This window comes from Giraffa tippelskirchi, chromosome 2, assembly GCF_054371585.1.
Source record: "Giraffa tippelskirchi isolate mGirTip1 chromosome 2, T2T-mGirTip1v1.2.pri, whole genome shotgun sequence".
Taxonomy (NCBI): Eukaryota; Metazoa; Chordata; class Mammalia; order Artiodactyla; family Giraffidae; genus Giraffa; species Giraffa tippelskirchi.
This window is the reverse complement of record NC_137276.1, coordinates 155,754,398-155,825,564: the sequence shown is the minus strand read 5'-3', so window position 1 is coordinate 155,825,564 and position 71,167 is coordinate 155,754,398. Positions and strand designations below refer to the sequence as shown.

General features: G+C 45.2%; 1 protein-coding gene and 1 long non-coding RNA gene across 6 annotated transcripts; one reads left to right on the top strand and one right to left on the bottom strand.

Moving 5' to 3' along the window:
• Nucleotides 1-26,579: 26,579 nt before the first annotated feature.
• Nucleotides 26,580-33,058, bottom strand: LOC145524079 (uncharacterized). Its single transcript, XR_014067140.1, has 3 exons — nucleotides 32,846-33,058; nucleotides 29,641-29,912; nucleotides 26,580-28,642 (listed from the first exon to the last, which is right to left on the bottom strand). It is a non-coding gene; the product is annotated as an uncharacterized LOC145524079 (long non-coding RNA).
• Nucleotides 33,059-33,203: 145 nt separating this feature from the next.
• BCL6 (BCL6 transcription repressor) lies at nucleotides 33,204-56,951 on the top strand. 5 transcript variants are annotated; one of them, XM_081535580.1, is made up of 10 exons: nucleotides 33,204-33,284; nucleotides 43,797-43,835; nucleotides 44,652-44,823; nucleotides 46,411-46,632; nucleotides 48,214-49,185; nucleotides 49,734-49,918; nucleotides 51,203-51,370; nucleotides 52,447-52,577; nucleotides 52,697-52,834; nucleotides 56,596-56,951. In XM_081535580.1, the coding sequence occupies exons 3-10, from the start codon at nucleotides 44,663-44,665 to the stop codon at nucleotides 56,737-56,739; spliced, it is 2,121 nt and encodes a 706-aa protein (XP_081391706.1). In that variant the 5' UTR covers nucleotides 33,204-33,284; nucleotides 43,797-43,835; nucleotides 44,652-44,662; the 3' UTR covers nucleotides 56,740-56,951. The 5 variants fall into 5 exon arrangements, with proteins under 5 accessions (XP_081391706.1, XP_081391721.1, XP_081391695.1 ...); XM_081535595.1 differs by having other exon boundaries at nucleotides 33,204-33,407; XM_081535569.1 differs by having other exon boundaries at nucleotides 33,204-33,513.
• The last annotated feature ends 14,216 nt before the right edge of the window (nucleotides 56,952-71,167 follow it).

Sequence of the window (71,167 nt, the reverse complement as noted above, 5' to 3'; positions counted from 1 at the left end):
GCCAAGAGGACTAGGTCCCAAATCTTGACTCTGCCACACTGGCTATGTGGCTTCTGAGCCTCAGTTTATTCACATGAAAAACAATCATAATAACATCAACCTCACAAAGTTGTTGGGAGGCTTAGAGCTAATAAGTTATTTAAAGTGCTTGGAACAGAGTGTGTGTGCATGCTCAGTCTCTAAGTTGTGTCCGACTCTTCGCAATTCCATGGACTGTAGCCCATCAGGCTTCTCTGACCATGGATTTCCCAGGCAAGAATACTGGCATATGTTGCCATTTCCTCCTCCAGGGGATCTTCTATATTCAGGGATTGAACCCACATCTCCTGCCTTGGCAGGTGGATTCTTTACCACTGAGCCACCTGGGAACATAGTAGATGCACAAATAGCTAGCAGGTCTTATGATGAGGATTATTTTGATATATTTGCATGCAGATACAAGTAGATGGTGTTCACAGTGTATTTTGTTGTTGCTGTGTACTGATAATTTTCAAAGGCATGTTAGCCACTTCCATGAGGTTGCCACACTGGGATCTGAGAGAAGTTGGCTCATTCTTGTACTCCATAAATCTTTCTATAGAGCCTGACCCAAAGCACACTAGAGACAGCATCACTTTTTGTACATACTCAGCACATCACCACTGATAATGAAGAGCAGAGTACTCTACTAGGAATAGGGAGACCAGTGATTTAGTTCTGACTCCATCTCAAAAGGGCTGTGTGATCTTGGGTCAGATGCCTCCTCTTTCTGGGCCTTTGTCTCTTAGTTTTAAGATAGAGAACTCAGATAAGATTTCTTCTGGAAATTTTCCAGTCCTAAAACTGGATTAGGCACCCAAATCTATAATTTTTCTTACCTAGGTATAGGTCCAAAAGGAAGAAAACCTGTGGAAATGACTAATCTGATGGGAGAGATTAAATGTCCACTGGTGTCTGAAAAACTATGATATTGACCTGAATTTCATATGTTCTCTTGAAAGTTTAAGGCGATTAGATCAAGTTCATCTCTGTGACCAATGAAGAATTTTCACACAAGCTTTATCACAAATACCTAAGACTGTCATTTGAAAGTATATCACTAGCCCTGACACTGTGTACAGAAGCCAATATTTTTCTGTTCACTCTGCTGACTGAATGAAGGCTTACATATGGGTTGGGATGTGGGGTATAGTCTGTGATCATGGGTCCTATTTGCATCCATTATGGTCACTAACCTACAAACAGCCCCTAATATCTTTGTTGAATGCTATCTTGCTGTGATAAATCACTTCCTATAACTGAGTCAATAAATAAGTCCAAGTTTAACACACCTAACTTCTAAATCCGATCAACCATAGAATGGGCCACCTTGGGAGGTAGAAAGTTCCCAGCCTGGAGATATCTAAGAAAGAGCATGATGGACACTTTGTTAGGGGTGTCATGTAGAAGATTCAGGTATGGAGTGATCTCTGAAGTCCTTCTGAACCCAACAACTTTATGATTTGGGGGTTCTACCTGAAATTATCAGGCTAATCCTAGAATGTGGGTAACGGGTTTGTCTTTATATTAAAAAAGGAACAGAGCTGTTGAAGCCCTACTGAAGAAGAGAGGCCAATGCTGTACATGGGATAACTGAGTCTTTTAACACTAAAGACATCGATATTCCAGGTTTCTGAGCCATGAAATATAAATTTTGATTAAATATGAAAGGCAGCATTGTGCAAAAAAACTTCAGTAGAGGAAACTGACATGCCCAAACCTGGACTTGGTGCACAAGAGTGGGCATGATCACCTAGGTAGTATTTGCTGTGATGCTCAACTATTACCTGCCAGCCCACTTCTCCCTGGATCTTCTGAGAATCCCAGGAGCCGGCTTGGTTTGTGCCCAGCCCAATGTCCATGGTTCAAAAAATTGTTCTCCTGTTTAATTCAGTCCTCCTTCTGCTGGCATGCTGCCTGCTCCAACTCAGAAGTTAAAAGGTTGCACTTCCTTAAAATGTAGCATTTCCCAACTGAATCTGCATCAATCAACCGATTAGTATAACTATACATGCATTGCTCAAGGCACAACATTGGCTAGTGATCATTGGCTTTGTTTCTACCAGGCTGTTCTTTCCTTGATCCAGTGGAGAACTGACAACTGGAGAAAAAAGATGCATGTGAAGATCTAAAATGCAACCAGGAGAAGACCGTGTCGAATTGTCATAGCCATTGGAGGCAGCGTTGGCAGCATCTTTCCTGAACTGGTAAGGCGGTTGAGTCTTGGTTTGTACTGCGGGGTGTGGAGAGTGACTCAGGGGTTAAAGAATGGCTTGGAAAAGGAGTCACTGAAGAGGTTTCCTGCCCTAACTCTCTTCTCGGGCTCGCTACACGGCCTGTGCCCCCCCCTGTAAATTTTTCTGATTCGCATGCCTTACCTTGGGTTTGCATTGATTTGCTGGCTGGATGAAGGAGGTGTGCAGTCCAACACTGGCAGGCCTGGCCGCTTGGTCTGTGTGGATCAAGAGGATTCTGAATCTTTACAGGACTCACCCTGGCCTCAGGCAGGATCCAAGACGAAGGGGAGAGGCCCATCCCCGGACGACTGTACCTGACAGGCCAGGTCCATGCTTGTTAATGCAAGGCAGGTGTTAAGGCTTGGCTTGCCCCTCTGTTCTGCCTCAGGAATCACAAATGGGTGGTAACATCACTAGCTGATGAGCAGGCAGGGCTCATGTTCCTGCTCCTGCCTGCTCCTGTCTGGAGTTGCTCTAACCTTCTCTGTTTGGAAAAAAAAACAAAACAAAACTGTTTGGCTCAAAACTAAAATATAGGTCTCATTAGCTACCCTCCTTCCAAAGAATACAATCCAACCTCTCTCTTTCTCCTCTTTCCTATTCCTTGTCCTCTGTCTTCCTTTCAGTGGTTTAGGTTATTATACATATTTGCAGGGAATTTAAACGTTTAACATAGTCACCAGGGAAGCCCAAACATAAAGGTTTTGAATCTGTTGGGGAGAAAGGGGAAGTGATACTGGCTATGGGGTGAGAGTGACATCAAAGAGAAGCTGAGCTCTATTCCCTACAGTGTGGTTGGGATTTTTTATTCCAAGAAGAAAGTTAAACAACAGAGCTTTCTAGGAAAAAGAAAAAGAAAAAATTGCACCTTCTACATTCTTTTCTCAATCCCTTCAGAAACGCGCATATACATTTGATACCTGGAGACCCATTTCATTTTGTGCAGAGGCCTGATGCTGTTGAAAACTAGAACTAAAACTATAATTAATGAAATAATAGTCTTCAAATAGTTTTAAACCTACTGTGTTGGTCGTCTGAACAACACACCAGAGTTTGAAGGGAGAAGTATGAATATTACCCCGGGTTTCTGAGAAAAGCAGGGGCCCAAAGTGAAATGACTTACCCGGGGTCATACACCTGACGGATAGAAGCATCAAAACAGCATCACTTTGGGACTTCCCTAGTGGTCCAGTGGCTAAGACTGTGTGCACTGTGTTCCAGTGTAGGGTGTGTGTGTTTGATCTCTGAATGAGGAACTAAGGTCCCACATGCTGCATTGCGTAGCCAAAAAAAAAAAAAAAATTACTTTTTTGAGTTTAGGCTCAGTATGATTTTTTTACTACATCTCTCTGCCTCTCCCTACACAATGATCTTTTAAGATTAAGTCTTTAAACTCTAGAGCTGAGTCCATGGAGTTACTAAAAAGGACTCAGAAAAAAAGGAGCTTTCTGAAGGTTATATTGTCACCCTTCTTTCTCTGCTCAGTGTCTGGGAATCAAGGGAAGGGATTATTTTTTAATACTGCTCTGAAAATTTGCTGGCCCACGATTACTTGACTAATGCCAATAACAAAATCCTGTATATCAAAACCATACTCTTTTCGGTTTTTCTTGGCTCATTACTTGTCTTAGCTGAGTGGCCAGCTATGTGCAAGTTTATGGGTAGGGAGGTTTTCTGGGAGCAATGACTGGTTATGCAGTTTCTGTTGAGATTCAGGAGCAAATTTAGGCAGATCCATTTGTGTTATCAGGGAGAGGGACCTGATACGGAGCACACTTTCAGCTGGTTGGCCCAGGAGCTTTGTCTAGCAGAGTCTGGACTGATCACACCTGGGTCACTCCTCTCACTGGGGAGAGGAATACAGTTATTAATCAGAAGCTTTTTTGCTTCTGTATTTGCCAGATGTGTGACCCCGGGTAAGGCATTTCACTGGAGCCCAGTGTCTTCTACTGTGGGCAATCTGGGATTTGAAGAAAACTAACCAATTTAGGTTGGCTAACCATGGGAGAAAGTTTCCAGCTCCTACCAAGTAAGGCTGAGATTAAATGGCTCTTGCTCTCTTCTCTCTCAGTCACTATCAGCATCATTAAATCAATCATGAGTGGGACCTTGGAAAAGTCAAGGTGTGGTGACCAGTGCACTCAACTAGCAGCCTGTTTCTCTCCAGGCTCTGTATGGTCTTAGACAAAGTCATCTACCTTTATGGGTTTCGGTGTCCTCATCTTAAAAGATAGGGGTTGGACTACATAGCCTTTGACGTTTCCAGTCCTGACATTCTTCGGCTCTATCTAGAAAATCAGATTCTGGTCCGGATCTGCTTCACAGAGAATGTTAAAAGATCCTCAAGCTTCTTGCCTTTGGTTTGCCTCTCTCTTCTCAGGGTTGCCAGGGTGACAGTGGACAGAAGAAGCAGCACATTTCCCCCCCACAGTAGTCAGATGTCTTACTGTGATCACCCAACACCCACCTCCCAGCTTCCCTAGTCCTTCCATCTGCCAGTCACCTTGTGGGTATGTGTGTATGTGCTCAGTCACTTCAGTCTGGTCCGATTCTTTGCAACCCCATGGACCGTAGTCTATCAGGCTGCTCTGTCTGTGAGATTTGTCCAGAAAGAATACTGGAGTGGGTTGCTATGCCCCCCCTCCAGGGGATCTTCCCAACCCAGGGATCAAACCTGCGTCTCCTTTGTCTCTTGAATTGCAGGTGGATTCTTGACTGCTGAGCCACTGGGGAAGCCTTCCCAGTGACCTTAGGCTTGGGCAAATGAAACACACAGACATGACAGGAATCCCTTTATGCTGAGGGCTCTCACTTTAGAGAGGAGAAAGGGAGTCACGGGGAGGGTGAGACACGGTCGGTTCCTCAGGGGACTAGGATCCAGCCCAGACACACTGACATCCCAGTTGAGTGCCTATTTCATGGCACCATCACCCTGGGTATTTTTCTTTTTAAAGCTCTCACTTGGATATGATAGTATCTTCTGTTCATGACGTTTAGAATCCTGAGGAAATACTTCTTAACTTAAATCAAGTTCAAGTAACTATCTGCCCTGCATTTCTATTCTATGTCCATTCTAACTCCTTCTTCTTATCTCTTCCCCATCATTAGAGTTATAACCATACGTGATTCCAATACTTTATCTTGTGGTTTTTTTAGAGAAAAAAAACGTTAGGTAAGAAAGAAGTGAACAATAAATAATTAACAATTAAATAATTTCTGATCTGAATACCTGTTCGGTGTACAAAATTAGAAAGCAAGTAAACGAAAGTAAATTAAAACCTCTCATTCTCCCACTACTCAGAAATATTCACTATGAACATTTCGATAAGTTTCTTTCCAGTGTTTCTTCTATACATACACATGCATACTCTTTATTTTTATCTTTTCATTGGTATTTCAAAGAGGTTTTTAGGACTTATCTTAATATACACCTTTGGTTTTCTATCAGTTGTGTAAGAGCTAATTCCTGTAATTCCATATCACTTTTCTTTCCTAGTTGAATCCAGATCGATACAGAGCATGTTGTTGAAACTCCTACAACTTGTCAGGTTTGGATTTTAGTATTGGCTTCCCCACCTGGACATATTTCAGAAATAAATTTTGAAGCATCAAACGATATGTTTCAAAACAGCTCCAGGGTTTTGGGGGTTTTTTTCCTAAAAGGTCAGCTATTGACTAATACAGTTAACATTTATTGAACATCTGATATACATATCAGACACTGTGCTAAATGACTTACATATATTCTCTTGCTTAATCCTAACTCCCTGCAGGTAAATATACCATTGTTCTCATTTCGTAGATGAGGAAACTGGGGCTTAGGGAAGTTCTACGGCCCAACATTGCATAACTAGTAAGTAGCAGAGTCATGATTCAAGTCCAGGCAGTTTGGTTGCAGAATTCATACTCTGGACTCAAAGTTAAGTCACTCTCCAACACACCAAGCTGGAGGGGGGTCACCTATGGATAGGAAGGCAGGGTCTGGGGCAGTCAGTCATACAGTCGGAATATACAACCTTGTGAGGCTGACTTGCTGGGAAAGGCAGCAGGTGTGCTGGGTGAGCACTGGACACTGAGTCAAACAAGCACGGCCTCCATTCCTGCTCTTCCAACTCTCCAGTCATGTGATCCCGGACACGTCACTTTCCAGTCTGAGCATCACAGCTCTCACCTATAAGAGTGGGTAATAGGACTGTCCTAGAGGTGGCAGTAAGGATTAAGAATGATAACATGTAAAAGCTCCTGGCACGTTTCCAGGCATACAGTAAATGCTCTTAGAGCTTAGTTGAATCTGATTCTGATCAGAAAGTTTCAAGTTGAGACCTGATTTTTAATCTTGGATCCAACACACTTGGTATGTGATTTTGAACAAGATGCTGGGGGCTTTCTAGGCCCAAGGACCTCATCTTTCGAGGAGGTGGTTAGACTAGATGATCTCTATGATCTTGGCTAGGATCCTGGGCCTACAACTGGTCTTAAGAGGAAGGAATATGGCAGATGGTGTCTTCCTTCTCAAATCAATATGAAACGAGGCCAGAGTCTAACAGGATGTTTCTCCTTAGCCCTTCTGACCAGTGGATGTTCTTGACTAGATCCAAGCTCTTGGAGCTTTCTGAAGTGTCTGATGGAAATCTCAAATATTTCTTAGAAGAAAAGAGTGAGGCTTTTGATTGCCAGAATGCTGTTTGTTTTATTAGCCCTTCTAGGAAAAGAGAGGCCACAGCTTTATAGGTTTCCTAATGATGAAAGAAAAGAACTCTCTGACTCGCTCCAAAGAATACAGTTGGGAAATCATAGAACCAGATGATTTCTTGGGTCCCTTATGCTCAGTCATTTTGTGATTCAGCTGTAAGCCAGCCAGCTGAGTTTTAACTGAAGGGCTCCTAGGTGCTGAGCATCATGGAATGTGGAGAAGGATGTGGCTTTCACTCTGAAGATGCCTGAGTCTGCCTCCACGCAGGAACATAAAGCAAGAGTTAAAGAGGATAGACAAGTTTTGTCAGGATTCCACAGATAGGATATCAAGGTTTTCCCCTATCTCCCTGGCCATTCCACATTCATCTTGGCTGCTGAACTTCTTCCAAACCTCTGACCGGAAAATGTCCTAAGGCACCTTTTCTTGTTTGTGCTCAGTTCCCTAAGGATCTTATTCAGTTTCACAGTTTTCATAAAATCTGAACAGCAACAACTCCTAAATTTCTATTTTCAACTTTGATTTCTCTGGGACTCTAGACTCCAAAATCCAGCTGCCTAGTCAGTCATTGACCTTTGCCTGTATTTTTGGCTTCCCTGGCTGAACACCTCCAAGTTGGGGTTCCCTGTGTGCCCCTAGCTGTTTCAGATCATACTCCACCTTCAGCCCTTCTTTAGTTTTTTGGTAAATAACAACTCGACTTGTTACAGTGGCTCAGGTCAAAATACTTAGAGCTGTGTTTGACTTCTACTTCTTCATGAGCTATAGCCAAACTATCAGTAATACTGTTGGCTCTGCTTTAAAAAAAAATAGACAGAATTTGAACACTGCTCACCATTTCCTTCTCCAAGTCACCATCATCTTTCTCCAGAATTATTATGATGCTTCCTAAATAGTGTCTATACTCCCACCTTGCCCATCTCAACAGAGCCTCCAGAGGGATTCTTCAATGGCTTTCCATCTCATCCAGAGTCACAGAAAGTCCTTCCAGTGCCCAATGGGATGTGCACAAATGTACTTCACTTTCCTCTCTGTCCTTCTCTCCCACTGCTCTGGCCTCTACTCTGCTCCCATGACACCAGCCTCCATGCTGTTCCTCCAACACCACACACGCTGGCTCAGGGCCAAGGTCTTACACCCTCTGGCTGCTGCTCTTACCCTATAACCAAATGGTCTGTTCCCTCATCTTTCAGCCTCTAGTAACCTGCTCAGAACATCTATACTAGCAGCCTGTCTCAGTTTGCATCTTTCTCCCTCATACATGCCCTATCCCTCTTCCCTGCTTTTTTCGCTTTTTAACTTTTATTATCATCCAAGCTAGTGTACATATTCTGGAGAAGGAAATGGCAACCCTCTCCAGCGTTTTTGCCTGGAGAATCCCATGGACTGGGGAGTCTGGCAGGCTGCAGTCCAAAGGGTCACAAAGAGTCGGGCACGACTGAGCGACAAAACACACAACACAATGTATGTGTTTACCTTGAATTTATGGTCTGTTTCTCCCTGCTAGAAGACAGCAGAGCACAGTGTCCAGCATTCAGTATATTTTAGATAATAGAATGGGTGGCTGGCCAAAGACTTCATGGAGGAGCATGGGTTTAAGTGACGCTCTGAACCACAGGGAGGACCTGAGTGACCAGAGTCTGAGAAAGGAGTGACTGGGAGAGAGGAACGCTGGGCAAGGGCCAGATTCGGGAGGACCAGACTAAGGAAATTGTTCTCTGTCAGTCTAGTCCTTCTTGGTTTTATTTCTTCCAGAAGATCTCTTGTCTGTCCTTCAATTTTTAAAAAATTTTTTGGCTGCACTGGGTCTTCTTATGGTACACAGGCTTTCTCTAATTGCCCCAAAGTATGTACGATCTTAGTTTCCCAACCAGGGATCAAACCTGAGTCCCCTGCACTGGAAGGCAGGTTCTTAACCACTGGACCACCAAGGAAGCCCCTATTGTCTATCTTTTAGTATGCAGCAAAAATCCCATTAACTGTTTGGTATAATAGAGAACTCACAGATGGAAGTCAGAGCCATAGAAGACCTGTATCTAGAAGTGTGACCCTGGACTAGCCACTTAACCTCTTTAAGCCTCAGCTTGCTCATCTGTCAAAGAAATACATACCACTGGCTTGGGTTCTGATATGGCTGCTGTGAAGATCACATGAGGTGATGGATGGGAAAGTGCTTTACACTCTGAAAGCAGGACGATTGTAGGGGATTAGTGGAATGCATGAGAGTGTCACTGAAATAATCACTCAGACTCACATGTAGATTATCTACCTCAGTGGCTAGGAAAGCAGGCAAGGGCTCCATGCTGATGATGAATTCAGAAGTCCTTCATCAAGGCTTTAAGATATGGGAGGGACACAGAAAAGGGGATTGGAAGATGTACCTTCCTGAAGACAAGGACAGTGCCCAAATGAGGTGCTATTTATCCCCTGTGCTACTGTTAAATGATGATTTCATTTGTTACCCTTGCTCAGGCCAAAAGACTTGGAGCCATGCTTGACTCCTGTTAGCCCTTATAAACCAGGTTCTGGAAATTACTTTTCTATTTATCTTTACATACATTTGTGAGTTGGGTACTACTCTTCCTTTCTTTAGAGCTAAGAAAACCGAGACTCGGAGGAGTTAACTTGCCCAGGGTCACACAGGTATGTGGTGTCAGAGCCAGAAGAAACTAGCTTTGTTTAAAGAACCTGTGCTCTTTCCATGGGCTGCCTTTTCAGAGACCTGCTGCTGCCGCTGCTGCTAAGTCGCTTCAGTCGTGTCCGACTCTGTGCGACCCCATAGACGGCAGCCCACCAGGCTCCACCGTCCCTGGGATTTTCCAGGCAAGAATACTGGAGTGGGTTGCCATTTCTTTCTCCAGTGCATGAAAGGGAAAAGTCAAATTGAAGTCGCTCAGTCGTGTCCGACTCTTAGCGACCCCATGGACTGTAGCCTACCAGGCTCCTCCGTCCATGGGATTTTCCAGGCAAGAGTACTGGAGTGGGGTGCCATTGCCTTCTCCGTTCAGAGACCTAGATGCAGCTAATTCAGTAACCAGCAGCGCCGCCTTAGTCTCCTGAATTTGGGCAAGTGAATAATATACGAGTTTAACATCAGGGGTCCAGGAAGATAATAGACTAAGCTGTTAAATGTAATTCAGAAAGTGAAAAGGAAGGTCCAGGAGCCACCTGTGAATCTACATCCTTCTCTAGGCCACTGCCTTGTGCTATGAACATGCTATGTGTGGCAGCAGTACATGGTAACAATTAAGAAGAGACCAGGATCTTGAGCTAATTTTTCAGTAGAGCATAAGAATAATATAGCTCATAACAATGTCTTCTGGTCTAAGTATCAGAATTTTTTTTTAAGTGATAGTATAAGAAAAGACTTTTGAGATAGTTAACAATCCAGTCTAGATTTAACCCGTGACACTTCAAGCTAGGTAACATACGGGATTTAATCAGTGCCCACTGAATATACGCAGGCATCTCCATGCACATCTATGTCACGTATATAGTAGGTGTGATTTTGGTAATTATCTATGTAAATTCATGTGGATGGATCATGGACATACAGATGGGTGGATACTGGGGCCACAGATCAGAGAAATGCAAACAAAAAGAAAAGAAAAGAAAAAAATCTGTTATAGTGTATAAGATGCTGTTAGAACTAATTTTTGCTTTACCAGTGTATGCATCTGAAAGTATATTAAGCACCTACTGGGTTCTGGTGGAAGGAAGTGAGAGGCATGTCTCTTTGCTGGCCTCAGGTAACAAAAAGGAACATATGGAGACAATTTTAAAGAAGTTATTTTTATAGGTAAGAACTACTTGAATTTGGAGGCTAAGGAGGACCATTTTCTGCTTGGTATGAAGCACCAGTTAAAGTGTTAGTGGTGAAAGAGGCCTGGGGCAGCTGGTGCACTTAGACATTTTAGACCATAAAACTGAGCTGCATAAAGTAGGGTTACACAGTGATTCATAGACAGACTTCTAAAAAAATAAGAACAACCCCCTCCCTAGTCACCAGTGCTTTCTGAAAGTGTTATGGAAAGCTTCCTTCAGTGCAAGGAAACAGAAAACCTGGTGAGATGGTGTAAGGTCAAGACCATGGGCTTTGGTTTAAACTCAACCAGGCTTTGAACCACTCCCTCATCTGCTTATTAGCTCTTTGATCTCAGGGAGGCTATTTCCACTTGGAACCTCTGGGTCTGACTTATGATATGAAGACCCCTGCCTATGTCTCCTGTTAGTATAAAATTAGATTATGTCACAGGGGCTCACTCCTCCCCACACTCCCTCCCCCAGCCTCTAACTTCCTCAAGCAACTGCCTAACTCTCAGGCAAGGCACTTACTGCCTTCTCCCTCATCTACTGCATTCAGGTATTGGATCAGATGATGTCTAAGTTTCTCTTAAATGAGACTAAACTGTCTAGTACTTTTTACCAGATGGGATAGCCGGACAGGATATCAAACAGTCTATTTTCTATACATTTATGTTAATGAGCCATTCATTGTGCTTTACCATATTTAATCCTCAAAAGAATACCTGTGAAGTAGCAGTTGCTTTCCTCTTTTATAAATCAGCAAACCAAGGCCAGAGGCATCAGGAGAGACATCTTAGACCTCTGGTCTGGCATCCGCCTTGCTCGGAAGACTCTTTTGAAAGGCATGACAACAGCTTTAAAAAACGAACCCCTTCATTATATTGTTGGCCTTGAAAATCAAGTGAAAACTTGCAAGTTTCACTCTATCCATTACCCCCTCTACCCCTCCACCCCCCACACCCCTGCATTAAAAGCTCTAGCCATTTTATCTCTCCTTTTTTCTGGTCTTTTTCCAAAGTTGCCCTTCTAGGTTGAGGTCATGACTCTCTTAGAGCCTTCATCAAATCTGGAAGGCAACAGGACTGAACACAGAGTCTTTCCTCTTCCCTACCTGATTCTCCAACTGAACATGCACAAACAAAGTTGGTGCTCAGGAATCCAGCCCTTGATGCCTCAGGCCATGGGGCTAGCTGTAAAGTTTTACCAGCTCTTGCTTGATCGGCTTTCTTTGGCATTTGACATACTTGTCACCAGATCCATGGTACAGCCAGTCTTTTTCTCTAGCCACTAATTTATACTTCCCCAGAGGGCCTAGAACTATACCCTACACAGAGGGTACTCACTGAGCTGGAATGGTACCACCAACCAGTGCAGATCCGGATTACATCAAGAATTTCAACAATTGCACCAAATTGCTGGCCAGCCTTGAGGGTTTGGTCAGCCTCATTCCCAGTCTTTCCCCTCAGAGAGTCACAAGGCCCAGGTGCAACTAATTCTTAATAATGCAATTAAAGTTTTGGAAACTGAGCTTGGTTTCATATTTAAATGTTGACTTTCACCACACAGGAAAGGTTGGCCAAATGCAAGGAGTGACTGGAAGATTTTGGCAAAGAGATGAATTGGATTTTTCCATTTTTAGAGACACTGCTTGGGCTCACACACCGGTAATACTCCAGCCTCAGGGGTTCCCAGGGACCAAAGAGTAGACAAAACATGAACTCAAAACTCAACATGCTTGTAGGGAATCATTAGTATTCTCAAAAAAAAAAAAAAAGATATAGAGGCAGAGTTGAAATATTTCCTCTTTGAAAATGCAATAACACCTACCTCTCAGGGGCATTGTGGAGATGAAATTAGAATATATACAGAAAGAGAATGAACTTATAGTTGCCAGGGGGAAGAATGGGGGGAAGAGACAGTTAAGGAGTTTGGGATCTACATGTGGATATGTGCATGCTCAGTCATGTCCAAGTCTTTGCAACCTTAAGGACCGTAGCCTGCCAGGGTCCTCTGTCCATGGAATTTCCCAAGCAAGAATACTTGAGTAGGTTGCCATTTCCTCCTCCAAGGGATCTTCCTGACCCGAGAATTGAACCCATATTTTTCTTGGCAGGTGGGTTCTTTACCACAGAGCCACCTGGGAAACCCCCTGCAATCTACATGTACACACTGCTATATTTTAAACGGATAACCAACAAGGTTCTGCAGTATAGCAGAGGGAACTCTGCTCAATGTTATGTGGCAGCCTGGATGGGAGAGGAGTTTGGGGAAGAATGGATACATGTATATGTATGGCTGAGTCCCTTTGCTGTCCACCTGAAACTATCACAACCTTGTTAATCAGCTATGCGTACGTGCTCAGTAGCTAAGTCATGTCCAACTCTTTGCCACCCCATGTACTGCAGCCTGCCAGGCTCACCTGAACTCCAATATAAAATAAAAAAACTTTTTTAGAAAAAGAAAAGCCTAGCATGAGGCCTGCTTAGAAATGGGAACATTGAATATATTTAGTTGCTTACACTACAACATGGGAAAGGGCACTGGTCTGAGGAGAAAAGACTGGGTTTTGCCTCTCACGGTACACCTCACTAGCCCAGCTGGTGCCTTCCCGTCCTGGCTCCCAATTTCCTCATCTTTCTAATTGGAATAATAATCACGTCATACTTCACAGGGTCACAAGGACAAGCATATTAAAGACTGACTGAGAAAGTTCTTTGCAAACTAGACAGCTTTCTAGGCAAAATAAAGGGTCATTAAGTTACACCTAATCTCTGTGCCTTTGTTTCAGCTCTCTTCTCTGTCTGAAATGCCCCTCTTCCCCACACCCCCTCTTCTGAACCTGGCTATTGAAGTCCTTTCATTCATAAGGCAGGAGAGCATAAGACTTCCATTGCTAGCGTTCAAATCCCTATCTCTGCTGTGTGTTAGTTATTTGACCATAGGGAAGTTACTTTCTGTGCTTCAGTTTTCTGTCTCTAAATCAACGATAATGATGCTGCTAAGTCGCGTCAATCGTGTCCGACTCTGTGTGACCCCATAGACGGCAGCCCACCAGGCTCCACCGTCCCTGGGATTCTCCAGGCAAGAATACTGGAGTGGGTTGCCATTTCCTCCTCCAGCGCATGAAAGTGAAAAGTGAAAGTGAAGTCGCTCAGTCGTGTCTGACTCTTCACGACCCCATGGACTGTAGCCTACCAGGCTCCTCCGTCCATGGGGTTTCCCAGGCAAGAGTAAAGCGACGATAATAGCACCACCCAATTATGTAAGATCGTTGTGAGGACTGAAGGCTTCCCTGGCAGTCTAGTGTTAAGATTTCACCTTCCAATGCAGGAGGTGTGGGTTTGATCCCTGGTTGAGGGGCCAAGATCTTGTATGACTCGTGGCCAAAAAATCAGAACATAAACAACGGAAGTATTATAACAAATCCAATAAAGACTTTTTTAAAATGGTCTCTACATTAAAAAATCTTAAAAAAAAAAGATTACTGTGAGGATTAAATACACTCACAAATGTAAAGTACTTACATGAGTATGTACTAAGTCCCACATATGTGTTAACTCATACTATTTCAGAGATTTATTATTTCGATATTTATTTCAAGGATATGTTCATTATTTTACATTACTTTATTATTACGTTCAAACTCCATCCCTCCAAGAAACATTTTTAGATCTCTCAGTTTGAAACAATCATGCGCCCATATATTTAACCAAGGACACTGGTTGTAGCTCAGAGATGGCCCTCGACATTGCTAGTGTCCAGTACGTCTCTTTCCTGCACTGGCCTAATAGCCCTGAGTGACAGAGGCTTTCCAACTCTGTACACACGGTTGATGCACAATATTCATCTAATCGGATGGAAGGTATATAAATGTGTACAGATGAATAAGCCTAAATATACTGGACAAAAGCTAATCACAAGTATAACATGATACCTGTATTTAAAGACTGAACACAGTTGTAACCTTTAGCACCATACCTGATGTATAGCATGTGCTCTGTAAATGTATTTCCTTGGAAGAATGGAAAGATAACTAAAGGTGCATTAAATCTGATGGAAGGTTTCAATTTATCGGGTTCCTCTGATTCAAAACATGTATTAGATGAGTAAGTTACTTATTGCAGGTGTGAGAGTGAGATTAAGAAACATAACAAGAAAAGTAAAAGTAGCTCCTGACCTTCAGGGGCTCACATTTGGGAGGAGGGATGTTCCAGTTCCTAAATAATTGCAGGAACCACAGGTGCAAAGCTGAGTAGGATGGAGCTACACAGGAATGTGGCTTTAGCAGCTTGGTACCTACTCTAAGGCATGGACCCTCTTTATAGCAAGTTGCCAGGTATGTTCATTTGGGATGACTGTCTTTTCAATAAGTAGCAAACCAGCAGAGACAGAGATATGACACAATGAGCCAGATCTATAGAATTATGTCTTATACAGACAGTTTCTCAGTCTACATCGTTTTGGTGTCAGGTGTTGACAGAACATTGTAAAATAAAAAAAGTTCTGTTCCAAAAAGGAGACCCAGTCTCTTATTAATTCCGTTTCCACCAATGGCTTCACTTTAGTTCCCAATTTTGCTACCAATTGAGAAATGAGTTTGGACTGGAGTATTTCTAAGACATGTTCCACCTTTACTATTTTTTATTCTATTTTTCAACACCTGGTCTGATATGAAAATCTATCTTTTCTCCTAGCTTCAAATACTAGCTCTATTTTGATGGATCCCAAATTGATATCTCCAAACCAGACATCTCTTTTGAGATCAGGTCTTAAATATCCAACTACTTACTTCGACATCTACTCCAGAGACATCTGAAATATACCACATTCAAAACAGAATTCTTGATTTCCAGCAATTATCTCCCAGCAAGCTCCCCCTTCACAGTATTTTTAACTCAGTAAATAGAAACATATCCACCCAATTACTTAAACCAGAACCTTGGGATTCATTCTTGATACCCTTCTCTCCTTTACCACCCACTCCTACTCAACCAATCTTTTTTCAATCTTGTCAATTCTACCATCAAAGTGTGTGTCAAACCTTCCCATACCTCCCACCTACACTGCTACTTCTATAGTCCCAGCTACCTTCATCTCTCACTGGGACTCTGACCATAGCCTCTTCAAGAATCTCCTTGTACTTCTTTCTAATTCACTTTCCACCCAAAAGCTGGGGTGCTTTTCTTAAAATATAAGTCATATCATGGCATCACCCTGCCCGAAAATATTAAATAACTTCTCACCACACTTAATCTCTAAATTTCTGACCATCGTCCACAAAGACCTACATAGCGTAGCTCCTGATTCTCCCTCCAAATCCATCTTTACCACTCTCTCTGTGCCATCCTGGCCTCTTTCAGATCTCCAAATATGCCATAGTTCTACTCTCTTTAGGACTGTTGATCTCTGTTCCCTCTTCCCAGTATACTTTCCTCCTCATTCTTGACCTGGCTAACCTATCCTCTTTTTTCAGGTCTCAGCTTAAAGTTGACCTTAATAGAGAGGCCTGTATATTAGGCAAGTTCCCTCCTTCTCCCATGTCAGAGCACCTTACCTATGCCTGTATTTCAGCTATCATAATTTATAATGTATAGTCATCTGTGGATTCACTTGTATAATGATTGTCTCCTTGACTAGACTACAAGCTTCTCTTAGGGCAGGTCTGCAATTGTTCTTTGTGTGTGCAAAGTGTAGCCTAGTACTTAGCATAGGTGCTCAATTCATTACTTTTGTAGCTGTAAATTGCTAAGACCTGAAAATATCAACACATATTTATTCCATGCTGAAAAAAGTCCAACCAAATGAATAAAAAATAAGGGAATACACTTGAATATTTTCTGTTTCTCCATCTTCTCAGTTTCTAGTTCCTAGAATCTTACAGCACTCCTTCATTTTCTTCTGAACCTTCTCAGCTTTCAATGTTGAAAAGGGAAGTATCTTTATGTTACTTTGCTTTCTCCCAGGGCCATCCCCCTCCTCCACCCTCCTACCCACCACAACACACACACATTTAGCTTTGTGCAGGAATGCAACTTCACAGGTATGCTTGGGTTAGAGGTGTTGGGAATAGGAAGGGAAGAAAGGAAAAAAAAGAACCATATGGGGGAGGTGGCTGCCCTTGCACCTTGGACATAGTCCCAGCCCTCCCACGTTGGACGGGGTTTTTTTTTTTTTTTTTGATGCCATATACATCCAACATTCTCTTCTTCCCACCTCTAGGAATCCAAAAATAAGTTAGCTGTTCATCATGGGTTCGGTGCTAGCAAAACTGGTAAATATGGGCAAATGAGGTCCCAGGTCTAGGAACTTTCTCTTGCCACGCGTCCTGGCCCTTTCGAAGAATGTCATTTTATTTCCCCTGAGTCCACCCGGTATTTCTTTTAGCTACCTATTGTCATAGAATATAAGAAGTATGATCTAGACTTTTGAATAGTTTTGTTTTGTTTTAATTCTAACAAAGGTCTGTTGCTTCATCTTACACATTGCCTTGTTTTGTTACTAGAGCAAAGCCCTTACCTTCTCTCCGGCACCCATGGTCATGTTATGTTTCCTCCTCCTTATCAAGACCAGCTTGTTCCTAACTCTTTTTTATATTCACTGTCACATCCTTGAACTCTGTTCTATGTTTGTTGTGGAGGCAGAAGGGATAGAGAGATGCATGGATTATCTTTCAAGACAAAGCTGGTCCAAGGTTCTCTCTGTCACTTGTGTTGGGCCTTTGGTAGAAAGTTATCCTCAGTTCAGTTCAGTCACTCAGTCGTGTCCGACTCTTTGCAACCCCATGAATTGCAGCACGCCAGGCCTCCTGGTCCATCACCAACTCCCAGAGTTTACCCAAACCCATGTCCATCGAGTCGGTGATGCCATCCAACCATCTCATCCTCTGTCATCCCCTTCTCCTCCTGCCCCCAATCCTTCCCAGCATCAGGGTCTTTTCCAGTGAATCAACTCTTTGCATGAGGTGGCCAAAGTATTGGAGTTTCAGCTTCAACATCAGTCCTTCCAATGACACCCAGGACTGATCTCCTTTAGGATGGACTGGTTGGATCTTCTTGCAGTCCAAGGGACTCTCAAGAGTCTTCTACAACACCACAGTTCAAAAGCATCAATTCTTCAGCGCTCAGCTTTCTTCACAGTCCAACTCTCACATCCACACATGACTACTGGAAAAACCATAGCCTTGACTAGACGGACCTTTGTTGGCAAAGTAATGTCTCTGCTTTTAAATATGCTATCTAGGTTAGCCATAACCTTCCTTCCAAGGAGTGTCTTTTAATTTCATGGCTGCAGTCACCATCAGCAGTGATTTTGGAGCCCCCCAAAATAAAGTCAGCCACTGTTTCCCCATCTATTTCCCATCAAGTGATGGGACCAGATGCCATGATCTTAGTTTTCTGAACGTTGAGCTTTAAGCCAACCTTTTCACTCTCCTCTTTCACTTTCATCAAGAGGCTCTTTAGTTCTTAGCTTTCTGCCATAAGAGTGGTGTCATCTGCATATCTGAGGTTATTGATATTTCTCCCAGCAATCTTGATTCCAGCTTGTGTTTCTTCCAGCCCAGTGTTTCTCATGATGTACTCTGGATATAAGTTAAATAAGCAGGGTAACAATATACAGCCTTGACGTACTCCTTTTCCTATTTGGAACCAGTCTGTTGTTCCATGTCCAGTTCTAACTGTTGCTTCCTGACCTGCATACAGGTCTCTCAAGAGGCAGGTTAGGTGGTCTGGTATTCCCATCTCTTTCAGAATTTTCCACAGTTTATTGTGAACCACACAGTCAAAGGCTTTGGCATAGTCAATAAAGCAGAAATAGATGTTTTTCTGGAACTCTCTTGCTTTTTTGATGATCCAGCGGATATTGGCAATTTGATCTCTGATTCCTCTGCCTTTTCTAAAACCAGCTTGAACATCTGGAAGTTCATGGTTCACGTTTTGCTGAAGCCTCGCTTGGAGAATTTTGAGCGTAACTTTACTAGTGTGTGAGATGAGTGCAATTGTGTGGTAGTTTGACCATTCTTTGGCATTGCCTTTCTTTGGGATTGGAATGAAAACTGACCTTTTCCAGTCCTGTGGCCGCTGCTGACTTTTCCATATTTGCTGGCATATTGAGTGCAGCACTTTCACAGCATCACCTTTGAGGATTTGAAATAGCTCAACTGGAATTCCATCACCTCCACTAGCTTTGTTCATAGTGATGCTTTCTAAGGCCCACTTGACTTCACATTCCAGGATGTCTGGGTCTAGGTGAGTGATCACACCATCGTGATTATCTGGGTCATGAAGATCTGTTTTGTACAGTTCTTCTGTGTATTTTTGTTACCTCTTCTTAATATCTTCTGCTTCTGTTAGGTCCATACCATTTCTGTCCTTTATTGAGCCGATCTTTGCATGAAATGTTCCCTTGGTATCTCCAATTTTCGTGAAGAGATCTCTAGTCATTCCCATTCTGTTTTTTTCCTCTATTTCTTTGCACTGATCGCTGAGGAAGGCTTTCTTATCTCTCCTTGCTATTCTTTGGAACTCTGCATTCAGATGGGAATATCTTTCCTTTTCTCCTTTGCTTTTTGCTTCTCTTCTTTTCCCAGCTATTTGTAAGGCCTCCTCAGACAGCCATTTTGCTTTTTTGCATTTCTTTTCCATGGGGATGGTCTTGATCCCTGTCTCCTGTACGATGTCACGAACCTTGGTCCATCGTTCATCAGGCACTCTGTCTATCAGATCTAGTCCCTTAAATCTATTTGTCACTTCCACTGTATAATCATAAGGGATTTGATTTAAATCATGTCTGAATGGTCTAGTGTTTTTCCCTACTTTCTTCAATTTAAGTCTGAATTTGGCAATAAGGAGTTCATGATCTGAGCCACAGTCCGCTCCCGGTCTTGTTTTTGCTGACTGTATAGAGCTTCTCCATCTTTGGCTGCAAAGAATATAATCAGTCTGATTTCAGTGTTGACCATCTGGTGATGTCCATGTGTAGAGTCTTCTCTTGTGTTGTTGGAAGAGGGTGTTTGCTATGACCAGTGCGTTCTCTTGGCAAAACTCTATTAGCCTTTGCCCTGCTTCATTCTATACTCCAAGGCCAAATATGCCTGTTATGCCAGGTGTCTCCTGACTTCCTACTTTTGCATTCCAGTCCCCTATAATGAAAAGGACATCTTTTTTGGGTGTTAGTTCTAGAAGGTCTTGTAGGTCTTCATAGAACAATTCAAGTTCAGCTTCTTCAGCGTTACTGGTCGGGGCATAGACTTAGATTACCATGATATTGAATGGTTTGCCTTGGAAACGAACAGAGATCATTGTGTCGTTTTTGAGATTGACTCCAAGTACTGCATTTCGGACTCTTTTGTTGACCATGATGGCTATTCCATTTCTTCTAAGGGATTCCTGCCCACAGTAGTAGATATAATGGTCATCTGATTTAAATTCACCCATTCCAGTCCATCTTAGTTCGCTGATTCCTAGAATGTCGATGTTCACTCTTGCCATCTCCTGTTTGACCACGTCCAATTGGCATTGATTCATGGACGTAACATTCCAGGTTCCTATGTAATATTGCTCTTTACAGCATCTGACTTTGCTTCTATCACCAGTCACATCCACAGCTGGGTATTGTTTTTGCCTGGCTCCATCCCATCATTCTTCCTGAAGTTATTTCTCCACTGATCTCCAGTAGCATATTGGGCACCTACCGACCTGGGGAGTTCATCTTTCAGTGTCCTATCTTTTTGCCTTTTCATACTGTTCATGGTGTTCTCAAGGCAAGAATACTGAAGTGGTTTGCCATGCCCTTCTCCAGTGGACCACATTCTGTCAGACCTCTCCACCATGACCCATCCATCTTGGGTGGCCCCACACGGCATGGCTTAATTTCATTGAGATAGACAAGGCTGTGGTCCATGTGATCAGATTAGCTAGTTTTCTGTGACTATAGTTTCAACGTGTCTGCCCTCTGATGCCCTCTCGCAACACCTACCGTCTTACTTGGGTTTCTCTTACCTTGGACGTGGGGTATCTCTTCACGGCTGCTCTAGCAAAGTGCAGCCACTGCTCCTTACCTTGGACAAGGGGTATCTACTCACTACGGCCCCTCCTGACCTTGAATGTGGAGTAACTCCTCTCGGGCCCTACCTCCCTGTTTTAGTAACTCACCCATCAACTCAAGAACTTAAAAACTGTTATAAAATCCAACTTGTTGCTCCTAGAAAACAGCCCTGATGGATTTGTGCTTTGTTAATACCTTTTTCTAAGACTAAAGTTAGCTCAAAACAAAAGGCTTTTTCCATTTGGGTGCAAGGGAGGGGTAGGGAGGGGCCAAGGTAGAAAGAGGAGGAAGAGGAAGAAGGTACTGAAAAGGAGGATCTAATACTGGATTTCAGTTCCCATTACTGGGAAATGGGTCATTTCCAATTCTGCATTTCAAGAACATAAAGACTTTCTGATGATCTTTTTTATTCTCTATGGATGAGTATGAATCCTCTGCAGTAATTTATGTCTTCCTGTACTGAAAGAGTTAAGTTATTTTGGGAAGTGAAATAACCATATTTAAGGATGGTTAAAAGTCAAGGCAGGACACTGCAAGCACATTGTTCCCCAGATATAACCTGAATCACAAAATCAGTTATGGAATAACCTGATGGCTTCACATCACTGTGATGATTCACTCATTAGTTTGTCCATTCACTCAATGGTCAACAACTACTTTGATTTATGCATTATAATTTCCAAAGTACTTTCCCCTCCATGGTACTTGACTCTCATGGGAATCCAGTGATGTCGTCCCTGAACAGAAATTACCATTTTAGAGAACAAGAAACTGAGACTCACAGAAGTTAGTCAGTTGTGGAACTTTAACTGGAACCCAGATCATCAGATTTCACATCAAATTCTCTTTCAGTTCTACCTACTTGAATTCAATCAACATTTCCTAAGTGAGTACCATGTGTTGGACGTAAGTACAACACAACAAAAATGAGATATTCTTGTCTTTGAGGAGCTTCTAGCCTATCAAAGGCAGTGATCAAGCCCTGGGTGTGGAGTGGAGGTAAGTGTCTGGGTCCTTGGAGAATGCTAAGAGTCTGGGGTAGAAAACTGTTACAGGAGACAAGACTAGGAAGAAGTTTGAGGGCCTAAAGTGTTTGGTTATTGTTTTACCATCACCATCGTCAAGTCTTCTCAATATATATTTCCAAATTATGACCTTTATTAATGTCATTATTAATCTTTTTCTGTCCCATTCTCTTTTGAGCATTCTGGCAGCATTTCAGTGCCAATGCCACCAAAGGGTGAGCTACAAGCTGCCGCTTCATGTGCCTTCCAACTAATTGAAGACTGTTGAAATTGTATCAGGAATTCTTATGCCATCTTTATAACCAACTCATCCTTGCCTGGTCATAGAAAGGAAATGGTTACAACTCCTGGCACATGGGTCCAACCCTCAGGCAGGCTGGGCCTTGGCAACTAGTGTACTATGCAAAGTGGTCTGGGTACAGGATGGTTACCTGGTTTTATCACTTGTTAGTGTATTATTACCCAAAGGTCCAGGATGCCCAGAGGGTTGGGATAAACTTGGATTTAGTTGAGAAGGCATCCGGATCTATTAGGTATTTAGATCCTGTTAGAGATGGTATTGGGTTCTGGAGTCCATGCTGTGGACATTACTTGAGGCTGTGTGCTTTGGAATAGCACAGGGCTGTGTTCATCGTAGAACCTGTCAGGCATGCAAAGATGTAAAAATCACAGTCCAGGCAAAGCTCTGGCCTGTAGGCTGAACTGACCTGGTGTTGGGGGTGGTGAAGCTGCATGTGCTTCAGGCTTTTGTGGATTTCTCTGCATAGGGTATTGGGTGCATTGCATAGCGCATCCACCATTGCTGGATGGTACATTGAGGCAGCTGAGTTATATTCTGTTCTCATCAATACTGAATGAAAAACTCAGAGGCTGAAGCTTCCCAAGGAGGCAGTCAGTGCCTGGCACTGGTATTGGAGTGGGAGGTAGACATAGTATCTGAGAAGAAGCCAGAGAGTTTTATTTGGCTCAGAATCAGGTTACTGGGGTCCAGCCTGGCAAGGGGACTATCTTTTGCATGACCTAGAGCAGCTTTTGCACCATTCTTGGCCTTTGCTTTCTCAGCAGACTATGTGTCCTCTAGAGCCAAAGTCCCCTATTGTATTCATATTTATTTCCCCAATATACCGTGACAATAGTGTCTATCCCACAAAAGGCTCCCAAAGAACTGTGTGTTGTGTGAATGAGTGAATGAATGAACTTGAGTACGAGGAATTAGATCAGTGGTCTAAGGGAAGAGGGCTTAACAGAACCGTGGTCCTTACCTCACCTGCTAAATCCTGCTGTCTCCCCCCATACCCTTTTCTGAGAACCAGAGATTCAAACGATGGTAACCACCCACCCCTCAGAAGTTCCTAACAACTCTGTGATTCTCTGAAGAAAAAAAAAATTGATAGAGTTTGTTTTTAAATTGTTTTCCTTAGAATTTACTAGTCAAACAGGTTACAAGAATTAAAAACGAATCTCCCATAGTCCCAGGAGGATCTCAAAGAAGGTCTCTTTACCAGGAGATCTCCTGGGTGGCCTCATAGAGACAGTAAAGCAACCGGGAAACCCTTTGACATTTGCAAATACTGTGAAACACCAACAAACCAGATAAGCACACCAAGACCCAGGGGGCGGAGATAGATCAAAGATTTACAGGATCCATTCAACCTCTTTATGGTCAATGTACTCAGAAAGGGTGACGTTTGGTTGGTGTGGAGACAAGTGTCTCCCAGAGTGAAAGGTCTTCTCCAGGACTGAGTGGGCGGTTCTCACTTCTGTTCGAGACCCCAAAGATGTGGGAGGCTTCAACTTTAGGTCAAACATTCAAAACTGTGAATTACAGGACTAACTGCTTGCATTTAAAAGACTTCACTCAGGGCTTTTCATGTCTTGAGTATATGCTTATGAGATAGATAGCTATCAAACTGATATATAAACATTATACAATTTGGAAGACAAAATATAAAGGAGAAAAAAGTATCCATGATCCTAATACCTTAAGATAGCCCATGTAAATAGTTTTTTTGGTTTTGTTTTTGGTAATGTATACTTTTGTTTATATCTAGTTTATTTTTTATGTATAATATTTTTAAACAGAGTTATAAATACACTGGGCTTCCCAGGTGGTACTAGTGGTAAAGAAACCACCTGCCAATGTAGGAGACATAAGAGACTCAGATTCTACCTCTGGGTCAGAAAGATCCCCTGGAGGAGGGCATGGCAATCCACTCTTACCTGGAGAATCCCATGGACAGAGGAGCCTGGAGAGCTAGAGTCCATAGAGTCACAAAGAGCCGGACATGACCGAAGTGACTTAGCATACACCCACGCATAAATACACTACATATACATTCTACCTCTTTTCACTTTATCTGTTACCACAAGTATTTTCCAATCTTGGTTTTCTAAAATTAGTTGCATTTATATTTAACCATTCTGTGTTCAATTCTCAATCCCTTTCCTCCAACCCATCATAATGGGACATGTAGATTTTTCAACCTTTTTGTTGCTAGATATAATGCTTGGATGCATATATTCATTAAAAGATTTCTTTTCCCCCTATATGTTGAATTGTGCCTTGAAGATAGATTCCTAGAAGTAGAATTACTGGGTCAAAGGGCATGACTACATTTATGATTCTTGAGACATGTGACCAAATAGATTGCTGAGAGTCATGCTACCCAAATTGGACTATGATAGCATTTAGTCTTACCTCATTTCACCAAGAAGTATTTAAATGTCAGCCTCCATAGTGAATATAGGTGTTGGTCCAAGATCTTATAACCACGTGGCAGAGAGGTTGATGCAAGTGGGAAAAGGTGAGAAAACAGGGAAAGAAGGAAGAGACGCTTAAAACACAGCGCAGCATTGGAATTGGACACCACTGGTAACTGACAATTAGTTAGAAATAAATGAGACATTTCTGAAATAATGTGTTAATATACCAATGCAATAGTAGTCCTCAGTTTACTAAAGAGAATACTGCAGCAAAAAAACTTTTTCCAGGGTAGGTTGGTTGATAGGAATCAACTCTACCACTAATTTGTGGGGTGGTCTTGGCAAACCATTTCTCTCTCTGGATTTTTCTAGTTTAGGTAAGGGGGTCATAGTGAGATATGAAGACAAACTCAAGAGTTATGGGGGTCCAGCCAGCATTCTTCTCTAGACCCAGAGTTAAACTATGATGAGATTCACGATATTTTGGAGTTGCACAATGAGATACCAGACATTCTGGATGGTCCTGGAGCTCCCCCAACCTCAGTGGTGAATCTCTAAGTATTTTGTGTCCTGTATGGATTGAAGGCTAGATCTTTCAGGACTTTGTTTCCATGGAGGGTTTTCAGAAAGAAATGTAGAATAAGTAGATTAATGAGGTGGCTTGAGTCATCCACCACCATGACAACACTTGGTCTTTGGTGCTTCTCTAGTGTTCTGACAGTTCTGTGTCGAGATGGTGACATACAGAAATTAGCTAAATTGCTTTCAATTTAGTAAACTAAAGAATACATGCAGGTTCCCTTATTTTCCTGACTCTGTTTTGGGGGCATGACCGAGTGAGAAGAAGATCTCCTAGATTTCAAGACACCTAGCTCATTTTTGGAGGTTTCTCGTACTGAAGGAAAAAAAAAAAAAAAGATATGCCTCCTAAATATTTTTTAAACAGAAACATCGAGAAGATAGAACAACGCTGTAGCCATTTTCTCGGTATCATTAACATTTTATATTACAATGGAACATTTGTAACAACTAATGAAACAACACTGATAAAATATTATTAACTAAAGTCTGTCAATTATTCAGATTTGTCTGGGTTTACCTTATCTTTTTCTGTTCTATGACCCCACCAAGGACTCTACATTATATTGTCATACTGTGTGAGGTTACTCTTGGCTGTAGCAATTTCTCAGACTTCCCTCAATAGCTTTGAGGAATACTGGTGATGTCTTTTGTAGGATGCCCTTCTGTTGAAATCTCTCTGATACCTTTCTCATAAATAGTCTGGATTATGGGAGAAAGACCACAGAGGTAAAGAGCCATGTTCAGATTCCTCATATCAAAGGTACACACAGTCAATATGGTTTATAATTGCTGATGTTGCTCTTGATGAGGTGGCTGGCGTAGTGTTTGCCAGATTTCTCCATGTAAAATTATTCCCTCCCCTGTCGCTTCCTAAACTGTACTCTTTGGAAGGAAGTCATTAGCCATAGCTCACACTTGAGGAGTGAGCAGTTATATACCCGCCTATTCCCATCCTTGACAGCAGTGCATCTACACAAATTCTTTGGAATTCTTCTGCAAAAGAGATTTGTCTCTTTTCTTCCATTTGTTAATTTATTTAGTAATTAATTTAGACCAGTGTGGATTCATGGATATTTCTTTTATACTTTGGGTTGTGATCCAATATTATTCGGTTTCTTTTTCTTGCTCCAAATTTTCCAGCTTTGGCCATTGGGAGTTCTTCAGGTGGCTCCAGTCTCTTTGAAATACCCCCATGGATGCAGTTCTTGTTTGTTTTTCAGCAATTCCTTATTTACAGTGCTACATAACGTTCCATTCTAATGTCGTATACACTTCTTGCCCCAGTCCTAGCCTAGAACCAGCCATTTCTCCAAGGAGCCGTGCCTTCTGTTACTTCAGAAAGGGATCAGAAATCAAGAACTAGCACCGGGTGGGCTCTTGGCTATTGTAGCATCATTGTTTCTAGACCAAAAATATATTAAATTTTACATTTTTAACACCAGTGTACACACAGTTACAATGCAATCGTACTACTCGTAAGATAATTATGGTTTATTAACGGTGATAAGTCACAGTACCATAGGAAACTGTGGGGAATCCTACACAGAGTCCTACGCTGGGACCCACATGCAGAACTTGTGAATGACAGTCTGCTCCTTTCCATACCGTCACTGTACTGTTAAGACTGATGTATAACCTCAGTGGAGATCATGTCAGGAGTCCAAAAGTGGGGACTTCTCTGAAGGCCACAGAAAATGTAAGGCCACAGAAAATGGCTCTTTGGCAGGTCTGCCCACCCCATATCCTCTTCTCATGATAAGCTATGGAAAAACACAGTGGATTTAGAACCAGGACATCAAAGTTCTGGATCTGACTCAGCCTGATCCAGTGTGTGTGGCAAATACATTCTGTGTGGGCCCCAGTTTCCAATGATACAAAAATCACTTGTGTGGGATTGAACAATTGCTGAGGACAGAGGGCTTCCCTGGTAGCTCAGCTGGTAAAGAATCCACCTGCAAAGCAGGAGACCCCGGTTCAATCCCTGGGTCGGGAAGATATGCTGGAGAAGGGATAGGCTATGCATTCCAGTATTCTTTGGCTTTCCTGGTGGCTCAGCTGGTGAAGAATCTGCCTGCAATGCAGGAGACCTGGGCTCGATCCCTGGGTTGGGAAGATCCCCTGGAGAAGGGGAAGGCTACCCACTCCAGTACTCTGGCCTGGAGAATTCCATGGACTGTATGATCCATAGGATCACAAAGAGTCAAGACACCACTGAGTGACTCACTTTCACTTCCCAGTGCTAGACTATTATAACTCTCAATAGTTTTTCATTGAGAGAATGTAACCGGCTCCATCTCTCCTTGTAAACGGGCATCAATATTCCAGAAGGTTTAAATGGAGGGATGGTGGTAGTGGGGAGGTCGCTGTTAATAAATAAGAGTTACTTTTAAAATTATTTCCTGAAGATACCAAGGTCCGTTAAAGGCCTTCTTTTGCTTAAGACCATCAGGCCTGAGAAACTTTACACCTTTCTTTTTAAAGAATGGAGATCATAGAAGTATAGGAAATATTGGTAGAAAGTATTTCTTTCATTGCCTTTAAGTTTGTTTTGGTAGAGGAAGGCTTTTCTTTTTTTTTTTTGGTAAGATCAAACTCCTCATCTGTTATTTCCTCTGACTTCAAATAATTACTTTTAATGCAGTGATGGCTGAGCTACCTCTCAGTTTCTTACCAGGAATTTCTATCTAGGTTTTTTTTTTTTCCTCCTTGTGTATGAATATTATGACATATTTTTTACATCCACACGAGGCCCAGTGGCTTAAAGTGTGCCTGGTTTACAAGTGTCAACTCTTTCCTGTCATTGACTAGGACCGATTCCAAAAACAAACAGAAGTGGGAGTGGGGGTGGGACAGAACTGTGGTGCAGAAAAGACACTTGGGAACTGTCACATCTGATTAGGAAGGCAGGAGATCAAAGGTACAAGGTCTTAGAATTGGCACTTCCAGCTCTTAACATCTGAAATCTTCAATTGGCTTTTGGACCTATTCAGCATAATCTCAGACTTTGGTCTACAATTGGTTAAAAATTGATAGAGGTGAGGATTCTGGGACTGCCTTCTTTACTTAGAAGTTTACATTTTAACTCTTTCTACCACCCCAGGGACACATATATACTCAGCTCCTTTCCATTCCCCTCTCCATCTTAAAGTTACAGATATACATATATTTAGCCATAAAGGTATCAAGTTTAGAACTGATAGACATCCTGCAAACACTTGGGTTATACCTTCACACAGTTAAGGAAACTGAGTCCTGCAAGTGGTTTTGTTCCACATCAGATAAGGAATTCCTGGCAGAACTGTAATTAGAAACCAAGGTCTTCTGGCAGCAAATCCAGTTTTGTTTCGTTTCTTCCCCTAGCTCACACTGTGCCCCCACAGAGTTACACAGTTTTTTGTGTGTGTCTCTGTGTGTACATGTGTTACATAGACGTTGACATGGAGGAAACACACACCGGGCATCTGTGGTCTGACCTCAGGGAACAGTTTAATGCCTCGGATTTCAGGCAGCTCAAAGGGTTCTGCGGGTGGAGGCTGAAATAAACAAGAAAAGCCACTGTGGAGATGTGAATGGAAAAGTACCGAGTCCTCCCTCCCTCCCCCTCCGCACATTCTTCTGCTCTCAAGCTCTCCCTGCCATCAAGCCGGCTTCAAATAGGCTTTGGCATGGTCAGGTGTACAGAGGGCGGTGTGGAGAAGAAAAAAAAAAAACAAAACATGCAGGCACAACATGCAAATCAAGTTTCTCCACTTCTAGCCTTAGGTAGTAAAGACAGCTAAGTACTGTAGCCAGCAGCCGGTGGCAGGGTGGGCCAGCCACCCTGAGTTTACAAACACTCCATGCCTTCCTCCCTCCAACCCCTCCTGATCCAGCTGTTGCTTTCCCTCATGCTAAGGTTTCAAAGGAAGTGAAAACCCTGTTATTCAAAACAGTGATCGAATGCAATAAACAAATGATTATGCACCCCCAATCAGTTCTCTATTTTAAGCTCCCGATATTTATTTCCATTTTAAATTAGTGAGAAAAGTGTGGAAAAAATCAGTGTTTTGGGGGTAAACTCTGAGCTAGGCTGAAAAGGTTTCTAAAGGAAAAAAACAGTCGCAGAATAATACAGGCTGCAAGCAGGCAGCATATGGATCAAAATTAAACGTTAACACTTCTTTTTCTGAAGGTAGTGACTGGAAATCATCTTTTATTTTTTTAAAAATGTCTCAAAACTTTCTGCTCAATTTCTCTAAATCATACCAAGAAAACGCTTTTTTCTCTCTAAGGATAATATAAGTGACTTGTTCACAATAGCTCTAAATGAAGGATTTGAAATAAAATGAATGGGTACATAAAATCTCCCATTCCCATCACAAGTAGTTGTTGAGTACCACAGTATAGGTGACAAGCACCACCAAGTCCAAATGACCGTCAAAACTCAATACTCATCGTGACTTGGAGTTTGTTCTGAGAACCAGTTTACAATTCACACAGAGCCCAAAGCAGACTTACTTTCCTCAATTCTGTCAGAAAACAAGACACCCACCTCAAAGCCCAGGTAGTCAGATCTCCCTGATTCTCTAACACAGGACCATCGAACCACAAAGACCCATTTTCAGTTGTGTCTCGGGGTCCCGCATGCCTCCTGTGATGGCCCTCCTGTCCTCTTGAAAGAAGGAAGCCTCGAGGAGTTGAGTGATTGATCTGCAGAGTTCCTTCCAGTCCTAAAATCTATAATTCTGTGACGTGACAGTTTCAAGATCTACCAAGGCGCCAGAAGTTCCTGACAGGTGAAACCAATTTCCTCTTGGGAGTCCCCTTAGAAGGAGGACAAGACAGTGTTTACTCCAAGTATAGTTTCCTTTTCAGCTGTGACTATATTGTGGGGAAGTTTGTGAGGGAACTGGATGCAAAATCAGTTCCTTTCATTAAACAGATGTAATATTAAGACCAAGCTATTTTATTTTGCAACAAAGCTTATATTTATCCAGAACCTGTGATTAGGAACCTATTACCATGCCCAAACCACCAGGCAAACGGGCTGACTTGATCCTCTACTCTGAGTATTAATAGCCAGAAGCCATTAAATTATAGGACTGGTTTGATACATAACCCTCCAAGTTCACAAGAATCACACATAAGACTCCAGACATGGAATCTCTCTTCAGGGCTTCTTACGGATGATTTGAAAGAATTTGAATATATTCAAGTCAATCCTTCCTTTAATCCTACATTGCTGAGGTGAGGGAGGTTCACAGAGTGATGCCAACTAGTTACTAATGGGGAGAAATCAAGAAATGAGAGAAGGCGGGACATTATGGAAGAAATTCAATGGGTATAAAAAATTTGATAAAGTTACTTTCCTAATAATTGAAAAGAGATTGAGAGGTGGGTGCACAATTTTCCTCACCATTCATTTGGAAAAGAGAAGGAGACCTACAAAAATGTAAATCCTTACCTTTAAAATATTTTCAATAATTTTTTTTTCCTTTTAACGTCTCCTGTTCTGGTTAATTTCTTCCAATTTGGAGGGGGGGAAAGTATTAGAAATGCGAGACTCTGGCACTTGGCCCCAGAAAGGGTCTGAGGACCCTGGTGGTGGGATTAATTATCTGTAAACCAGGCTGGTGGGGTCTTCCTTCAAGGACTTCTCGCAGAGAATTAGAGGGCTGAGGTACTAGAAGGGTGGCTTCATTCCCAGCCCCCACTCTGCTTGGTTCTGCTGCTAGAGAGAGCAGATTTCCCTTTGCTCTGCAGCGCCCCCACGGGGCTAAGATTGGAGTGGCAAAGAGAACGCAAGAGGGACAAGCTGTGTTTAAAGTGGTGGTGGGGAGGACCCAATGAGGCTGTATGGCAACTTTGACAAGAAAAGGGACCCCACATCACAAAAGTTATCACATTGCAGAATCAGTGGCAGGGCAGAACCACACAATTCACATTTCAAACCACACAGATACACCTGAGAAACATACTCATAAAAAATACAAAAATTATCACCCATAGAAATACACAAAGATGATCGCTTCAGCAAAATCCGGTGTCATTTAGAATCCGGTGGGATTCCTTTAAAACTCTGGAAATCAGGGGGAAGGGGACAATTTAAAAAACAGTCTGCCTTCTGGCAAAATGAATCTGCACTTAACAATAACGTGTGTCTTCGGGGGTAAAATGTTCATTTCGACAACGGTGACAGGATTAGGCCTATGTATATTTTTCAAAAATCCTTCACAAGACAGGCTTTTCTGCAGAAGCTGCAGTAATCCATCTGTCAATAAGTATTAAAATATTCAGATTTCAAAGGGACAGACACACTTAGGCATTTTTCCTAAGCTCCAGCCCTTGTGAAAAATAATCGACCCCTTTGGAGCTCTCCTGGTTCTAACTCCAACACGGCCTTTTCAAAAGGGGGGCTGCGCTGACATTTTCAGCAACAGATCTGAACTTCTTACAGACTTCTGGGAAAGAGATCCCCAAATATCCCAGGAAACAGCCAGTAATCTCTCTTCTCACTTCTCCACTACAAACCCAGATTTGGAGAGGTAGATTATTTGGGGAGATATCTTTATTGGAAATTAACATGTGCAGAAATTTTGTGGAACCTTTAAGAAGTCTGTAATTTAATGAGTCCGCCTGAAGGACTTTCATAGCCAAGGCTCAGAACAGCCTGACCTTTGAAAGCTGCTTCTGGTCCAAACATTTTGGGTTAATACTTGAGGAATCTGAAATATTATTTTCCCCTCACACCCTTCTTTTAAGAGAGAGACATAAAAGAAACAAGAGTCTCCCTCATTCAGGGATGAGTAGGAGGGGAAAAAACCCCAACCAACATTTAAATAGGGAAACTGGCAGTTCTGAATAAACAAACCAAGGCCCACAGTGAAATGATTCTGCACTGCATTTGCCTTTAAAAAGAAAGGAAGGAAGAAAGAAAGATTTCCCCCCTTTTCCTCCTCCTCCTCCTCCTCCTAACTCAGCTCTAAAGCTAAGAAGGCTGTGCTGCGTGAAGCGCGAAGCGCGTTGTAGTTGTAGCACAGTCTGTTCTAAATCCACGCAGTATCTGTAATACTGGCACCGCAGGCCTTTAGAATTCCCTCCGGCTGGTCTCTTTAAACACAGACAGGAGAGATTTTTAACAACGACCTTGAAACGAGCTGGGGGGGGGGGGGAGACCAAGACCTAAAGAAAAAGCAAAACACAAACATGTATTTGGCTCACAGAATTTTGTAGAACACACGCGTACGCGTACACATACACACCCGTTTCTTGCAGCAAGAATTTTCCTAAGAGTCAACAGTAACAGAAAGAGTAAACCCACCACTTGCTGTCCTGGAAAGAAACAAACCAAAACAAATCCTTTGAACATGTCTCTCAAGTGCAGGAGAGCGTCCTCTCAGTAAAAGTCCAAGGGGAAAAGGAAAATTGAACACCTTTCCCCGCCCCCCTGAAAAAAGTGGGGGTTGGAATTGTTACATACGACCAAAAATTCAAGCTTCTTTCAACACTCTCTATTAAAATAACATGTCTTCCTTAAATCGCTTGAGAGATTTCATAGGGGTAAAACAAAACAAAATCCAACCGATGCGGGATCCTACGATTTACGTAACATCACAAAGTTGCAAAAGGCAAAAATCAGAAGCAAAAATCCGAAAACCATCATAATACAACCACCCCAAATCCCAAACCACCACACCAACAAGGAAAAAAAAAAAATCCCAAACTGTCCCAAATAAAAATAAAGCAAATTAACCCACCGAAAACTGCTTGGCAAATATTTTTCTCGTGGTGCCTAATATTCTAGCTGGAAAGAGCTGTGGTGTTTATTGTTTTTTTTCTCTTACTCGCCCCGAAACCTACTATATATAACAGACTTTTCCCAAAGGTTCGAACCTCTCGCTTCCTTTTGTGTTTTGAGCTCGGAGGAGCTGAGTTTATGGGGAAGAGAGGAGAAATGAGCCCCAGACCCCGGGAAAGCAAAGCGCACTCCCCCTCTTATGTCACCGAATAGCAAATTAGTTCTCAGAATTCCAGAGGCCGAGCTTTGCTACAGCGAAGACGCCGACGTCACAGAGGGGGCGCCCACGTGACAGTGGCGGAGCAGGCTGTACCACTGACCGGGGGCCGGGGAGGGAGAGCCACCGTCCAGCCCCTCGACCCTCGCGCCGAAACCTCCAAACCCGAGACGTCCAGCCTGTGAGGACCCCGAAATCTACCGGACAGTGGGAAAATATTTTGGCTTGGAGGGCTTTTTATGGCCCGGAGGAGGCAAAAGTCGCGGAGAGCTGACACCGAGTCCTCCCCTGCCACGTAGCAGTGGTAAAGTCCCCAGCTCAAATTCCGAGAATTGAGCTCTGTTGATTCTTAGAACTGGGGTTCTTAGAAGTGGTGATGCAAGAAGTTTCTAGGAAAGGCCGGACACCAGGTGATTATTGCTGTTGCTGCCGCCGCTGCTGCTGCCGCCGCCGCTGTTGCCGCTGCCGCCGCCGCTGCTCATGATCATTATTTTACCTTTTAATTCTTTTTTTCTGCTCTTGCCAAATGCTTTGGCTCCAAGTTTCCTATGTGTATCTATTGATGTAAATGTATATATTTATTTATTGTAGCTGTCAGGTGTTAAAATAAATGCCGAAGATTAGTCCCACGTCTCTCCCACTCTAGGATGTAGATTTTTATATTTTTATTATTTTATTCTTGTTGTCTTTGAGTGAATTGGCCGGTTTGGGGAGGCTTTTGCCACCCTCCCTTGTGTTGTTTTGGTTTTTGAAGAGGAGGTGGAGGAGAGGAAGGAGGGGAATTAGGGGGCGGCCGGAGCAGAAAGGACGAGACAGTGCTTGGGGGGTGATTCGGGCAAGTCTGGGGGCTGTCTGGCCCCAGACGGCGGAGAGGACGCGCGCTCGCGCTCTCGCTCTTTCTGCTGCTGCTTGCGTACTGCTTGTGATCTCGCTGGATTCGTGCGGCTGTGTTTTTTTCCCTCTTTTCTCGCTTGCAAACTGCCTTCCTTGCTCTCTCGCTCCAGCCTCGCTTTCCCTCCCTCCTTCTCCTTTCCCTCGCCTCTCCTTCCTTCCCCTCTCCCGTCCTTCTTGATCACTCCGGGAGGCGAGGAGGGAGGCTGCCCTTTCGCTCGCCCCGCTGGCTCCCTTCCACCGGCCTCGGTCCTCTCGATTCCCCCACCTCCGAGCCGAGATTTTGGAGGAGAAATGCAGGCGAACTCCTCGTGGTTATTTATTTTCTTGCCTTCATAAACCCAGATGAAGTATGGGTTCTACTGTTTCCTTTCCGAGCCGCGATCTTCCTAACGAGATCCGAGCGTTTTGGTGTCCCCTTCCCCTGCGTTTTGGGGGAGGTTTAGCTTGCCTGGGGGCGGGGATGTTGAATAGTTTGGAAATTATTCTTTCTTGGTTGCAGTCTAGGGAGTCGGGAACCCCCGCGCGCTCCCTCTCCCGGTCCTGGGGAGAGAGGGTTGTGGCGGGATAGGGATTTGGGGGTGGGGGTGGGAAAGGGGTGTGCGTTTGCACCTGCGGTGCTGTTCAGAGTGCGGGGACTCCCGGAACCTTCGCAGGATGGCCCAGCCAAGCGGGAAGGTGGCGGGATTTCTGGCGGTCGCGGTGTTTGTATTTTGGGCGCTGCGTGACTCGGTGTTAGCTCCCAATGGCTGTTTCCCCGCTTTCCTAAATTTTTATTTTTCCCATGGTGCAAGCTTTGTGAAAACAAACAAAACAAAAACTGCGGGTCGGAGAGTAGCGGCGTCAGGCTTCAGATTCCCGAGGTCCTTGCACAGGGCGAGGGAAAAAACAAACAGCCCCAGCCCGCGTTCCTACGTGCAAGACCCGGGAAGAGAGAAGGGCACTTTGTGGCCCTGGCTGGGGGACCTGGCGCAGGCGGAGGGGGCGCGGGCGCGAACGGGAGATCTTTGTGAGTGATTTTGCAGAAATGGATTGCGAGGCTGGTTGGATTTGCAACCTGTAGCTCTCCTCGAGGGAGTAGGAATGGGGGAAGGCGGCAGCGGCGGCGGCCGGGGGCGGGAGCCGGTAGGGAGTCGGAGCCTCGTAAATCGGCTGCGCTGGGGAGCCGCGGGAGCAAGGGGGCCCTCCGCTGCCGGATGTAGTGACCGTGGTAAATGTCTTGAGAACTGTAGATTGTGTTGCCGTTATGATGCCGTGTTATTGGAACTCTGGCCAAAAATGGAACTTGTGTTGCAATAATTTAGTTTTAAAAGCTATCCCATGGAAAACAAGTATACAATCCTACAAATTAAAAAAAAAAAAGCTTGAAAAAGATCCTGTTTATGTTGTGCCCTTTCTCGAAATGTTTGTCTTGGTGGTGGGGGTCCTGACAGCTGAGCCGAAGGAATGGCCCCAAACTGGGCGCTCAAAGTGGAGAACTGTTACTAGGTCCCTGACCTCTTCTGTGAGCTCGCCATCCCCTCCAGGAAACTGATTTAATCCTTTCGGATTTTTTGTTCAATCAGTTTATAGTTTCCAGGAGGAAAATCTTGTAATGCTTTACCCCCCCCCCTTAAAGTAAAGTGTCAGTAGATGCATTTTTTTACTGTCAAAAAAAAAAAATGGGGCAGGAGAGAAGGAACCAGGGAAAGGGCTGTTTAGAAATACAGTTTGTGGCTCAGAGCGATGCCACTGGCTTCCTCTACAGAGACTGCCAGTTTCCCTTTTTCTTTGCAAGGTGTGTGTGGTTTTGATAAATAACTTAAGAAAAAAATTAAGAGGGGGGCCGGCAAGATCCGTCAGGAGACAGGTATCTATTTTGCTCACTATTTACTACCAAGAGCCTTTGGCACTTGAACAGAACCTCGTAAATCTGCAGCCCAAGTTGAAGTTCATCTGGCCCTAGTCCACACGCTATTCCTGGAGGTAGCAAACATGAGCTCAAAGGAACGAGGTGAAATCACATTCTCGCTTTAAAATATATGCTTTTTTTTTTTTAAAGGAGAAAAGATAATGTGTCTCTGGGGGAGGAGGAAATGGAAAGGGAGTACCAGGAGATGGGCATTCCCTTCCTAAAATGACTGTAGTCGAGTTTTCAGGCCAAAATAGAAGCCTGTGGATGGGAAATAGTGCCCCCTCTCCCCATTTATAAATAGAAGTTTCCAATATCCTACTTGGAAGACTTTCCAATACTGCAGGCCCAAGCATTGACTGATTTTCAGGGTCTGTTGATAGTGACGATAAGGCTATCTGTTTGTAAAAACCGAGCAACTTAAAGGAGAAAGCAGATAGAAGTGGGAATTCTCCAACTGGTTATTTCCTCTATGCTCAGTTTCTAAGGCTTCTACCCCCTGCTTTCTTGAAAAACAAATGTCCCATTTTTTTTCTGGGTTTGGGACAGGAATGGGACTCTAAACTCTTCAGCTGTCGTTAGCTGAGCCTTAAAGAGTTCCAGTTATTGGTTGAGTAAATGGTAGCCATGACTAGATGTCAAAATTCTTCCTTCCCTCTCTCCTTTGCTGGGTAGCCACACTCACAACCACTTTGTTGTGAAAAATTCAGAGATTCAGAGGAGGTGGTGCGGCAGCGCCACCCCTCGGTGGATGAAACTATCTATTTGCAAAAGTCAAATATTTGAAAAATATTGTGAAATGACCTTATGGGGATTTTTTTTTCTTTAGGAAGGCGAGATAAAGCTAGCTTTTAAAAAAAGTTGATTTCTGAAAAGGAGGGATAAAAACGGTTTTCCAGCTAGGATGGTGTCAAAATAGGCGAAGTAGTTCGAGTGTGTGTGTGTGTGTGTGTGTGTGTGTGTGTGTGTGTGTGTGTGATGGGGGGAGGGTTGCCTGGTTGGCTTTAAGTAGGCGAGTTTTCCAGGCAGAAGTAGCCCCCCTCCCCCCTTGGACTTGAATTCTCAGGGCACCCGAATTCTGCTGCCTGTCTGATACTGAGATAAGAAGGAATGTTTTGGTGTAAAAAAACCATACTGACTGGAAGTCCTGTAGTTTTTGCTGGCGGTGGAGATGGTGTCTGTGGGGGGTTGGTTGGGGACGGAGGGTTGTGGATTGCCAGGGGCAGTGGCAGGCTGATCTGTAGCCGGTTTGGAGACCTCTGGGAGTTAAAGTAGTGTGGCGCGTGCCAGTTTCCTGCACTGCGCAACAAGTGGGAAAGCTGCCGCAGTGATCGGAGCGAGAGTGCTGGGTTGTGGGAAAGCTGGCCGGTTTCTCCTCGCCCCATTAGAAGCCAGAACGGCTCCTCCCTACCCTGCCCGCCTCCCACTCCGAGACCACAGCCCCACCAAAAGACCAACTCGTCCCCACTCCCCCATCCCCGATTTAGCCAAGCGCTATAAGACTGGGTGGGACCCGTCTTTTGCCCTTGGCCTCCAGGGTCCCTTTTCTCCGTGGGAATCAGTTTATTCCCGACTTTTTTGGTGGTCGACAGGGTTAGGCAGGAACCTCTGCCAATACTGCCGAGTGCCATCCTGCTTTTTGAAGACAAGTGCATTCTTTCTTTCTGTTCCCAATACATTTAGGGCTGGAAAAATCTACGTATAATACACGCACGCAGCTTCAGATATTGCGTTGTGGTTGCTAGAGGTGTGAGCATGGGGGAAAACGAATTATCTTCTATAAATTAAAATGTTTTCCTGCTTTGCCCTATGGAGGCAATCCCCTCCCCCTAATACACCACAACAGCAGAAAGGTGGGGGGCAGTCGGGGGTGGAAGGCTGTGGTCGCGCGGCGGTTTTCGGACGGACTGAGTCCGCCACCTAGTGGTAGGTCCTGGCGGAGTTCCCCGCTTTGGGCATTGGACAGACCGCGTCACCTTCGGGTCCCCAAGTATCTCAACCAGGTGCTAGGACTGATGGAGGGCACCCTCCAATGAGGATGACACCCGACCTCCAAAGTTTTGGTAAGGCGGATGAAAATTAGAAGGCCTGCGGATGCTTACCCCATCCACTGTCGCTCAGCGACGGGCAGATATCTGCATCTGCTTAGAGAACCAAAAAGCACCCCCTTTTGAAAACACTGCCTCCCAGTCGCTGTGGCCTCTCCCAGGGCAAAGTCTACAGTGGAGGGATACCACAAGGGCTCTAGGACATACAGCTCTTTACAGTAAGGAAACAGGCTTGATGTGAGGGTTAATGGTGAGTTAGTAACCTAACCGGAACCAGATTTTAAGCTTCTGAATTCCAGGTTAGTGACTTAAAGTCAAAGGCGAGTTTGTCTCCGCCCCTTCGAGGTAGCTGAGAAAAAGGAGCAGAAGTCAGAGGGAGCCATAATTTTAACCTCTTAGATAACCATAATGGGAAAGAGTTCCTTCCCCAGATTCTCCGAGGAACTTGTTTAGAAAGTATGGCCCAAGATTTTCAGTAACAGACTTTGAAAAGCCCACTGAAGCGCTGAGGGGTGGGAGCCTCAGATCTTGGGGAGGGGGTTGTGCGTGTGTTAGGGCGTGATTAAAGCCCAGTCCCTAAACTTGCAGAGATTGCACCTCACTGTGTCGGAGGCTCACATTTGGATCCTGAAATAGCTCTGATCATCCCCACCCCCCTTCCAAACTTTGCTTAGTGGATTGGCGAGAAATCAGTTGTGTGCGGGGGTCCTATGGACAGGCAGAGTGTAATCCACAACAGTTTCTCAGTAAAGTTTTCTCGCTTGGAGTTCAAAACTTAAGATGGCAAACGCGCGTCCGCGTGCTGGCGGCCCCTAGCGACCACTGGCGCGCACACCCGCGGGAGAAGCCGTTGATTCCACCGCCCTGGTCAGCAGGAATCAAGTTCTGCCTCTCCCACTGCGGGAGCTGTTGCAGGCCGCGTTGGAGAAACGCGCCTCTGTTCGGGTTGGAAACGAATCTGGGGACGTGTTTGAAGAGCGGTCAAGTTTGACTCATCGTTTTCCAAGGACAGTTAGTGCCTTCCATCTTCATTAACGTGAATAAAGACCTTGGCTGCCTTCTGTCCAGATCGGGTTTTTAAAGGCATTGTTTGCTTGGGGAGATCATGCTTCTGCCCTCCCCCGCCAGCCTTTTTGCAAAGGCTGAGCCCGTTCCAGCCAGGATGGCCAAAATATCTTTTCTCGTGGTCTGTTGGCATTGACTACCGGCCCTTTCTGGAAGGCAGTCGCGAGCTGGGCGCCCGGGGAGTGTCCCTTCTGCAGCTCCTCTTCAGATCTTGATGATAAAACACATCCCTCTATTTTATTGCATTTCCTAGAAGCTTGCAGGCTTGCAAGAGCGCTGTTGGCAGGAAGTGTGATAGAAATGAAAGTCAGGACATCATGTCCCTGAACACCTCCTCGGTCACCCAAAGCGACTGCAGAGGCCACCGCGTTATCAAATTCACTTTCATCTACGGTGTCCGAACCCTCCCGCCCGCCAGACAAAAGCGCGAGGGGGTCTTTCTCCCCCAGAACAAAAACAAGTCGGCGGTTTGACCCTACCCGCACCCCCGCCCCAACCGTCAGACCCCCGAGACTAGACCGGGGCGGCTCCTTAGCTGAGACGCTGCGGAGAAAGGGAGCGCCACGGCCAGAGCCCTGATGCGGGTTCCACTGCGGCGGCTACGGCCTTATTAAAATGCTTCGTCCCTGCCCCTAAAGAGTGCTTTGCACTTCCAGATTCTCCTCTGGATTTCTCAACGAGTTATTGGAGTTATTAGATTACCAATAATCCAAAACCCGACCGGGATAGAGAAGGGGGGCGGGGGAAAGGCTTTTTCCAAATCCGGAGACTTAATCTAAACTAGGTCAATGGGAAGGAGGGGCGGGGCGACAAGGAAGAGTCGGTTTTAAGCCTTGATGGAGGGCTCTCTCTAGTGTCAGGCAGCGGTAAAACAGGATTAGGTTTTAGCTCCCGGAACCACGGGGACTCCTATTTCCAATAAATGCATTTACTTAATTTTAGCTTCCCTTCCTAGATTCTCACCCCATCCCGTATTAAGTTGCAGCCTTCGCTTTGACCTTTATTTTACCCGGCGAAGGGATGAGAAAGTGGGATTTTATGAGGCCAAAGAGGCCCATCTTTACTGACCCCGCCCCCGCTGCTGAGGAGCTGCGCGGCGCAGTGTGACGCTACCGGCCAGTTTTAGGGCTGGGCTGCGGCCTAAGAGGCTGCATCTTTCGCGTCCCCTACTCCCTACCACCGGGTCCCGCAGGTGCCTCTAAGAATCCGAAGCTGAGACCGACTAGGAGATTGCGCCCGGGGGTTCTAACTCCGAGGAAGGCCTGGGGAGGGCAAGGCAACCTTGGAGCGCGCCCATGAACGCGCTAGAGTTTGAGCCCAGGCTTGTGCCGAATCCCGACCTTTTAAATCTATGGTTTCAGAAAAATCGGATTCGGAAATTTCGAAATCTAGCCAGGTTCGGCCTGGCAGCTTCTATTCTGGGCGGAAATCGAGCCGAGCTGGGTTCTCCTTCTTGCCAACGTAGGCGGAAGGGGCTTTCGGTTTAGTTTTCCTCCAGTTCGGCTGGGGCGCGCTGAATGGAGACCCTCAGCTCTAGGGACTCCATCTTTTTGACCTTGAGGCCTCGACCGGCCACTCCCTTTCGAACAAGGGGACGGGGGCGGAGGGGCAAGCAAAGAGAAAGAGAGAAAAAGACACACCAGGGAAACAAACGCCGTAAAGAGGCAACTTGAAGTCAAGCCTGGGATAGAACGCGAAATCCTGGCTTTTAGACTCGGCTGTGCTACTAACTTGCCTGACTTTCCCCGTTTATAAAATTGTTGTGGGGGAAGGGTTGGACTGGGTGAACTACTCCTGGACCTGGCGCGGACGAGGGATTTAGGGGAAAGTGCGCCGTATTCCCCGCGAGCCTCCCCGGGCGGCCCCCCCTCGCCGGGTGAATCCCCGGCGGCCTGAGCGGCGCAGGCAGCGATCCTGGCTGCCATCGGGGCCGGCAGCTTCCTGGAAAGTTACTTCTCGTTGGAGCCGGCGATAGGCAGAGAGTGTTCTGTGAAATCCGCTGAGTTGAGATCGACTGTGTTCCGGGAATGAGAGGGCTGTGCCATTCCCCTCACTGCCCCCTGCCTTGACGGCGTAACAGGGAAAAAAAAAAAAAAGGCACACATAATGTTAGCTACCGAGGTGCACGAAAAGTTTTATTTGAATGTAACCAAATTCACGGCTATCGCCGGGGCTCCGCCGCGCCTGCGGGGGCTTCAAGGTGGACGCGCCGCGGTGCAGGCAACACGCCCGGGGGTGGGCGGTCCCTAGCAGACAGGTACGGTGTGATGGGGGTGGGCCAATCTGCGGATCTGCGCCGGCTTGCCCGGCCGCAGGGCTCGAGTTTGTGCCCTTGTGTGTGAGCAAGAGGGCCGCCTCTGGAGGTGGGAGGAAAAGGATGGGATCTTTCATACAGGCTGGCTTCGCCCTTCCCATCCCTTGTTTCTCCCTGCCTTTCTGTTGTCTTCTTTGCCTTTGCCCCCCCCCCCTTTTAAAGGGGAATTCCCTCGTTTTTCATCAAACCCTTTAAAGGATCTGCCTTCTCAAGGGGCCTCATTAACACAGGGAAAGCGCCAAAGGAGAGAAAGTGTATGGGGGTGGAAAAGACCAGTCTAACTTTCACTTGGTGGTTACTGCGGCTGGGGCTGGGATGGCGCCGGGAAAGGTCTGGGCTCTTGCAGATGTCACTTTCTTCTTGACACCTCTGCTCTCTTTGTTGCTTCTGTGGAAGGAGTCTTGTGGTGAATTGGTGGGATGGCTGAAGCTAGTAGGGTTTCTTCCAGGCTTTGCTTGGAATTAGTTCTGAGATCCTGGGCAAGACTTACCCCATGGAGCCTCACTGTCCTCCCAGTAAATGGGGCCTGTTATAAGGATCAGACACAATAATGGATGAGAAACAGCTGAGTGGTCTGTGAAAAGCAAACCAAATGCTAGTGGTGCTCCCACACCTGCAGCATCTAGAGGGTGGCATCATTGCCCACACCCACCGTGACCAGCATACTCACTGGTTTTGGGGGTTCCTAAGATAAAGCTAGCTTGGAAAGGAGTGGACTTAATAAGGACAGGAGGCTTAGTGTATGTGCATTATTTAGTCAAGCCAGGCGGAGAAGTTTACAGTGGTAAGTGCCCAGCCTACAGCCTGACTGACAGTGGACCCAGGGGGATTGTTTTGTTTCATTCCGCATCAGGAGTGAGTCATTGCCACTTGTCAAGGTGAAATGGCAAATCTGTACTTCCTGTGGTTCCTAGAGTCTGTGTGACTGGAAATCCACAAGCGAGAGGGTGGTTGAAGCTGGTTAAAGGACAGCCTTAAGTATTCCAGAGTTGTTGAGGGATCTCTTCCATAGGGGAAGAGGAGGTTTATAAATAAACCTCACATGTGTCTGCAGCATTCCTTTTCCAAGGAGACAATCACTGAACTTTGGTTAGGACCCATTCCGTGTATCTCTCTTTGCCAATCCAAGTTCTGATGGGGAGAGGAGGAAATAGGTTCTTTTGTCTTTTTCTATCCTCTCCCTTCCCCCATTTCCTTCCCCCACCTCCACTCACTCACATGCACACATTAACCTTGAAGCCGATGAGATTGAGTGACTGGCACTTGGGACCACAGAGAAATGTCAGAGTGTTTGGTTACAGACTCAAGGAAACCTCTCATTTTAGAGTGTTCATTTGGTAAGACTCAGCAGCCTGGAATGGGGGCAAAGTGTCGGTGTGGGGGAAGGAACTTAAAAATGAGATTCACCCACATCAGGGTGCCGTCTTGCATGTTCTACAGCACGTAGGCTGATTTGGAAAGGGGACAAGAATTTGAGCCAGAAGACCTAGGGCTGGGTCACTCACCATTTATGTGGCCCAATTTGACCTCCTTGGCCTCGGTCCCCTTTACCCGGAAAATAGCTCTGAAAAGCTACATTAAAAAAAAAGACGAGTTGGGGGAGGGTTCAGATATTGTTTTGTTTCTGCGGCCCACATGTGATCATAAATGAGAGTCTTTCACCTAGACTTTAAGTGATTTTGTTTTAGAGAAACCAATTTGGAGAGGGTCCGTATTTCTTGAGTGCTCCCTGGCCAGTTCTCAGCTAAACCACACAGTTAAAGCTCTCGCCAGCAGGGGGAAGCACAAACTTGGAAGTTTGTGACACTATATCTGATCTTAGACCCAGGAGAGATGGGATTGGAAACTTTGAAAAAGAACAAAAGAGTAGATAAACCATCTCAGGTTGGATTCTGCAGATTCCTTATTTAGTCTTAAGTGCTTCAGACAGTCAGGAAATACTGCCTGGCTATTTGTCCTGGGCAAGCCACTTGAACCCAGGTCTCAATTTTGTCCTCTGTGAATAAGGATAAAGATATTGACCTTGTTGGCCTTGTGGAATCATTCTAAGTTTGAAAGATAGTATTTTAGCAGGTTTTGAAAAGCATCCAGAGTTTTTAGGCCCCTGAAGGATCATTTCATGAATATTGAAAGAATCACTTTTCTTATTTTTTTTTTCTTTCCCATAAACTCAAGGACCTTTGGATGGCATACATTTTTTACGTTGAGAGAGGAAGTAAATGTGTATGTGTGTATGTAATTAATGTATGAATTGTATTCTGAGTACTCAAGGTAAAAACATTATTATTGCATAGCTTCGGGTGCCTGTTGTTTCCGTTTGAGCCAAGCTGGATAAAGTGTTTGCTCACTTGTGGTAAAACCACACCAGCTGGCAGGCTGCAGCTATCAGAGTAAAACTAAATATGTGTGTCCTAAAATAAGACTATAGTGGACAATCTTACATTCATTAAATCGATTTCTGCTTGGTTTTTCTCTTCCCTGCAGGTTTTAAGCAAAATTTTGGACTGTGAATCAAGGCACTGGGTAAGTAAATTGAATTATACGCTTTACAGTTTTGTGGACAAACTGTTTCTTTTGAATTTGCCAGTGCATGTGTCTCTGTGAACAGTGCCACTTTTCTTTAGATGAGATAAAGCACAGCTGATTGCCTCTAGATCACCCCCACCGCCCCACCCCTTTGCCCCTGCATTTGACTATCTTAACACTGTCATGTGACCAGGGCTTCCCTTACTTGTTGCTTGGTTCACATTAATTTTGCTGCCTACTATGCACCAGCAGTTCTGATAGTTGCATTCTGACAATTCTGAAGCTTAGCAGGGGAGAGACAGATGGTGGCTAGGATGCTGAGATGAGATACTGATGAGAATAGCTATGATTTTTGAGAATCTAGTGTGGACCAGGCGCATATCTCTAAGTTTTACCACCACAGAAGAATTAGTACTCCCTACCTGGGGAAACTGAAGCCCAGAAATCGTAAAACAACCAGTTCCAAGTTACACAGCCTGCGAAAGGTATGGCCCACGTGCTAACCTTCAAAGCATGCTTTCTCTCCCCTTTCACTCATTCACTGCCTCTCAATGCTGGCGGCGTGTTTGGTATGTGGAAAAAACGTTCAACAAATACTCATTCCCTTCCTCTTTCCTCTATAGGGTTTTCTATTAACAAGTCAGGTAAAGATGATTATCTCCTAGTACAGACATGAAGAAAAATGCCCAGAGGTGGGCCACGAATTGTTCAAAAGCAAACACAAGGGAGCAGGCTGAGCCACCTGCTCTCACACTCCTGGTGAGAAGGAAACAGGTTCTGGAGGACTAACAGGATTTTGACCTTTTCTTTCAGGTGAAGAAAAAATGGCCTCGCCGGCTGACAGCTGTATCCAGTTCACCCGCCATGCCAGTGACGTTCTTCTCAACCTTAATCGCCTTCGGAGCCGTGACATCTTGACTGATGTTGTCATAGTGGTGAGCCGGGAGCAGTTTAGAGCCCATAAGACGGTCCTCATGGCCTGCAGGTAAGGGGTCTAGAAGTAGAAGGCAGATGATGGATATAAGGGGAGCGATGGTGCTGACTGCCAGGGTGGAGGGTGGGGGCCTCTTGCAGTGTTTGGGACCACATCTTATTTGTCTCTAGATCCCCAGCACATGGCCTGGCAGAGTGGGTTCCCAGGCAGCAAATGAATGAATATACTTTTAGAAAAGAAAGTGTTTCCATTCTGTGGGAATAGAGGGAAAAGAAATCAGATGCTGTCTCCAGAAGAGATGTGTTTGGGGCAAACGGAATGACTTTAGTAAACCGGTGAAAAAAAAATGAAAAGTGAAAGCGAATTTTTAAATATTTCTAGCAAGTTAATTTGAGATCTTTTGCTCTTTTTTCTTTGATTGTATTTATTTATACTATGATTATATTTCCATGGGTGTTTCAGAGAATATGTAAGTTGGTGAAAGTGAGCTGGCTAATTCTTCATATTTGTCAAGTATTTCAAATATTCAGAGCAGTTTTACATTCCATCACCTCCCTGGATTTTCAAAGTAACTTGTATTATGGATGGCACGATTAGCTCTGTTTTATAGATGATAAGATGAAGATGTTTATAGGTGAGCTGATGTAGAGTCAGGAATCTTGATTGCAAGTAGAGGACATACAGAACATCTACAACAAGCACCTTTAAAAAAAAATAGTGGAAAGGTTTATAGAGAGTTAAAATAATAGATGACACTAACCAAATGCTTACTGTGTTCAGGCATCAATTTGTCCCCTTTACATTTTCATTCTTGCCACAACTGTGTAAGGGAGACATTATCATTTCGCTTTGCAGATAAGGAAACCAAGGTGCAGAGAAGTGAAGTCCCTTACCCAAGGTTTCATAGCTACTTACTAAAGTCTAGTAAGTCTAGCTCACTTCTGGCAACACGCTTAGGAAGAGTAGAATCCAGATGACAGTCCAGAATTCTGGCCTCTCCCTGCATGCTCTTTCCTGAACCTGACATCATGGTGTCTGGAGGTATAGCTTGATACTGACTTGGCTCTCTTGGGAGTATTGACCTTGTGATGGACTTTTAGAAAATAATCTATGGACTTTTAGAAAATCAGTAAACTGTAGATATAGGTATCATTTTATTTGTTTGTCATCAGTACCCAATTTTCTTCTAAAAAATACAGTAAGATTTTTAGAATAAGGATAATGTGGTGGAGCAAGAAAGGAAATGCTTATCCCAAAGATGTAAACTAAAAATAGTTACTGCAAATGAATGCTAAATTTAACTCTGGTAATCTGTGCAGTGAAGACCAAAAGGAATACAGGTTCTGTGACTTTGAGAAAATTGCTTGACCTCTTTGATCTTATTTCCCCCATTTGTAAAGGGAGAGAAGGATAGAATCTGTCTTGTAAGGTTGTGAGAGACACAGGAGAGTAGATGTGAAGTGCTTAATGACTCTCTGACATTGAGTAAACTCTCCATAAATGGCAGCTATTGTTAATTGGCATGGAAGGTCCAGAGCTAGGTCCAGGGAAAAGGGGCTGAGTGCCCCTGCTAACCATAATTGATGACAGTTTCTGTAATTGATGTCTGCTATAGTGAGATATTCCTTTGTTTTACAGTGGCCTGTTCTACAGCATCTTCACAGACCAGTTGAAATGCAACCTTAATGTGATCAATCTGGATCCTGAGATCAACCCAGAGGGGTTCTGCATCCTCCTGGACTTCATGTACACATCTCGGCTCAATCTGCGGGAAGGCAACATCATGGCCGTGATGGCCACAGCTATGTACCTTCAGATGGAGCATGTTGTGGACACTTGCCGGAAGTTCATCAAGGCGAGGTGAGCTGCCCCCCAGGTGGAGGCGTTGGAGATGGAAGGGATCACAAAAGATCAATAACCCTTGATAATGCATGCACATAGAAAAAATAATCCTCTGTGATACACCACAGCCTACTTTCCATTGCTTTTGCACACTCCTGCTATTCAGGTATGCCACGTGCATCCCCACTTCTTGCTTCCTTCCATTCATTTGATTGACCCTTTCCTCCCACCCATCCTGTTGACCACACCTGGATGCCAACTTCTTCATTGATGTTTGTGCAGTTATCACTTTGCTCTTTCCGCAGCTCTTCAGTTGTGTCCCAAAGCCCTTTGTGTTCCCATTAGACTTTGCTTCTATTTCACTATTTGCATGCATGTTTTAGTTCTCCTTTAAGCTTCCATTGTAACTATTTACATACTTAGTTCCTCCACCAGACTGTGGGCTGCTGTACTCATCTCTTATGTTACTCTGCTCCTAAACGAGAGAACATTTATTGAATTACATTGGGTTCACTGGGTCTAACCCCCTCCCTGGGATCTGGTGAGATAGGACCGTCATTGAAAGATGAGAAACCTGAGAGCCAAAAAAGTGAGAAGCGTTGCTAAATAGAACAGACACCTAGGCCTTGACTTCTGTAGAATCATTTGATTCAGCTTTTCTAGGGTGATCGCAGCCCTTCTCCAACAGAAAGGTTTCTAGCCCCTGTCAATCTCTAGGAGCAAGGAACTCATTGTTCCCAGAACCACGCAGTTCTACCTTGGACAGTTTGAAAGTTGAAATCTGGCTCCTTTCACCTTCATTCCTTGGTTCTAGCTCTGTTAACTGCGATCAGACGGAGCTGGCCCATTTTTTACCCACGTAATGTCCCTTCAAGTATAGGCAGCTTGAGCTCTTTGTCTCCTGTGGGTGATAATGGTGGCAAGATCATTTATAAGTGCTTTCCCTGGGTCCAGCCTTGTGCTGGGAGCGTTCAGTAACTAGCTCCAGATCACAGAGCTGCTGAGTGGCACCACGGGGACTAGAAACCAGGTCCTGTTGCTGCAGAGCCAGGGCTTCCCACCCTGGCAAGTGCTGCCTCTTCTCCAAAGGAAACTTCCCTATGATTCCAGGCATCGTACAGGGTGAGTTCCTTCTTCACAAGCACAAGTTTGACAATGACCCTCCAAACATGTGACACCAGCATCAAATGAATACTTCCCTCCCTGAAGCTCAGGTTTCACATATGTAGAACGGAAGCAATAATGCCTTCTCAACCTTTCTTGCAGGATTCTGTAGGGGTGAAGTGAGATAAGGGCTCCAAAAGCTTTCCATTTTATAATAGCGGAATAATTAGAGATTCACACGTATACGTACATATGGGACTTACACAAAATCATGTCTGAACAGGCACTGATTGTGTGGCTAACTCACTTACCTTCTCTGGGCTAGATTGCTAGACTTTTAGCAGAACTGCCTTGTAACTGCAAGTGTTTTCCTAGTCCAAGGCCACGTTGCCTATGTCCAGCTGACCCCCGCGCCTGTGTGGGTTTCATAGGCCAGTGTCACTTGGAAGGTTCTGATTAGGAGGCCGGGGTCTTCTCTCTCTTTCCCTCCTGCAGTGAAGCAGAGATGGTTCCTGCCATCAAGCCTCCCCGTGAAGACTTCCTCAACAGCCGCATGCTGATACCCCAGGACATCATGGCCTATCGGGGCCGGGAGGTGGTGGAGAACAGCCTGCCGCTGAGGAATGCCCCCGGGTGTGAGAGCAGAGCCTTTGCCCCCAGCTTGTACAACGGCCTGTCCACACCGCCAGCCTCATACCCTGTGTATGGCCACCTTCCGGTCAGCAGCTTCCTCTTCTCTGATGAGGAGCTCCGGGATGCCCGGATGCCTATAGCCAACCCCTTCCCCAAGGATCGAGCCCTCCCCTGCGACAGTGCCAGGCCAGTGCCCAGTGAGTACAGTCGGCCGGCCATGGAGATCTCCCCCGGCGTGTGCCACAGCACCATCTACTCGCCCAAGGATGCGGCTCCTGAGGAGGCGCGGAGTGACATGCACTACAGTGTAGCTGAGGGCCCCAAGCCTGCTGCGCCCTCAGCCCGGAGCGCCCCATACTTCCCCTGTGACAAGGCCGGCAAAGAGGAAGAGCGGCCCTCTTCAGAGGATGAGATTGCCCTGCATTTCGAGCCCCCCAATGCACCCCTCAACAGGAAGGGTCTGGTTAGCCCACAAAGTCCCCAAAAGTCTGACTGCCAGCCCAACTCACCCACGGAGTCCTGTAGCAGTAAGAACGCCTGCATCCTCCAGACCTCTGGGTCCCCGCCGGCCAAGAGCCCCACCGACCCCAAAGCCTGTAACTGGAAGAAGTACAAGTTCATCGTGCTCAACAGTCTCAACCAGAATGCCAAACCGGAGGGGCCTGAGCAGGCAGAGCTGGGCCGCCTTTCCCCTCGAGCCTATGCTGCCCCGCCAGCCTGCCAGCCACCCATGGAGCCCGATACCCTTGACCTCCAGTCCCCAACTAAGCTCAGCACGAGTGGGGAGGACTCCACCATCCCACAGGCCAGCCGGCTCAACAACATCGTCAACAGGTGATTTCAGAGGGAGTCGGGACTTGGGGCCGGGGCTTATCTGAGCAGGGTTCTGGACTCATTTCTGATGGATGCAGAGGCTGTGTTCTCTTGCCTGAAATGCTGAGTGTACTAGAGGTGTGGGCTAAAGCCTATTGACTGAATTAGCCTAAGTAAGGAAGGTCCTTGAGCTTCAGTATATTTTCATAGTGAGAAAGAGAATTTCCCCTCCATGGTAGATGAGCATTCCAAGAATCCCAAGCTCCTGCGGTCTTGGTCTCGGTATGGCATGGGGCATCCTCCTACTGTCTTGGATGGAGGGTGGCCGTGTACTGCAGCACTGAGGGGAGGGAACTGAGCCTCGGAGTGAGGTTTGGGCTCCGTGTGACCCCCATCAGTGATTTCGGTGTGTCCGCTGTTTGAAGGGAGGCTTGGGGATAAGTAATTCTGTGGTTCCTGATCTCAAGTGGCCTCTGGGCTGCCCTGAGCACAAGGAAGAGGGATGCATGGAGGCCAGGTGGAGGCTCTGCCCTGCTCCATCTGCTGACGCCCTTTCTTCCTGTCCACAGGTCCCTGACTGGCTCCCCTCGAAGCAGCAGTGAGAGTCACTCGCCGCTCTACCTGCACCCCCCCAAGTGCACGTCCTGCGGCTCACAGTCCCCGCAGCACGCGGAGATGTGCCTGCATGCCGCTGGCCCCACGTTCCCCGAGGAGCTGGGAGAGACCCAGTCTGAGTACTCAGATTCCAGCTGCGGTGAGTCCCTTCCCCTGCTCTGGCCTCTGCTCCAGAGGCTTGTGTGTCCATTCACTGATTGGAAGGAGCCCCTCATTGGAAGTCCATTGTCATTTAAGTCACCAGCCCAGATTCCCACTCTTGGAGGCCTTATGTAGGGAACGAGACTGACCAAAGCAAGGGATGAAGAATCCGAGTTATTCTTGGGAGGAGAGAAAGACCATACAGCTTTCTCAGCTTCCTTCCAGCAAAACTAGCGATGGGGCTGGCTACCACTAGCTCCCAGAGCCTTCTCAGGCCCTCTGGACCCAAACCGATTGTATGCATGTTAGTTCACCTTGCTAGCTGTACATTCTAGAAAGAGAAGCATCTGGCCTTATTCATGCTTGTATTTTCCACAGGGCCTAATGAATCTAGCACGGAGTAGATACTCAGTTAATGTTAGCTGAATTTGATTCACTGAACAGATTGTTAATTGACATTTTTGGATAGTTTGTGATTGGCACCCCCAGTTTTCCCCTCTTCCCCCAGCTCTGGCCCCAGTAGGGTAGCCCAGTAATACTTCTTTTAGGGGTAAGTCATCATGATATGTAATTTCCAAACTGTTAAGACGAAAGAAAAAGATGAGTTCCTTACACTGAGAGGCTTGGCACAGGGCCATGGGCCAGTAGTTGGGAGAGCAGGGACTGTTCCATCCTGGCTCCCTGGCTGTTTGCTCTACACTCCAGTTCCTTTCCTCTGGGCTTCTGTTTCTACTTCCACCATCATCTTTTGTCTCCCTATTTCAGAAGTGCTTGGGAAACATGAAGTCTAGATGGGTGCAAGGGTGACCACAGTCATTGTTAATTCCTCCTTCGATGACCTCAAAGTATTTTTGACTCTGATTCGTATCTTACATTCCTGTGATGTTTGATGTTATACAACATGCTCCTGTGAGGTAGGCAGGACAGGGATTTATTATCCTGATTTTGGAGATAGAGACACAGACAGAGGCTGTCTTACCCGAGGGCTTCTGTGCATGAATGTAAGCTGGTGCAGGCCACGTGGGTACCTTGGGTGTGAGTTTCCCTTTTCTACCTTAATATTTGAACCTGTCTCCTTTCTCAGTTCCATGACTGAGACCCTAAACACTAATAAGGAGAGCATTCTCACAGGCCCTTTGCTCTGGGCTCCCATGAACAATGGGCAGACGGGGCACTGGGGGCTCCGTTTGGCCCTGGGGGTGGCTCCAGAGGAGAGAGGCCGTGGAGCCCCACCTCCCTTTCTTGAGGTGCTGACCCTGGTGTTCCCCTCACCCTCCAACAGAGAATGGGGCCTTCTTCTGCAATGAGTGTGACTGCCGCTTTTCTGAGGAGGCTTCCCTCAAGAGGCACACGCTGCAGACCCACAGTGACAAACCCTACAAGTGTGACCGCTGCCAGGCCTCCTTCCGCTACAAGGGCAACCTCGCCAGCCACAAGACCGTCCACACGGGTATGGCTCTGTAACCCATCCCCAAGCTCGCCAGGGTTTTCCCCGGGGCAGGACAGGGCAAGGATGCTAGGGAAAGCAGCGTGGGGCTTTGGGGCCTGGTGAGGTGAGGTAGGGAGCAGGGATTGTCCTGGCCTGAGTGTAGGCCTGGCCCTGTCATGTCTCGGCTTAGTGACCCAGCCACTCTGCGTTCCCTTTGTCTTACCTTTGAGATGCTCGGTGTTGCTTCACCACCTTCACTGGGGTCAGAAGTGTTCGTCTCACTGTACAGGGGATGAACCTTGGCTGAGAGAGGCAGAGCCAGGTTGGCTTTTATAAACCAAAAAAATGCTAAAGCCTCTCCGGTCTCTCCAAGGGCTTGTTCCTTATCAGCTCACATTCCTTCACCAGGCAGCATCTCATAACCTGATTCTTGTTCAAAGTTGCCTCTCTCCTGGCATTTTAAATGGGCCCATTATCCCAGAAACTTTCCATGAAGGAAGACGTGGCCCTTCTATTGGTTTCCTCTCTCTGAGCATCTACTCCAACTCAGGCCCCACCTCTCTTGCAATTAGAATCCAGCTGTAGTTGCTGCAAGCAGAAAGGAAAAGCATGTTTTTTCTCAAAGACAGAAACTAGAGCAGCCTGAGTGTTATCTCTCTGAGGAATGGGTTGACTCAATCAGCCTTACCCAAAGGAAGAGCTAGCAGAGCCTTCCTGGGTCATCTCAACTCACCCCTCGGGTGCCAGAGAGGGAAACTGAGGCCCAGAAAAGGCAAGTAACATGTCCACATCCCGAAGTTAGATCATCCTGATGGCAAAGCTGGTTCCTGGGACCTCAGTCCCTCCCTGACATTGTCTCTCCTCCTCCATGTCACCACCTGCTTCTTGACCCTGGTCATGGGTGAGGTGTGCTGTTGTGTGTGTGAGAGAGGGGTAGCAGATAGGGGTGGCAGGCCCCTGATGCCTCTCTCTGACCCCTTCCAAGGAAAGGAAAGCCGAAGTGGTACAAGGAAGGGGCAATTGCTTTGCAATCCAGGGCTCAGGGACTGTGGAGACTTTCTCTGATTATAGCTTTCCTGTTCTTCTCTCTGCAACAGGTGAGAAACCCTATCGTTGTAACATTTGTGGGGCCCAGTTCAACCGACCGGCCAACCTAAAAACCCACACCCGAATTCACTCTGGAGAGAAGCCCTACAAATGCGAAACGTGTGGAGCCAGATTTGTCCAGGTGAGCAGGGGGCGTGGGCCAAGGACCCGCACCCAGTGTGCTGATAAAAGGCTTCAGGGGGTCTGCAGCCCACCTCGACCGAGCCTCTCAGTTTGTTTGCTCTTCGCTCTTCCGTGCAGGTGGCCCACCTCCGTGCCCATGTGCTCATCCACACTGGTGAGAAGCCCTATCCCTGTGAAATCTGTGGCACCCGATTCCGGCACCTTCAGACTCTGAAGAGCCACCTGCGAATCCACACAGGAGAGAAACCTTACCATGTACGTGAGCCTCTTGTGGCCACTGGCTGGTCTGGGAGGGGCGGGGAGGTGGAGGGCTGGGGCCACAGGACTGTTCACTTCAATCTCAGGCATGCAGTGGGATGACCACTGAACTGTCATGGTCCTAAGACCAGATTTAAGTCTGATTTTCAAAGACAACCAGCTTGAGGTTGGCCTGAGTCTTAGTTTGTTTTGTTGTTGTTGTTGTTGTTGTGCAGTTGCTGAGTCATGTCCAGCTCTTTGTGACCCCATAGACTGAAGCGTGCCAGGCTTCCCTGTTCTTCACTGTATCCCAGAGTTTGCTCAAATTCATGTTCATTGAGCCAGTGATGCCATCTAACCATATCATTCTCTGATGCCCCCTTCTCCTTTTGCTTTCAATCTTTCCCAGCATCAGGGTCTTTTGCAGTGAGTAAGCTCTTCACACTAAATGGCCAAAGTATCGGAGCTTCAGCATCAGTCTTAGTTTGCTCATCTTTAAAGTGAGGGTATTGGGCTAGGTAATCCAGGCCTTAAGAAAGGTCTGGACTGTGGTTACATAGACATCAGAGTCATTCGTTCCTTCTACAAACACTTACTGAGTGCTTCCAGCTGGCCCTAAACTAGGCTAGATGTCTACTTCAGAGGAACTAAAGTGTTTGAAAAGGAGTAGTCACAGACTAGGAGGGGAACCAGAGAAATGTGGTGATACAAGGGGGAAAAAAAAATAGAGAAAAGACAGTTGCAGATGACCAGAAGCAAGAGGCCATGATCAAGCCACTGGAATCACAATGTTCTAGAGTGGAGTCTTGACTAACTATGGCTTATGGGTTAATTTTTGAAATTCCATGAGCTAATAATGGTTTTTATACTTTTACATGGCTAAAAATATCAATAATATCTTATGACAGGCAAATTATGTAAAATTTAAATTTCAACGTCCATAAATAAGGTCTTGTTGGCACATAGCCAGGCTCACTTGTTGACGTATGTCTCTGGCTGCGTTCACGCTACAGTGCAGAGCTGAATAGTTATGTCAGAGAATGTCAGGCCCACCAAGTGTGAAATATTTACTGTCTGGCTCTTTACAGAAACAGCTTGCTGATCTCTGCTGTAAAGTGGAAAGATACTGGCCGGGGAGCTGAGATATCTGGGTTCTTATTCGGACTTTGGCAATGACCCTTTTTAAGGCTGTGGGCAAACCCTGGCCCTCTCACTGGGCCGTAGTCTTCTTTCTCTGTGAAATGGTGAGAATGAGCTTCTTTCTCTATGAAATGGTGAGAACAGGTAGATGAGCAGGTTTCCAGCTGTGCTCTTTCCATCACTGAGGTTCTGAAACCCTGCAGGGCAGGACTGGAATGACATAGCAGCCTCTTTCCCTTTCCAGTTTCCATTTAATTTGAAAAAAAGAGTCTCATTTCCTGCAAGTGTGGAAACTACTGTTATAGGTGAGGCTGGCTTTGCTGAATTTATGACATCTCTGTAGGTAGTGGTGGACACAAGGACGAATAAAGGAATGGTTAACCCATATCAAAATGTTAACCTGAAGAGGTGGTTATTTCCATTCACTTGTTTATCACTCCTTGAGTGAATATCTTCTCACTTGCTTTTGTTCTTGGGCAAATTAATCATCTTCTCAGTACCTTAATTTCCTCACCTGAGCCTGATAATAGTGCTTACTTCACACAGTTATGTTAAATTAATGGATTCCCTGAGGTGTTCAGAACAGTGCTTGCCGCATAATAAGAGTCCAGTACATATTTGCTGTTATAATTATTTGCTGGACATTTAGATACACAGGATATCAGAGTTGAGTGACCTTCAGAGTATATGAATTCAGTCCCTTACAGAAAGGAAAGTCAAGGCTCAGAGAGAAATGCCATGCTCAGGGCACATGGCAGTGGGTGGCACAGATATGAGGGGCCCTTGTCTCCCAAGATTGGGGCTCTTTCTACTCACTGCACACCTGTTTTATTTTTTTCTAAGTTTATTTCCATTTTTACTTTAAGACATATTCTCTATATGAATATATTTTATTACAGTTTTATTAGAGAATAGTTTTAGATTTGTAGAAAAGTTGCAAAGATAGCACTGAGAATTACCATATGTACGCAATTTCCCCTGTTATTAAGTCTTATTACTAGGGTACATTAACCACAACTAATGGATCCATACTGGTATGTTATTATTAACTAGCATCCATACTTTATTTTTACTTTCTTAGTTTTTACCTGGGCTCCCCAGGTGGTGCTAGTGGTAAAGAATCCTCCTGCCAATGCAGGAAAGGCAAGTTCAATCCCTGGGTTGGGAATATCTCCTGGAGGAGGGAATGACAACCCACTCCAGTATTCTTGCCTGGAGAATCCCATGGACAGAGGAGCTTGGTGGACTATAGTCCACAGGGGTCACAAAGAGTCAGACATGACAGAAACAACTTAGCAGTGGCATCAGTTTTTGCCTAAAACATTTTTCTCTGTCAGGATTGCATCAGGGTACCACATTACATTTAGTCATCCATTTTATTTTTAAAGAACTTTTCCACTAAAATTATTATCACCCATTCTTGGAATCAAAATAAGAAACTGCTTTACTTGCTAAAGCCTTGTTAGCTGATCTGAGGTCTATGTGTGCATATGTGCTCAGTCACTTCAGTTGTGTCAGACTCCTTGTGACCCTATGGACTGTAGCCTGCTAGGCTTCTCTGTCCTTGGGATTTTCCAGACAAGAAAACTGGAGTGGGTTGCCATGCCCACCTCCAGGGGATCTTCCTGACCCAGGGATTGAACCCAAGTCTCTTGCATTGGCAGGTGGATTCTTTACCACTAGTGCCACCTGGGAGGCCCTCTAAGATGAATACACTAAGTTAAGGAATATAACTGCCTTTTAAAAGCATATCTGAGATTTCCAGAATTTTCATTTGCAGAATTCAGACTGTTGTAATCCATTTGTCCAAATATATTCAGATGTATTGTGTAATTCAGAGAAGGCAATGGCACCCCACTCCAGTACTCTTGCCTGGAAAATCCCATGGAGGGAGGAGCCTGGTAGGCTGCAGTCCATGGGGTCGCTAGGAGTCGGACACAACTGAGCGACTTCACTTTCACTTTTCACTTTCATGCATTGGAGAAGGAAATGGCAACCCACTCCAGTATTCTTGCCTGGAGAATCCCAGGGACAGGGGAGCCTGGTGGGCTTCCATCTATGGGGTCGCACAGAGTCGGACACGACTGAAGTGACTTAGCAGCAGCAGCAGCAGCATTGCTTAATTGCCTGAGAGGTATATTCACAGGTACTGGGAAGATTACAAAGTTTAGTGAGAAGTAGTCACCACTGTCAAAGCATTCTGCATCTGAGAGGGATGGTAATGTTTGGGATGCCAAGGCTTTTTGGCGTTAAGTGGCAAGCCTGGAAATCTTACAGAGGTCAAAGGAAAGAGAAATTATTTTCACCCTAGAGAGATTCAGGAAAACTTTAAAAGTTAAAAGAGTTTGCATCTGAACTGCATTTTTGGTTTAGACTTGAATTTGTTGAGTTAGAGCAGGGAAATGAATCTCAAGCAGGGGAAGAGCATGACCAAGACTTTGGAAAGCAGGGAAGAGACATTTGCACAAAGTGTACTTGTCCCTTAGCAGAAGCCAGCATCCCTGTGGGCTCTCACCTGCCCACAGGAGGGAAGAGAAGAACTGCCCCATCCCTGGAAGGGAGAATCTCCTCAAGGTCTTTGAGTAATGACACTTCTCCTGAGTGGATGACTTAACAGTTTGCCTCTGGTTCTCCCACAGTGTGAGAAGTGTAACCTACATTTCCGTCACAAAAGCCAGCTGCGTCTTCACTTGCGCCAGAAGCACGGCGCCATCACCAACACCAAGGTGCAATACCGCGTGTCCGCCACTGACCTGCCCCCGGAGCTCCCCAAAGCCTGCTGAAGCATGGAGTGTTGATGCTTTCCATTCGAGCCCCTTTTCGGAATCTACCCAAAGGATACTGTAACACTTTACAATGTTCATCCCATGATGTAGTGCCTCTTTCATCCACTAGTGCAAATCATAGCTGGCTGGGGCGGGGTGGGGGGAGGGGCAGGGGACGGGGCGCCAAGGCAGCTCCCCTTACCCCACTGCCGTAAACTTTAAGAAAATAATATTGCTTCTTCTCCTATGTGTACGGCGAACCATGTCAGCAAAAAGCAAAATCATTTTATATAACAAAGCGGGGGGAGTACGCAAAAGTTCTGACTTGACTTAGTCTGCAAAATGAGGAATGTATATGTTTTGTGGGATCAGATGTTTCTTTTGTATGTAAATGTGCATTCTTTTAAAAGAAGAGACTTCAGTATGTTATCAAAGAGAGGGCTTTAATTTTTTTAACCAAAGGTGAAGGAATATATGGCAGAGTTGTAAATATATAAATATATATATATATAAAATAAATATATATAAACCTAAAAAAGATATATTAAAAATATAAAACTGCGTTAAAGGCTCGATTTTGTATCTGCAGGCAGACACGGATCTGAGAATCTTTATTGAGAAAGAGCACTTAAGAGACTATTTTAAGTATTGCATCTGTATAAGTAAGAAAATATTTTGTCTAAAATGCCTCAGTGTATTTGTATTTTTTTGCAAGTGAAGGTTTACAATTTACAAAGTGTGTATTAAACAAACAAAAAGAACAAAAAAAGCTGCGGAAGGAAAAAACGTGTAGTTTTGTTCTAGTTTTTGGTTTGTATATACCTGTACAACGTGTCCTACGGTGCCTTTTTTCATGGAAGTTTTCAACAGGGGACGACTGCGCCATCCCTTTTGGAAGTATAGGCAGACACAGGGACTTGGAGTTGTCACTAACTAAGCTCTCTTTGGGAATGTTTGTCTCATCACATTCTGCGTCATGCTTGTGTTATAACTACTCCGGAGACAGGGTTTGGCTGTGTCTAAACTGCATTACCGCGTTGTAAAATATAGCTGTACAAATACAAGAATAAAATGTTGAAAAGTCAAATCGGTTTGTCCTGGATTTTTTTCCTTGTGCTGGAGTCAGGACTTGAACGGGTCTGTTTCCCTAGCTCTTCACCTGGGTGGGCGGTGCTCATGGAGGGCAGGGAAAGACTGAGGCTGGGGTTTGCGTCTGGTTGCTGGGCAGGGCCCACCTTCGGCTCTTGGCAGAAGGATGGACCACCGATGCCAGATTCTGCTCATGTGGCACCCAGGTCAGGGATTTTGAATGGACCTCTTGCCTCTTATCTCTGGCTGGTTCCCTCCTCTTTCTGTTTTTCTGGTATTTTTTTAAACTGTCTTCATTCACTTTATTTTTCACTCAGAGCTCTAGGCTGAACTTTAAATGAACGACCTCAGTTCTAGCCCTTCTGACACCAATGTGTGGGTCCTTTTCTCCTTCTGGGTCTTGGAGAGTTTGCTCATTCTGTGAAGTGAGAAGGCTCATCTTGCCTCCTGGCTTCATAAACAGTTTCTCTCTCCTGGAGTCCAAAGACAGCATGGGAAGCCTTAGCTTTGACTCTTGCCTTCCTCACCCTTGGTGCCTTTGGAGGATTTTTGCTGTCTGCTAGGTGATAGACAGACATCTATAGACCCATAAGTTTTATGAATCCCTATGAGCCAAGCCAAACCCTATCCCTGAAGAAGCATTCTTTGCACCAAGAACTCTGGTGGAAGTCAGCCGCCTCTTCCTGAGTGACAACCATTACCCCTCTGAGTCCCTTTCCCACCCACCCCTGAGGGAATCAGATTAACTAGATTGTTTACGATTCCGTGATTCACCCTGGCTTGCTTTGGCACTCGGTTTTATTTTACCTCAACCCCCCTCAGAAACCAAGTTTGACTGACAGGAACTAAGAATGGTGAGGACAAGTGTGGTCATGGCTGCCTGCCCAGAGGAGAAACTCCTCACTGCCCTGTCCCGTTCCGGGCGGGGGCATGAGGCAGAGCCTTCCCTGGGCCCTCAGGCCACTGCCTGGACAGTGGTGTCCCTTGGCAGTGCCTCTGCAGCAGGCTCCAAGCACGTGCTGGGAAGCCTGCGGGAGCTGACCACCCAAAGCCCCTGAGAGAACCTCAGAAAGTCACATTGCCCCTCTGCCAGCCACATGGCCAGCTTTGCAGCTCAGGTTTCCTTTGAAGATAACTTTAAAGGACTCGCCAGCTCAAGGCCTCGGCTCACCCTGCTCTTTGAAAGGGGGGGAAATGATCCCTCTGCTCCCATAGACACTTGGCAGAAGAACTTACAAAACAGCTTCAGGAATGACAATTCACAGGCCCGAGGGAGGCTGGCCCCAGGGCTGCTTGGCTCCCCAGGGGCCTCCGAGTTTGTTTACATATCATTACTGTTTAATAGAGAGAAGAGGAGGCTGGGGCAGACAGTGTGGGTGGCATTCAAGTTCAAACACAAGAGAAGATCAAAGAGTGACTGCAGCCAATTGACAATCAATAACAGGTAAAAGGCAAACATCTCTAAACAGTTAAGCTGGGGCAGAGGGAATACAGAATTTTTATTACCAAAGCGTGACTGGAGCACAACTTTTCACAAATGCATGACTTTTAAAACAGGGTATCTGATGCTTTTCTCTCGGTTGTGGGGTTTTGAGAGGAAAAGTTGCTAAGGACCAGAGTAGTGGTTGGAGGGTGGACCTGGAAAGAGGGGTTGGTTAGAATCAACTTAGGAGCTGGAAAGGATGAAGGATGGTAAGGATCACCTTGTTGAAATCTGTCCTCGACCCAGGAAGGGACTGAGGTGAAGAAACTAGGCTACTGTCACTGGGGCAGAGAGTGGAGGGCAGGTTCCTGCCTCTGACCCCACCTGGAGGGAAAGAAGATCAGTCACAAATGTTCCCATTGCAGAAATGAGAAAGCTGATGCAGGGACTTGTCCAGGGTCATACAGCTAAGATGTGGTCAACTGATCTGAGTTCATACAACTGCTTGTTGGTAGAAGTTCAATCACCTCTTTTCTTGGGAAAAATGAGCTATTTCCTTTGGAATCTGGGTTCATCTGCCTCTCTGTGTCACTCAGAGTAGTATATCTATTAAACACGGTAATAACATCTGGCATTTGTGAGGCACTTAGGATTTTCAAAGCACATTGGTATCAGCAATCGCATTCTATCTCATAACTGCTCCTCAGAGTAGAGGTGTCGGGGCGGGGAGTAGGGGGATATACACACCCACCTCAGAAACTCCAGAACAGCAGCAGTTCAAGAAGTTGCAATGGAAAACCAGGGGCCATAATAACACATCAAACTGCACCTGAACACAGAATTTTTCAAAAAGAAAAAACTACTTTGTCCCAGCCCTGATGGAGGAGTCAGACCTTGGGCACATCTCATACCACGTGACCTGCCTCCTTGATTTGTCTAAGGATGGACACGGGACCCCAGAGCAAAGTGCTGCCTGAGAGAGGCAATGATGAGTTGGGCCACTAGAATCTTGTGTCCTGGGGATTTACAGTGACATTTGGAGACAACCAGCCAGTCCATTGTTTCTCCAGTTTAGGTGATTTGTAATCCACCTTCATGATTTTGCTATCTCATCATACCTTGAACATTTATGTACTAGTTTTCTTTAAATCAACTCACTTTCAAGATATAGTTCTTACAACATAAATGAAAAGAGTCATCATTCATAATAAAAATGTTCACTCTGTGCCTTCTAGAAACTATGCGTTCTATCAGAGGTATCTTTGGAAAACACTAAGAGAATTGGGATAAGGAAAGAAAAAGAAAGCAACGCAGAGAGAAGCTGATCCCCTGGGGAGAAGGCGGGTGTCATTAATGGCACCACAATGAGATCCCTGGGCAGGATTTTAACTAGAATGCCCTGCCACCACCAGGTTGATTTCTAGAAGATTCCATCTCTCTTATAACCACTTCATAATAAGGTTTCTGCCTCTACTTCTATATCACCCATTGCACTTGGCCTGGTTTGAGTGAGTCCCTATTTCCTGGAACCAAAAGAGCACAGTTTACACATGTACCCAGGTTTGAGGTGTGTGCCATCAGGGAGACCATTCAGTACTTTCAGATTTGGTTCAAGGTTCTCAATAGGAGGCTAAGGAATGCTGTAATCCCTCCCATGTAAGACACAAAGCATGGTCTACCCAATGTACTGTAACCACATGGAAAGACCATGTTCCTCCAATCCCTCAAAGCAGTAGCAGGAGGCTTCTCAAAGGCACACAGCTGCCGAGCCCTGGTGGGCAACACAGTCTCCAGGGTCAGGCACCTTCACCGAAGGAGGAAAGGTTTCAGCATCACTAAGGAAATGGCCTTCTAGAAAGGCAGGCTCTGAAGCAGGAGGGTCTTGGACTCTAGGAAGAGCACTCAATGGGGTTTGGAACCCACAGAGAACTATCTTAACCCTAAGCCCCTGGACAGTGGAAACAGTGGCAGACTTTATGGGCTCCAAAATCACTGCGGAAGGTGACTGCAGCCATGAAATTAAAAGACACTTGCTCCTTGGAAGAAAAGTTATGACCAACCTAGACAGCATATTAAAAAGGAGAGACATTACTTTGCCAACAAAGATACGTCTAGCCAAAGCTATGGGTTTTCCGGTAGTCACATATGGATGTGAGAGTTGGACTATAAAGAAAGCTGAGCACCAAAGAATTGATGCTTTTGAACTACAGTGCTGGAGAAGACTCTTGAGAGTCCGTTGGACAGCAAGGAGATCCAACCAGTCCATCCTAAAGGAAATCAGTCCTGAATACTCATTGGAAGGACTGATGTTGAAGCTGAAACTCCAATACTTTGGCCACCTGATGCAAAAAACTGACTCCTTGGAAAAGACCCTGATGCTGGGAAAGATTGAAGGCAGGAAGAGAAGAGGACGGCAGAGGATGAGATGGCTGGATGGTATCACCGACTCAATGGACACATGAGTTTGAGTAAACTCTGGGAGTTGGCGATGGACAGGGAGGCCTGGTGTGCTGCGGTCTATGGGGTCACAGAGTCGGACATGACTGAGAGACTGAACTGAACTGAAGCCCCTGGAGTCTTGCCCCTTTATTAAATGATTCTGACTCATGTAATCACAAGAGACTAACTTTTCTGTACCTCTAAGAGATGAGTTTCCTGGGTCCCTCCTCCTTTAGTATTTGCAACAGGCAGGTTGATTAAATAACAAGCATGCTTAGAATCAGAATCACAGAATAGCATGCCTCTACGGGCCTTAGCGATTAGGATCTTAGTCTGAAGAAAGAAGTAAAAATGTTAGTCACTCAGTTGTGTCCAACTCTTTGTGACCCCAAGGACTGTAGCTCACCAGGCTTCTCTGTCCGTGGAATTTTCCAGGCAAGGACATGAGTGGGTTGCCATTCCCTTCTCCAGGGGATCTTTCCAACCCAGGAAATGAACCCAGGACTTCTGCATTGCAGGCGGATTCTTAACTGTCTGAGCCACCAGGGAAGCTCGGGATTCTAGGCTGTGTGCGTGCTAAGCCACTTTAGTCATGGCCAACTCTTTGAGACCCTATTGACTGAAGCCTTCAGGCTCCTCTGTCCATGGGATTTCCCAGGCAAGAATACTGGAGTGTTGCCATGCCCTTCTCCAGGGGATCTTCCCAGGCCAGGGATCGAACCTGTGTCTCCTGCATTGACAGGTAGGTTCTTTACCACTATCACCACCTGGGAAGCCCAGATTTTAGTCTATAGGTGCCGAAACCTGGGGAAAGGCAACAAGCTTAAGGTCACACCCAAAATTTTTCACAAAGAGGTCTCCTGACACCCAGGTGGTTTATAACATAGTCCCAGCCTCCAGGGAGTGTGCGGTCACTTGGAAAGACAAAACATGGACAAACGTGGAAGTAAAATCACAAAGAAACACAAGACATGCCATTGTGGCTAAAAAATGATGTTCCTGACTATTGGGATGGGGGAGGGGTGTGGCTTTGAGGATTCCAAAATGCTGGGAATGGCAAGCTGCTCTTTAGGGCAACACAGGGTAGCAGGCCTGTGGAGCTGGGGCTGGATGGAAGCACTCCTGGGGCTGGTGAAGTCCTCCTCCTTTCTGTGGGACTGCAATGTCTCCTTCCATCTGTAACGATCTCTTGTCCTTGATGTCACCCATAGCAGCCAGCTCTGGAAGTGGTTGGTGTGCTAGGGCAGCCTTAATAAAGCACCAAAAACTAAGTGGCTTGGACTCAGAAGTGGGTTGTCCCACAACTCTGAGATCAAGCAGTTGGCAGGCTTGCTTCCTTTTGAGCTCAGTGAAAAGAAAGTGAAAGTCACTTAGTAGTGTCCGACTCTTTGTGACCTGCGGACTACACAGTCCATAGAATTCTCCAGGCCAGAATACTGGGAGTGGGTAGCCGTTCCCTTCTCCAGGGGATCTTCCCAACTCAGGGATTGAAACCAGGTCTCCCGCATTGCAGGCAGATTCTTTACCAGCTGAGCCACCAGGGAAGCCCAAGAATACTGCAGTGGGTAGCCTATCCCTTCTCCAGGGGATGTTCCTGACCCAGAAATCGAACCCGGGTCTCCTGCAGCTCGGTGAGGCAGGATCTTATTTCAGTCCTCTCCTCTTGCTTCCATTAGTTTACTGGAAACCCTTGTGACTCCTTGGCTTGAAGAAGCGTCACCTTGATCTCTGTCTTCATCTTCACCTGGCATTCTCCCTGTGTGTGTGTATGTGTGTGTGTGTGTATCTGTGTCCATATTTCCCTTTTTAATACAGACACCAATCAAATGGGAGTAGCACCCACCATACAGACTTCATCTTCACTAATTATATCTGCCAAGACCCTGTTTCCAAATCAGGGCACATCTTGAGGTACTGGGGGTTAGGATTTCAACATAAGAATGGGGGTGCACACTTCAGCCCATGGGCCTCCCAAGTGGTGTTAGTGGTAAAGAACCCATCTGCCAATGGAGGAGATGCAAGAGACACAGGTTTAATCCCTGGGTTGGGAAGATCCCCTGGAGAAGGAAATGGCAATCCACTCCACTATTCTTGCCTGGGAAATCCCACAGACAGAAGAGCCCGGTGGGCTACGGTGCATGGGGTCTCAAGCGTCAGGCACGACTGAGCGCACACAGCACAGTGGCAGCAATGCAGCACGTGACAGGAACTGTCTGTGGGAGGGGGTGGTGAGACGCTCGCAGAAGCGGCAGCCCCCACACGTCTCCTTTACACTTTCTCTTTACTGTCTGAGGTGAAGGGAACTAAGATTTGGAGGGACTCCTGGACTCCAGGCACAGGGCTTTGCACCGCGGCCTCAGTCAAGTCACAACAAAGCACTGCAGGGGATGGGGAGGGGCGCCTACTTGACCTCTCCCAGACAAGAGGTCGCTTGGCAGGAGTCCGGCAGTAGGTCTTCTCTTTCCCCTCTCACCACCTGTCTTTCTTATCAACGGCGGCTGCAGGGGCGGGAGGGAAGTGTGTCTCATCTCAGAAGAGCACAAGGAAACACAGTAAAGAAGCTCAGTGAGTAAGGACACTTTCAGCGTGCAGAGGGGAGAAAGCTCTAAGAGCCACAGAAATCTCTGCAGAATAGGGATCTCAGAGAATATGTATATAGATCCTTACAGGTTTGATAAAAGTCCCTTAACAGGAACAGGAGACTATTATAGTTAGTGGTATTTTGAAAAGTCCTAGAGAGTTTGCCCTGACCCTGGTGGTGACCTAATCCAGACCTCTGCCATAGTGAGCATGTAAACGTACTGCTCCCTGGTAAGAGGTGAGAATCTCGAGTCTCATCCAGCCCCTTCACCATACAAAAATGGACGCCAAGTGACACTAAGCAAAGATTCTAGGAGGACTCCGACACACCTTTCCCAATACCTAAGCCAGTATTCTTTTCAGTAAAATCACTGCCATGATTTTCTGTTTCCACAAGTCTGAGTGCAGCCACTAAATGATTGTCTTCTTCCTACGTCTTCCTATATGGCATCACTTCTTCAGTGTGGCCTTAGAGGAGTGAAACTTGAGCCAAGATTTATAAAGAGGAGCTCAATTGGATTGAATGAAGGATTTTCACATAGATGTCTAAGGATGGGATGGGATTTGAGGTGGCTTCTGGGCCCACTTCTGAGGTGATGAAGCAGAAAACGCACAGTGAGGTGGCAGTAACGTTGACTTGCTGGGAGAGTTGGACTAAATCACTCTACGGTCCCGTTCAACCTTGAGACTTTTCTAAGATTCCATCCCATTGAGAAACCGGTTCTGATCATAGAAAGCGTCAAGAGCATGGGTCTGTTGATGAATCTTAAAAGGGAAAAGAGCATGACCACATGAGTCTGGGGCTATTTTGTGTAGAATGAACAGCTTCTGTACCCATGAACTGAGCTGCATTCCAGGGGTGGCCTGTGTCCCTCCTTTTATCTTGGGGGTTCACACACAGCATTTGTTGAGAATGGGACTACACCTTATCTCCCTCTATTCCTACCTGGAGCTCCCTATGTTTTAGTCTCATGGAGAAATTCATCATTTTCCCAACATACCAGTCTTTGGTGTCCTTGTATATATCACAGCCTCTGCTTAGCATGTCTTTTTTCTTCTTCTACTTTCCCTCACCCTGGGAACTCTTTAAAGACCATTCATTCATTAATTTTCTCAGTCTGGGAAACCGTGAGCATCTGTATAGTTTTCTTGAATGGCAGATGAAAGAGTGAGTATGTGATTAAGAGTTCCAGTTGGCTTTATAGCTCTTTTGGCAGCCAGATTACATGAGGCAGTTCTATTAGTGCAGTCTAGCAAATAGCCACAAGGTGGCAGGGTAGACCAAGCCGTGAAGGCTACAGGTGTCACTGGTTCCAGGGAAAGACAGTGTCAAGGGATATCTCAGTGGCAAGTCTTGTTCACCTCTCTGCGACCCCATGGACTGTAGCCTGCCAGGCTCCTGTGTCCATGAAATTTTTCAGGCAGGAATACTGGAGTGGGTTGCCATTTCCTACTCCAGGGGATCTTCCCAGAGACAACCATATTTCTTGGATCTTCTGCTTTGGCAGGCAGATTCTTTACCACTGTGCTACCTGGGAAGCCCCCAAGATGTAAATGAGTCTGTGAAGTTTTTCCTAATTGGACTTCTATGCTTTGTGCTTCTTTCCTTTCTATGACCCTCCTTCCTCAGCAAAGTTATCGAACAGAATTGGCTGATGGCCTGCGGGATGTGATTTGAGGTCCTTTGGCCCTCAAATCTCTCCTTCAGAGATTTACTTGGGAGTGTAAATTTCTACTCAGAAAGTCATTCCTTTGAGTTTAGCTTTTGCAGTTCTCCTTAGAAAGGAGGGGGTATCATAGAAGATGACACTAATAAGAATAACTAACTTTAGGGATCACCAGGAGCTTTCATTTCCAAGAGCTCACTTAATCTTCAATGCCATCTTGCCAGTCAAGAAAGAATCCATTTGGCAGATGGAGAATCTGAGGCTCAGAAAGGAGAACACATGAAGAGTAAGCGGTGGGCTGGGAGTGGAAACTTTGCCTTCCAACTTGCGGACGGTGGCTGCTCATGTACAAGTACCTTTGTGTGCTGGGTGATGAGGTAAAAATAAATTCTGCATCATCGTGCTGTCTTCATGTGCCCTACTGCGTGGCTTCTCTGACTGTACAACACAGGCTAGGAAGAGAGTTCAGGATCTCAGAACTAGAATTATTTCCATTTAAAATCACAAACTTTTAAGGAAGACCGAGAGGAAATGGAGAGGCATGGCATGGAACATGGCATGGCATGACAACAGCAGCCTCATGTCAGAGTGTGGCCCTGAACTGCGGGGCCCTGGTGTCAGGTGTGGACTGGCTGCCTAACTGCTCCCTTTCCATGACGAGGACCTGGTGAGGGGCCCTAAACTGTGCCCTCCTACTCGTATTCAGCGACCCTGGGTAGGTGTGTGGGTATGTGGGGGTGACATCAGCCAGTCCCTGCTGATGCGGGCTTCACACAGCGCTATCCCAGGCAAACAGCTCCGGCCTTTACTCAAGGTCTCTGCTCTTTGTCAGGAAGCTTCTTCTGGTCTTCAGGTTCTGGCTCTAAAAGAAAAGACAGTCCAGGGTGGTCTCCCAAGCTGCTTCAAGAAACCATGACTCTGGCTTTTCCAGCCTATGTAACTGGGAGATGGGAGACAGCAATGGGTAATTTCTCTCACTGGGGGTGTCCTGGGACTAGAATTCAGGCATCCAAACCCCAGAGTTCTAGTTGCTGGAGGCTGGCCCCTTCTCATCTGTTGTTCCCAGTGTTTTCTGCGCCCAGGAGACCAATGCTTACATACTCAGGCTTTGGGGCTTCCTTGCTCAAGCCTTCTGTTACTGTCACAGTTCAAGTGGGGCTTACAAAAACTCTACTTAACAGTTCCTAAGGGGCTTAAAGTTCCTACATAATTACAATTCATAACTGCTAAGGCATAATCTTTCGTTCAAAAATAACTTATTGCTGTGTGTTTAATTTTGAAATTAATACAAGTGAAGTGCAGAAAAATTTGGAAAACAGTGATGACAATAATAATGATACTAAATAACATTTAACGAATATTCACAATGTTCTAGGATTATTTAAAAAAAATTTTTTTTTTTTTACTTTTAAATAATTATAGGTTCACAGTAAAGAATCTGACTGCAATTTGGAAAACCTGGGTTTGATCCCTGGATTGGGAAGATCCCCTGGAGAAGGGAATGGCTACCCACTCCAGTATTCTTGCCTGGAGAACTCCATGGACAGAGGAGCCTGGTGGGCTACAGTCCATGGGGTCTCAGAGCTGGACATGACTGAGTGACTTTCACTTTCACTTCTAGGATCTTTAAAAAAAATTTTTTACTTTTAAATAATGATAGATTCATAGGAATTCACAAAAGTCGTACATAGAGGTCCTGTGTACACTTCTCCCAGTTTCCCCCAGTGGTAAAGTATTATGTTACTATAAAGTGTTAGTCTCTCAGTTATGTTGTGACCGCATGGACTGTGTTTTGTTCATCCTAATAGCCTCAGAGCTTCACTCTGCATTGACAGGGAGTCAATCAATAACTGTCTATTTATGGATTAAAAAATAGATCTCATGGTGGACAATACCTATAGTCCCTTGAATCCATAAGACAAAGCTGGAGGAAGCTACGGGGCTACCAGAAGCAAAAGCACACTGAAACACAGACAGAGGTCAGTAGGAACAGTAAAATTAAGGACCGGTCATCTGTATTAGGGTTGGTGAGAGCACTTTGCTTTTCATGGTGCCTCTAGACACCAAAATCTCATCAGTGAACAGAGCTGGGGAGGTGAGCACTTCTGATATTTGGAAATAGAAGATACTCAAAAATGAAAGTGATTGATCTACGGTTATCACCAATTTGAGATAAGTATCCAGGTCTCTGTCTCCCCATAGAAAGGTTTATGCCAAGAGTAGACCCTTCATATTGCCGGAGACTATTTGCCTGAACTTTTGAGAATCCCGAAGTCGAAAACTCAAGAAATGTATACAAAAGCTTATTGCCTTTTACTGGAATCACAGATTGCCAAAGCGTGACTTCACATCACAAATTAACCACTTTTTTTTCAGCTTTTGATAGTCTATTTTTACACAGAGGCAGTATCGTAATGACGTCACAAGGTGCCACGTGGGCAGCAGTACCTGCGGGGCTCAAGGGGATGCTGCAGCTGAGGGGCTGATGGCTGGAGCCAGATGGGGTGCCTGAACACAGGCTCGGGAATAAGGCTCTGTGTTTCATAAGTCATCATATACCAAACTAGAAACATATCAGTGCTATACAACACTTAAAACTGTCACACTCCCTTTTAATTCAAACACATTTTATAATCAAATAAAGTAAAATTTTTGCCAATAATAGCTGGACAAAATAGTGAAGGGCATGGAGAGATAGGGAGAAGAGAATGTAGAACTTTGGCCTATTCTTTAATATATTGTTGTACTGCTTGACATTTTATAGTGAGTTTATTACTTTTAATAAATCTGGACCTAGGGACAAGCTTAAAGGATAAAATGTACATATTTGTAAGCCAGATTGTTTGGGTCCAAATCTTGGAATTGTCACTTATTAACCAAATGCATGCGTGCAAGCTCAGTCACTACTGTCGTGTGCAACTCTTTGTGAGCCTATGGAGTAAAGCCCACCAGGAACCTCTGCCCACGGGATTCTCCAAGCAAGAATACTGGAGTGGGTTGTCATGTCCTCCTTCAGGGGATCTTCCTAACCTAGGGATCGAACCTGAGTCTCCTGTGTCTCCTGCATTCCAGGCTGATTCTTTACAGCTGAGCCACTGGGGAAGCCCATTAACTAAGTGACTGCCAGTAAATAACTTAGACTTTTGATGCTTCAATTTACTCATATGTAATATGGGGATAATAATTATATTATCAACCTTATAGAATTCTTGTGTATTTAAATTAACCTATGTAAAGTACTAAGAAAAACTCATGATGTGAAGTAAGCACTCTGTCACTATTAACTTTTACTATCAGTTCAGTTCAGTCGCTCAGTCGTGTCCGACTCTTTGTGACCCCATGAATCACAGCACACCAGGCCTCTCTGTCCATCACCAACTCCCGGAGTCTACCCAAACCCATGTCCATCGAATCAGTGATGCCATGAAACCATCTCATCCTCTGTCATCCCCTTCTCCTCCTGCCCCCAATCCTACCCAGCATTAGGGTCTTTTCCAATGAGTCAACTCTTCACATGAGGTGGCCAAAGTATTGGAGTTTCAGCTTCAACATCCGTCCTTCCAATGAACACCCAGGATTGATCTCCTTTAGGATGGATTGATTGGATCTCCTTGCAGTCCAAGGGATGCTCAAGAGTCTTCTCCAACACTACAGTTCAAAAGCATCAATTCTTCGGCGCTCAGCTTTCTTCACCATCCAACTCTCACATCCATACATGACCACTGGAAAAATCATAGCCTTGACTAGATGGACTTTTGTTGGCAAAGTAATGTCTCTGCTTTTAAATATGCTATCTAGGTTGGCCATAACCTTCCTTCCAAGGAGTAAGCGTCTTTTAATTTCATGGCTGCAATCACCATCAGCAGTGATTTTGGAGCCCCCAAAAATAAAGTCTGACACTGTTTCCACTGTTTCCCCATCTATTTCCCATTATACTTTTACTATAATTAAGGCTAATCAGGATTTTCCTTCCAACTAGATTTTAAGGTGAAGAAATAATCTGTTTGGTTTCTTGTTTCATTGTTTCCTTAGCTGTTTCCTGATGTCTCAAAAACTGGTTTGTGACTTCTGCTGTTTCTTACATCATATAAAGTCTCTTGGAAGAATGACCTGGACCCCCATGTGGACACTGAAGCTACCCATGAGTTCGGTGTTGTACTCTGACCAGTTTACATCAATAGGTCCCCTTGGACATTGAAGCCATTCTGGATTGAAGCTTAGAGTTCCCTCATCCTCTTGGACTTGACTTAATTGTGCAGAGAGCAACACAGGTTAAATAATTATAATGCATTTTGCACCTTTGGCTACTTTATCATCACAGAATTTACTCTCTAGTATAAATTATTTTTCAAACTCTTTTTTTTCCCATCCTTACTGGCATCGGTTCACATTAAGATTTTCCTGTCCTCTTATGCGTGATGCGTGCTCAATCATGTCCAATTCTTTTCGACCCCCCAAAACTGTAACCCACCAGGCTCCTCTGTCCATGGGATTTCCCCAGCAAGAATACTGGAGTGAGTTTCCATTTCCTTCTCCAGGGGCTCTTCCTGATCTAGCAATCAAATCCACATCTCCTGAGACTCCTGCTTTGTCACATGCATTTTTACCACTGAGCCACCTTGGAAGCTTTCCTGTCCTTCTGTAATATCTTTTAAAAACTAAGTAGGGGACATTTCTCTCCTTCTGACATGGCCCACACTCTGCCTGTGGAGTGTGTTTCTTTCTAAATAAATCCACTTCTTACCTATCACTTTGTCTCTCACTGAATTTTTTCTGTGATGAGACATCAAGAAACTGAGCTTCATAAAGTCCTGAGACCACACACCCTAACACCACACAAAAATAAGCTCAAAATGGATTAAAGACCCAAATGTAAGGCCAAACAATGTAAAACTCTTACAAGAAAACAGAGGCAGAACACTCTCTGACATAAATAGCCGTAGGACTTTTCAATCCACCTCCTAGAGTAATGAAAAAAAAAAAAAAAAAACGGGCCCTAATTAAACTTAAAACGTTTCACACAGCAAAGGAAACCATAAACAAAATGAAAAGACAACCCTCCAGAATAGGAGAAAATATTTGCAAATGAAGTAACTAACAAGGAATTAATCTCCAAAATATACAAACAGCTCATGCAGCTTAATTAAAAAAAAAAAAAAACCCTATCAAAAAATGTTCAGAAGATCTAAATAGACATTTCTCCAAAAAAGACATAGGATGGTTAAAAAGTACATCACTAATTATTAGG

What these genes read in the sequence shown, in the direction of transcription:
- BCL6 (XM_081535580.1), top strand. Translation starts at nt 44,663, where the DNA reads ATGGCCTCGCCGGCTGACAGCTGTATCCAGTTCACCCGCCATGCCAGT. An exon ending in CGGAAGTTCATCAAGGCGAG is followed by an intron (nt 46,633 to 48,213) that starts GTGAGCTGCCCC and finishes TCCCTCCTGCAG; the next exon opens with TGAAGCAGAGATGGTTCCTG. An exon ending in CTCAACAACATCGTCAACAG is followed by an intron (nt 49,186 to 49,733) that starts GTGATTTCAGAG and finishes TCCTGTCCACAG; the next exon opens with GTCCCTGACTGGCTCCCCTC.